Here is a 72089-nt window from a genome sequence, read left to right on the forward strand (position 1 = left end):
AACCCTTCAGACTGAGTTGTGGGAACAATACCCTAATATCGCTAGCTTCAATGTTATTAGTACCAGGAACTGATGTTCTCTTGGGGTTTCCCTACACACTGCAGACACCTTTGTAAAAAGTCGCTTTTTAAGCTTTCCTCAAATTATACAATTTGAGTACACCATCTATTTTCTGCCAGCATTCTGACTGATTTAAAACTCTAGAGATAGATTTGGGAAAAGTCTTATGTATTTTAGATATTTGGGGTCAAGGGAATGGAAAGTCTGGGAAGATGGTCCAAGATAAAGCCTTGGCTGATAAGCATCTAGTGAGGTAAGAGGAAAACCTGGAGATGATGGTGTTATCAGCCAAGAATGTTTTAAGGAAGGAACTATCAATTTTACCAAGTGTTACTGAGAGGCCGTATGAGTAAAATGTGGGCTTTGGTGACCCTTTTGGTAGGGGCAAAATCAACACTGTAGTGAATTATAAAGGTAGCTGGAGGCGAAGGGAACCCTGCTGGTGTAGTGGTTAAAATCTCTGCTGCTAACCAAAAGGCTGGCAGTTCAAATCCATCAGCTGCTCCTTGAAAACCCTATGGGGCAGTTCTACCCTATCCTATAGGGTTACTATGAGTCAGAATCAACTTGACGGAAGTGGGTTTGGTTTCGCTTTTGGAGGTGAAGAATGCACTCTTTAGCTAAATGAAACTCCAAACAAAACAAAACAAAAAACCCATGACGTAATTGTTCAGGTTCCTATTTCAACTATCGGCAACTTGAAGAATCTTGAGATTTTTATGCATTAATTTTTGAGACTTAAATATAAATGTAAATAAAAACAGCCCTTATTCCTTGCAGTTGCAGAAAACCAACACCTGGACAGGGTAAAGCTAATGTAAGGAAGCTGTAGAAGCGTAGATAATATAAGTTCTAAAACAAAGTAAATTACTTTTTACCCCTTTCAGACACTGAGACAAAGGACGGACTTTGACAAAATCTTTTCAGGCTCTTTCACACTGAAGCCTGCAAGTATGTCCAAGACCCCTCTACTCAACAAGCAGTTTCTAACCAGGGTGTAAGGTATTTGATACCTAAAGCATTCTCATGATTACAATGAGTAACTAGACTCCAGAGCCTGAGAAATTGTTAGACAGAACCCTCCAATCCCTTTGAGAACACGAGCCTGTGAAATTACCTTTGATCCAATTTGGCTTTCTCCCTTTCAAGTTCACTTAACAACACACAAAAATGACTACCAGGGCACCACAATGCTAAATCTGAGGCAACAGAAAACTGTTCTAAGGATACTGAAGAAAGAGGCTCCCTGGATATCTTTAATTCTTTGCTGCAGAACAAACAGTTAAGTTCTGGCTGCCCTGATGAATTCTTAGAATAGCCAGTTGTCTTAACTAAAGCTCCAGGCTATTGTCTCCATGCAAAGACTACACAGAATATATACCCTGAACATCATCAAAATAAAAAACAAAATTTGATTAACGCTCAAAATAAAGGTCAATCTCTACCGCCTTCAGAAAGAAGGGAAGCAGAGACCAGTAAAAGGGTTAACAAAGATGTGCCACTACTAGAGCAGGGACAGGGCCCAGTTTGGAGAGCAAAGACTTTGAAATCAGAAAAGCAAATTTTTCTTCAAGATGTTTAATATTTTGCACAACCACTTACCTGTAAAACTGGTGTGAGGTTTTTTTTTTTTTATTTTGTAGGGTTGCTTAGATGTTTACTAGTACCTAACAAATAGTAGGTATTTCAAAATGGCAGGGAGGTTGAGGGTGAAATTTTTTTTTCTTTACTTGCTATACAAAGCACTTACATTGTAGGGAAAAGAGGCCCAATATTTTAAGGGATTCAAGTAAAAAAAAATTGTGATGCTATAGGAGGCACTTAGGTGGTCCCCATGTTCCTCACTCCCCACCTCTTGGTCTTCATGCCTTTGTGTAATCCCCTTCACTGGAATGTGCTCTGAGAAGGCTCCGTCTTGCTCGCAGACTAGCTCTAGAGACTCTACCTGTTGACGATAAAGGGCCATGTTGAGAAAGCCCACGTGGCAAGGAACGAAGGGCAGCCTCCAATAGCCAGGAAGAAGCCTGGGATCCACAGTCCTATAGCCAAAAGGAAACAAACTAAGCCACAAGCTGGGTAAGCTTGGAAGGAGATTCTTACCAAATCAAGCCTCTAGATGTGAATGCAGTCCAACTGACATCTTCACTGAAGCCTTGAGAACCTAAGCAGAGGTCCCGACTAAGCTGTGCCCAGACTCCATAGCCACAAAAACGGAGGTCATCCGTGTGTGTGTGGTAATGTACTATGCAGCAATAGATAATACAGGTGCTGTCACTTTTCCCCTATCCTATGTTAACTTGACAATTTGTTAATAGCTAGACTAGATTTTTTAGTTAGATGCTGGCAAAATCAGTTGGACTATCCAAAGCAAATTTAAAGACCTAATTATAGTATAAAAAGTAATAAAGCAATTTGTTTTCAAAACTTCATGATATGGATTTTATACCTCTTTGGATCATTCATAATTCTGTAAAATAAGTCAATCAATTTACAGAATAGGAAAAGAGGCTTACAAAGGCCAAATAACTCAAATGGCTAATAAGACGCAGAGCCAGATACTAGAGTCCAGATCTGAACCTTAATATCAAAATCTGCCTTTCTCCAGGAGGGGACAGGAAAGCTAGATGAACGGAAATAGGGAAACCAAGGATGAGAAGGGGAGTGTTGGCACGTTGCAGGGTTGGCAATCAATGTCACAAAACAATACGTGTTTAATTTTTAATGAGAAACTAATTTGCTCTGTAAACCATCTAAAGCACATACACCCAAAAATTATTATCTGTATTTCACAGGTGAGGTGCCATGAATTATCCAAGATCACACATAACTGGAATTTTAATCCAGTTTTCTCCAGCTCCCAAACTGGTGCTCTCTTTTCCCTACAAAAACTAAAAAATCTGCCTTCCTGTGTAACCAACTTTCAATTTTCAGTGATGCTCCCTATGATGTCCATACACAATGAAACCACATCACAGACGTTAAAATACTGGGGATGCTTTAAGTCATAGTATTCACTAGGTTAATTATTGAGCACTGCGGTTAAAATGTCTTTTATTCTAAAATCTTTATTTCTTAGTAAAGAGGATTATTTTCCCTCGTGGCTTGTTATAATACTAAGGGCTTATACTGAATAATGAGGTCATTGGTAGTTCAGTGGTAGAACTCGCCTTCCATGCAGGAGACCTGGGTTTGATCCCCATCGAACGCGCCTCATCGGCCGCCACCACTCATGTGTCAGTCTCTCATGGGAGGCTTGTGTGTTGCCATGATGCTGAACAGGTTTTAACAGAGCGTCCAGACTAAGACTAGGAAGAAAGGCCTGGCGATCTACTAAAAAAAAAAAAACCAGCCAATGAAAACCCTATGGATCACAAAGGTCCGAGCAATATTTAGTTCCATTGTGCGTGGGGTCACCATGAGTCAGGGTCCAATTCCACAGCAGCTAACAACAACATTGAATATTTGTGAGGGCGAAAAACATTAGTTATTCTTACCAAAGACGACTTTTCAAACAAAGCAACAAAAAGCCTTTTATTTTCTAGTAAGACTAAATTTATTCAATACCCTAGTAAAAGTTTTGATTATAAGTATTCAACAGTATAAAAAGTACAAAACAGATTTGTAGATTTCTAATATATTAATACAAAGTGCATGACTACATACAGTAATCCTACAGGCAAAGAGAGGTGGAAGGGGGAAAAGAAGACTGTGGTTGAGGTCTAGTAATAAATAAATAAATACAGAAGTAGAGATGATCCATATTATAGTATATTCTACCACCAATACTGAAGTCAAAATGTACAAAAAAAGAGAAAAATCATTTCAAACAGAACTCAGAAGGAAGATGATAAGGCTGGGACTCTTGTAATGCACCTGAAAGGCTGTGGGAGAGCCGACCCAACTCACTGTGTAGTCTGTGCATATGATGGCATGTAGCATGTACGTTTTTTCCAAAAGAAATATAGAATCTTAAGTTTAGATTATGAACTATAAAACTATAGGATGCCCATAAAAAGTGGCTCACTCCTTAATGATATTTATACTATCCAATTTTTAAAATCCAGTTTTAAAAATAAGCACTGAGTATTGTTACTATAAGGTAGGCAAAATGCTTCTCCCTCATTATGAACAGTCTTAACTGGTGACAGTTTTTTCCTGAACTTGCTGAAAAGAGGCCATGAAAGTACTTTGGTTTGAGTTCAAGTGAGAGGTCCTTAATGAAGATTTCAGAATCGAAGAGATCCACATTCAGGATTTATTTATCACCCAAAATCTCAATGTTCAGAAAGCTGGGCTAAAGATACCAAACCAAAAACCAACCCACTCAGCGCTGACACGCACCTCTTTTCTTTTAGTAGAATTTTACTTTAAATATAGAGTGAAAAAAAAAAAAAACCTAATAGGTTAAAACAAGTCAAACACCTACTCTACACAGATAAAACCTTCACAAAGGTCAACTGAAGTAATCCAGAGCTAAAACTGAATTGTGCAGATTTTCAATGAAGTCACCAAGCAGTCTTCTAACGCAAATAAAAGTCAATTATTTACACACTCAGCAAGTCCTCTAAGAAAGGTGCCCCACGAAGCATTAGCCTTTGTTTTACACCACCTTGAAGACTTGCACATTTTATTTCCGGAAATTGAACGCTTTTAATAGAGTGTGTTCTATCACGTGGTAATGCTTTGGTACCAATTTAGGATTGCTTATCCTAAAAACTTGCCATTTCTCCAAGAGAAGCTTTGATTCTGCTTTAGAAGTTTCATATAAATTAAAATCTTTCTCGAATATTAATATGGAGGGAGGTGAAACTGGATGCAACATATACAGTCAAATTACTTCTCTGTATATTTAGTCAGAGGAGCCTTGGTAGCACAGTGGTTAAAGCACTCAGCTGCTGATCAAAAGGTCAGGGGTTCAAACTCACCAGCCACTCCATGGGAGAAAGATGTTGCAACCGGCTTCTGTAAAGATTTAGACTTGGAAACCCCATGGAGCAGTTCTACTCTGTCCTACAGGGACACTGTAAGTCGGAATCAACTTGACAGCAACGGGTTTGGTTTTGGGCTTATATTTAGCCATTATTTTTTCTCCTTCAAGGTATCTGTACCTAAAAGTTTAGTCTGTCCTGCTTAACATTTCAGTAGTATAGGTTTGAATCATCAGAACATGGGCAAGACCTTAATATTTCAAAATTATTCATAAATACCTCTAGGGGCAACTCCATGTTGCTGAGTTATGAGAAATTTATCATCACGAGGGAAAAGAACTATAGCCAGCCATCTTTAAAAATGCCCCAACCACTGCTTCTCAATATAGAAAGACTAAAACTACAGTTTATTATACAACAAAATCCCAACTCTGTCCCCTGAAATTCCCCTTTTCACTCATTAGAAGGGGATTAAAAAAAAAAAAAAAAAAGACTTAAAGAGCACTTTACAGCAGCATTCAGCTTTCCTATGAAATACTCAGCATCTTAAATATTATGTACACTTTTTTTTTTTTAAGTGAACTAGACACTGGCTTCAAAGTTTGTGGAACTGGGGAGAAAAATAACCCATTCAAAACCATTCTACATATTGTCTTTTGGCAGAATAGCAAGTATCCGAGTTAAAAATAGGAGGGTTATTTTGTTGCATCTTCCTAAAACTTAAATCATTTTTTGTTCCCCTTCTACATAAACCTCAGTCACCACTCCTGAGTGGAGATGGGCAGAGGCTCTGGCCCCTGCTCCTCTGGCTTCTCAGCAGGCTCCTTCTTATTGCTGCAGCACGGCTTGAACAGATGTGTGTCGATGAGGACTTCCCCAAAACGGCCTTTGTAGATAATCCCACAGCATATTTTCTGTCTAAAAGAAAAATAGGGAGAGAAAAAATAAATTAGTCAAACAGAAAAACAGGAATGCAAAAAAAGGGGGAAATCTACTTATGCCTAGTACGACGTGACGAAAAAGATTCTACTTCCACAATCACATCATATGCCAAACAAACAGGTTCCTAAAGTGATTCCAATTAGTTAGGTTATGGAAATTACCCAGGTCCCTTAAAGGATAAACTAGAATTTTATGAAATATTAAAGGGGAAAAAGATATTCTGAGAGACAACACTTTGAGGCTGCTCCAAAAAATTACAACAGAAATATCCATGGATCTCAAACTCTAAAGAAAAAAACATTATCCTTTTCTATAAAGTCCCCTTGTATGCCCTTCCCCAATCTTATCCCAACCCATTCCCTTCCCTGAACTTTATCACCCCCAGTTTTCTTTATAATTCATGGTTTTACACGGCTGCATTTCTAAATGTATTGCTTAGTTATCATATACAAACACCACACACACATAATACCTTTTCATGTCTTGTGCCGTCATGACACCATTTATATTTACATGTCTTATGCATATATCCGAGATATACAATCACACTGTATTCTGTTAATTTTTTTTTTCAACATTAGGTAATTGAGATTCATAGATTTTAATTTATGTACAGAACTCCACTATATAAATATACAATATATTTATACACTCTCCTTTCCATGGACAATTTCTGCTACTGCCAAGCATTGCTGTACACATCCGTGCCTGTGTGTAAAGGTTTTCTCTAGGATTTAATGCTGAGATATATAGGACGGGAACATCTCCAACTTCACCTGAAGAGGTCATTTATCAGTGTGGTTGTAAACATTTGCAATCACAACCAACAGTGGCTCCATATCCTCTCCAACACTGGTATCGAGGGGCTTTAGTTTTTGCCCATCTAGTCAGTGTAAAATGGCAACTCATTGAGATTTTAATTTGTATTTTCTTGATTACTGAAAAGGTAGAACACGTTTTCATTTAATAGGCTATTCAGATTTCTCTTATCTAATATGGTTTTTATGAATGGTGCCCATTTTTCAGTTGGGTTGTGTTCTGGACGTGTGTCAACTTGGCTAGGCCATGGTTCCCAGTATTGTGTGAACAGGCCACCATTTTGTCACCTGATGTGATTTTCCTATGTTTTGTAAACCCTACCTCTATGATGTTAATGAGGCAGAACTAGAGGCAGTTATGTTAATGAGGCAGGATTCAATATACAAGATTAGGTTGTATGTTGATTCAACCTCTTTTGAGATATAAAAGACAGAAGGGAACAGAGAGAGAGGGACCTTCTAATACCAAGAAAGCAGAGCCAGGGGCATTGTGTGTCCTTTGGACACAGGGTCCCTGCGCTGAGATGCTCCTAAACCAGGGGAAGATTGATGACAAGGACCTTCCACCAGAGCCGACGAGAGAGAGACTTCCCGTGGAGCTGGTGCCCTTAATTTGGACTTCCAGCCTCCTAGACTGAGTGAGAATAAATTTCTCTGTTAAAGCATTCACTTGTGGTATTTCTGTTATATAGCAGCACTAGACACCTAACATAGGTTGTCTTCTTTTTTCTTGCAGTTTATGAATTCCAAATAGTAACCCTTTGCTGGAGATGGATATACTTTGCTCTTTATGGTGTGACTGATGAACTTAAAGTTTTTAATTCTAATGTAGTGAAACTTAGTCTTTTATGTCATAAAAAATCCTTTCCGATCCAAAGTCATAAAGATATTCTCTTCTATATTTTATATTTTAACACACCTGTAACCTAGCAACATTTATTCAATAGTCCAATTCTCCCCACTAATCTCTAATACCATGTATCACATATCAACTTTCCATATATGCATGGGCTTGCTTCTAGGCATCTCTATGCCATTCCATTCATTTATTTTTCAAATTCCAAAAACATACCATATCAACTATTATGGTTTCACAAGATGTCTTGATTTCTCCTGGGACAAGTATGCCACATTTTTCTTATTCTTTTAGAAATAATGACTATTTTGGGCTCTTTGCTTTTCCACATAAACCACCTACATAGTGTTTACTATGTACTAGGCGCTAAGTATCACCACCCCACTGCATTGGCTAGGATCTCCTACATAATATTGACTGGAAATGATGATAGTGAACACTCTTGATTTGTTCCTAATGTTAGAGAAAATTATTTAATTTTACAGTCGTGCATCATTTAACGTCCACAATAGGTCCTGTGACATAGGACATTATGCAAAGGTATCTAAATCGTAAGGAACAGCATTCATTGATTTTCCACATTTGTGTTGTTTAATACAGTTTTGTTTCACTTAAAATCGGTAACTTCTACTTTGCCTCTTGCTGCTATCACTAGCACTGGTTTTGCTGTGTTTGGGAGTTATGATGCACTTCACCGTAATATTTTCGAAAGAATAATTAAACAGGTAACGACAGAACACTCAAGAGATGCATGATACATGAGATTGAATGTTACTGCCTATGAGTCAAAGCATATACTTTTATAGCGTAAAGTCTTTATTTGTAAGTAGAGAAAGTTCACCTTAAAATAACAATAAAAATTACAGTACAGTACATACACAAGCCAGTAACATAGGTGTTTATTATGAGTATCAGGACCTACGTATTATAGGTTATATTTGTACTGTACCATTATACGCCTGGCAGCACAATCACTTTGTATACAAGAGACACAAGATACAATTGTGTGGGAAGCTGTTGTATTCGCTATGTCCAGTTATATCCGTTACATCCTGTTCTCCGATAGGGATTTCTGAAGTGTATAATAACTTAAAGGGCCACAGATCCATATGTGGTCAGATGTTGTCCAGATCGACATTATGCAGCACAGGACTGTATAACAATTAAGTATTATGTCAATTGTACTTTCTTGTAAATACCTCTTACCTGGGTAAAGCAGTTCCCTTCTATTTTGTTAAGATTTTGTTTTAAATCTTAAATGTTCAAATTTATCAAACATCTCTCTACCACTAAGATGACAGGCTATTTTCTTCCTTCCTGGAGAGGGTCAAAGGAGCCCTGGTGGTACAGTGGTTAAGCACTGGGCTGCTAACCCACCAGCTGCTCCCTCGGAGAAAGATGTGGCAGTTTGCTTCCATAAAGATTACAGCCTTGAAAACCCTATGGGGCAGTTTCTACTCTGTCCTATAGGGTCACTATGAGTCAGGATCAACTAGATGGCAACGGGTTTAGTTTTTATAGAGGATTAATGTGATAAAAAGCTTGGGGTCTAGGACCTCTTTTATCTTGACCTCGGTGCAAGATTACAATCATTTTTTTCTTGAACTATTTGGAAAACTTGTCTATCCAGGCCTGGATTTCTTTAAAGGAATTATTTTTGGCCCCTGAAATAATTGCTGTATCATGTAATTATTCATTTCTTCTATTTGTTTTTGAGAATTTTGTTTAAAATTTTTTTTCTAGTAATATGTATCTACTTCATCTATATGTTCAAATTTATTGGCACAGAGTTATTTATGATATCCTACAATCTTTTAAATTTCTGCTTTATCTATAGTTAAATCTCCTTTTTCTTTCCTAAAATTGCTTATATGTACCATCTCTTTTCTTGATACTCTTTATCTCTAGTAAGATTTTTTTAAGGGGCCCTGGTGGTACAACGGAAACCCTGGTGGTATAGTGGTTAAGAGCTATGGCTGCTAACCAAAAGGTCATCAGTTTGAATCCACCAGGCGCTCCTTCAAAACTCTACGGGGCAGTTCTTCGTTCTCCTTTCTTCTCAGAATTTCAATCAGTGATTGCTTCCCTTTTGCCTATGGAATTATTTTTGTGGGAGTCTGTTTAGCAGCAAGCTCAATTTTTTTTTTCTTTAGTCAAACTGTCTTTACTATACCCTCTTTCATAAAAAACATCTTTGCTACATATGTGGCTCTAGGTTGAGAGTTGTTACCTCTTGGTCCACTGAAGATATTAATCTGTCCTTTTCTATCTTCCTTTGTTGATGTTGACAAAGCTTTGTGTGTTTGTTGTTTCTCTGAAAATAATGTCTTTATTCTCTCACTGCTTGAAGATCTTGTCTTTCATGTTACATAGTTTTATTATGATATGTCTATGGAGGGACTTTTAAAGTTATTTTGCTTTTAATTTGTTAGGCATCTTAAAATCTGTGATCTAAAAAGTCCTTAAGCACTTTCTCTTTGAATATATCCTCCTTCCTAGTCTATTATCTCTTTATGGACTTTGAGGTTCGAAATTCACTTAGTTTTTGGCTGCTAAGTTTTCCTTATTAACTTACAAAGTGCAATTTTTAAAGATTTTTTTTTTGAGAAATATATTTCTGGCACTTGTCCTTTTTATCAGTGGAAGAGTTTTACTCCATGAGTCTACTCTATAACAGGAAATTTAGGTTTCGTAGTGTGATTTTTTATTTTAAATGAATTCTAACAGAAAGAACATACAAAATCCCAACTCTCTGCTCAATTCCTGCTTAATCCACCTCCAACCATGTGTGCTACTAGCTGTTTGCCAAATGCCATTTAATTGCTAAGGAAGCAGGAAAACAGCTGCCTGCAATTAAGAAGGTTTGCTTGTTAGAGAGGTATTTTCTGTTGCTTTTTACCTTTTCCAGTATGTAAGATCTAAAAAGGAAAAGACTGGTGTTCTGTTAGAGCCAGAAGCCATCTCTGTATCTGAGCCATCATCTGACTGGTTACTGTAACAAGGAGATTGAGCTGGGGAGGCACTTGAGGTGGTACTGTGAGCATCAGAATCTGTAATAAAGAGAAAAAAAATTTCAATTTCATTATATGTAACTGCAACTAAACCTCAGCGTAACTATAAATGAGTTAGCAAAAAAGAATTTATTTTACTTTCTATTCACACTGGTATTTAAACATATTCGTACCAAAGTGTTTCTAAAAAGGGATTCTATGCTTTTACTAAGAGTAGGCATATATTTCCCTACTCCTCCTAATAATAAATACAACTAAAATCCCTGAACATTATATATAGAGCAAACCTAAGAAGACTATGAAAGGTAGAAAGAAGATGGCAGATGGGCTAGGCACCTCAGAACTCAAGGTATGACATGGTAGTGAGTTCCCTGGGTTTTTCTTTTTGCCTCATAAATCCCAGACTTAAGAGTTGAAGAAGCTGGCAACCCAGAAATGCCAAAGAGCCCAGACAAAAAATAAAACCCCCAACAAAAGCCTACTCTCGCCAAAGGACAAGGAAAGGGGTAGAAAACTTTTATTAGGCGACACCCACTCTACTTCAACCAAACACCACGGAAAAACACTGTGGTCCTATCCCCACTTGCCTCAGCAAAGGCAAAGTGGAGATCCTAAATTTCTACCTTTAAAAGCCTGTAACAACGCACTCCAACACTTCCATCAGGGTGGTATCAGAGGCAGTCTAGTGGAGAGTTGAGACCTTCACCATCACCCAGAAATAATGAGGTCAGTCCCATTAGGGTATTAGTGGAGACCATGTGGCGAGTCAGAATTCTCACCCCAACCCACTGGTAAATAGGGATCCCATCCCCCTCATTTGGGGTATTAACAGAGGTTGGAATCTGATTTTAATACCACCTGGCAGTAACAAGGTGGTATGCTCCCTTTCATCTGCTAGAGTGCTGTCCAAAAAAAAACCATTTTAAACATAAAGCTTAGATATGATCCAGAGTCTCATAACATAATATGAAAATGTCCAGGTTTTAATTAAAAAAAAAAACATCATACCACTAATGAAAAAAGATAGATGCCAACACCAAGATGACTGAGATGTTAGAATTATCTGACGAAGATTTTAGTCAGGATATAATGACTTCAGTGAGTAACTACCAACACATCGAAACAAAACACAGAAAGCAACAGCAAAGTAATGGAAAATCTCAGGCAAAAAAAAAAAAAGGACATTATAAAGAAGAACTAAATGGCAATTTTAGAACTGCAAAATACAACACATTAAATAAAAAGTTCAGTGGATAGGCTCAACACCAGAATGGAGAGGACAGAAGAGTCAGTAAACTGGAAATTACTCAATCTGAACAGAGAGAAAGCAATGAACACAGCCTCAGGCACCTATGGGGTTATAACAAAAGATCTAACATTCATGTCATTGGAGTCCTGGAAGAAGAGGAGAAAAAAGGCATGGCTAAAAAAGGGACGAGGGGTCAAAGGAATGGTTGGAAACATGCTAAATTTGACAAGAGACATAAACGTACAGATTCAAGAAGCTGAGCAAACTCCAAACAGGATAAAACCAAAGAAATCCGTATCAAGACACATTATAATTAAACTTCTGAAAACGAAAGACAAAAAAAATCTTCTACGCAATTAAAGAAAAATGATACCTTACCTATAGAGGAAAAATATGAAATGAAGGCAATTCATTAGCTGCATTAGATATCAAACATTAGGTACCAAACATGATTTAATATTTTTGTCCTCTGAAGATTTCATATAAAGTTATAAGCCAGAAAATAAATCTTTTGATTGAGAAGACAGTCACATTAAAAACAAAGCTAAATTTGTTGCCGCCATGTCAATTCCAACACATAGCGACCCTACAGGACAGAGCAGAACTGCCCTATAGGGTTTCCAAGGAGTGGTTGGTGGACTAAAACCTTCAACTTTTTGCTTAGCCGTCATAGCTCTTAATCATACGCCACCAGGGCTCTGTGACAGTCACATAGTCATAGCAATAATATAACAAATCAGGGTGGAGCCTACCACATGTCTTACCTTTAAGCAAAGACTCCACCCCCCCACTTCAGAAAAAGGCAGATAAAGCAATCCTCCAACACAAAGAACCAACCAAATATTTATTAAGTATCTATAAGCATCAAAACCTGTGTTGCATGCTGCATGGTATATAGCTCTTAACTTTTGTATTAACAAAAGTTAACATAAAAATAGCACGAAATTAGGTATCTAAAAGAAAGTACCATTGTTTTTAATGCTAATTTACTTTCAATATATGAATAGCTTTTGACTTCGCTTTAAAAAAAGCCCTCAAGAGTAGCAAGCTTTAAAGGAATAAATCTACTGGAATGCTTAGAAGACTCTCCAAATAATTAACAACAGCAGTCAGCTCTATGCTAATTGGGTAGGAAAGCTAGGTGCTTAATACCTTTGAACTATTCGAAACTGCAGCTATTTGCCCATTTTTTATCTATAAAAATGGCAATTTCATATGGCTTAATCTAATATCTGGGATGACAGGATATCTACAACAACGAAATATATACAAAGACAGCAAGGAAGAAGAAATCTCTTCTAGAACACAGATCTGGAAATTCTCCAGAGAACTGTAATCTTAAGCTTTAAAATCAGGTAGGATTTGGAAAGGGACAAAGGAGTGATCAGATAGCACGCAGTAGGAAGGGTCAATGAGCAAAGTCATGGAAGCACGACACTCTGTTCATGCAGGGAGCTGGCTCAGCCCAAATATGCTCTGTCAGGGAATTTCAACTTTATTCTACACCAGCCAGAAGTCACTATAGACTTTGGGAAGAAAGGTGACATACAAAGAGTGAATGTTTACATAGGAATTTTATTTTGTTTTACAAAACTCTTTTTTACTTGATTATCTCCATTTCTCTGATAAAACAAATTGTGGCTAAGATGTCAAGTGACTCCAGGATAACACATCTATAAGTCACAAAAACTATCTCAAATTCAGGTCTTCAAGCTCTGGGTCCAATGCCTTCACACTACACCACAAAGAAAAGAATGTCTCAGGAAGAGGAATACAGGCCAGGTAGTGCAGGGTGCATGGAAACAAAGATATACTGAGACAGGGAAACCATTTAGTGGATGAAAATAAAAATTCAAATGTCTCAAAACTGTTATGTTGCACACATGTGATAGCAATTCAGAATGTACCTAGGGGGAAAAACCCTGTTTCAGTCTGAGCTTCCAAAACCCACAAATCTTACCAAAGGGACTGACTACTTTCAATCTCCAACCCCTAAAACTTTATCACAAAAATCTAAAATTGCACTGGACATATTCCTTTAGCTAAGGTATAAAGTTCTATATTCCCTTAGCTAAGGCATAAAGTTAATCACTTTCCTTATGATTAAAGAGAACAGCTACTACTGTACATATGAATCATCAATTACCCTACTTTCAACAAGTAGAAGGTAATTATTTCCAAAACGTCCCATTAAAAAAAAAAATCTAATGAAAATGGAGCATAGGGTCAAAGTTACAGATGTGCAGCGGGCGGGGTGTGACAGCTAGTTGGTAGGAAAGCAACTTGTATGATTAAAATACCTACATGTTTCAAGTTATCTAGATATTTTACTATATAAATGTATTAAAATATTTTAGCCAAAGATTAAATATATAATCAGAATAATTTTGCATAGACTGACAACACCCGCTTACTATAGAGTAAAGAGTTAGCAGCAGATCTGGAACGGCTTCTGAGTTCTGTAGCATTGGTTATACTACTCCAGAGACCCACGGTGGCACTGTAGAAACAGCACTGGGTTTTTACGTCAGACAAAACCAAAACAACACCTGTTGTCACGGAGTCAATTCTAACTCCTGGCCACCCTATGTGTGTCAGTTGTTGTTTGGTGCCCTCAAGTAGATTTCTAACCAGCAATCCATGTGACAGAGCAGAACTGCCCCATGGGGTTTTCTTGGCTGCAATCTTTCTGGAAGCAGATTGCCAGGTCTTTCTCCCATGGAGCCCCTGGGTGAGTTTGAACCGCCAACCTTGCAATAAGCAGCCAAGCGCTTAATAGTTTGTACCACCAGGGCTCCTTGCCAAAGCATAACTATCAAATTCAATTCTACCACCTATTATGTGGCCTGGGTCGAGGTTAAATCAGCATTCTGTGCTTCCCATCATAATGTCCGAAATGGAGATTGGTTTGTTGTGTGAAATAATTGAGATAATTGCTGTAAAGTGCTTGGTTGTTGCTTTTAGTTGCCACAGAGTACATGGCGACCCCAGGTGTGCCAAATAGAACTTGCTCCATAGGGTTTTCAAGGCCATGACTTTTCAGAAGCACTTTGCTAGGCCTGTCTTCTGAGATGCCCCTGGGTGGGCTCCAACTGCAACCCTTTCAACTAGTAGTCAAGTACTAAACCACCTGCACCACCCAAACCACGCAAGAGATGATAGTTCTCCTTCCTCCCCCAATGCTGCTCAGCCAGTAATTTTAACTGTCTTTTTCTATATTCTAAAATGAGCATGAATGCCTTACCCCTAAGATCAGGAATAAGATAAGGATGTCCCCCACCACCACCACCACTACTATTCCACACTGTACTGGAAGTCCCAGCTACTGCAATTAGACAAGCAAAGGAAATAAAAGGTACAGATTGCGAAGAAATAAATTGTCCTTGTTTGCAGGTGATGATTATCATATAGAAAATCTCAAAGAATCGACCAAAAAACACCTCCACAAAATCTAGCCTGACCTAAACTATAATTAGGCAGCCCAACCTGACTAGCCTATTTACAGTCTCTGTTAATTCCACTAATGTGAATACTTCTGCATTTTTGCTACAGAAACACTAACGTGTTTGATTCAACAGTGCTGCCTCACACGCCAACAGGGTTGATGTGAAAGTTGTATAATATACATTATATGTGCTGTATTTCCCTTTCAAAATTTGAAATCTAAACTCCAGTATCCAAATGCACCACCAAGGACTTCAGATAGTGTGCAAAAAAGCCAGCTGCTATCGAATAGGTCCCAACTCATGGCAACCCCATGTGTGTAAACCTAACACTAATATGACATTCTTTTCCCCTTTCTTTATTCCACACAACATACACTGCCCTTTAAATCTGAAAGTCCTGACGCCAGTTTTATTCCAATGTGTGAGTTATGATTTCCAGAGTTACCCTCCAGAAAACCTGGGTTCGGTCTCAGATTGTCTACTGATGATGTACATACCCTTTTGCACATGTTGAGGCCTCAATTTATGCATAAAAATCAAGCAAACACGCTAGAAAAACGCCCCTTTAGAAAACTAAGGTGTCTATAAAGACACCTATTTGAAGTACTATTTGAGGAAGTGGCTAGCTAGCAAAAATTACTTTTATGACATCAAAATCAAAAGTTCTAAGATTCAGTAGAAAATAAAATAAAAACTCTACCAAGTCAACACTGCTTTCCCAGACTCTTTAAGAAATAAAAACAATAAACAGAGGAAAAAAAGATCCACACATACCATATGCCTCATCCAATACCAGCCAAAAATGAAAACTAAACAATTATTCTTAAGTAGTAATGTTTCAATTTCAAACTTACTATGACGTTTAAATTCCTTCTGTAGTTTACTGATCTGGTTGCTTTTTATTCTGTTTCCAGATAGAGTTTTCACTTTCTTTGGTTTCAATGTAGTCTTTAGACTGGGCCCTGCCCTTGCATCTACCACCTGGAAGAAAATACTGAATATTTAATACCATTTTTCAAATGACACCTGTGTATCCCTTCAGGTTAAACCCATACGTATTTGAGAGAGTCAAATTTGAGAAGCACAGTTTTATATTAAGGGTGTTTAAGGGTTCACGTGCACTTTTAATCATCACATGGTATTAAAGAATAAATACTATTTACCATTTTTTCTTTGAAGTAGGTAATAGCAAGAGTTTGCTGGACCAAAAAAAGAAAAAAATGCTAATAGGCTTATGTATGGGATAATTATAACTGGATGTGAAAATGATCCAACTAAGAAAAATCAAGCCTAACATTTCTTCAGGATGATGTTTTGCAGTTTACAAAATCTTTCATATACCTTTGATTTTACCTTCACCACAAATCAATAAAAGGGCTATTTTTGTTACTCCAGTTTTACAGGGAAGGAAAACAAGGCAAAGAGAAATTACGTATTTTGCCTCATTTCGCTAAACTAGTAATTGGGTGAAGGTGGGAGGAGAGGGGAACAAGAGTCACACTGAGATCTTCAGATCCAAGCTTTATGCTCTTTTCACCACATACCCTTAATCCCTAAGGGTCAGTTACATGACTGGAAATAGCATGTTCTCCTACATTTTATCCCCGGCCCCATTGGTCTACTTTCTATGATCCCCTTTCTTATGTATTTATTCACACTATTTGCAGATTTCTAACTTTATGTGAAAAAGGTTGCCACCACTTTCAAAACTACAATTTGAATCTTTTCCAGATAAGGTGTTAAAGAAAACTCACTTTTTATTATTAACAGACCCACAAAAACCTATGATAGTAATATAACACCGTCCCCGAAGAACAGTGGTAGTGGTAAGCCTAGTGTAAAAAAAAAAAAGGCAAAGAAAAATACCCGCTTACTTAAAAACAAATCGGGTAAATTTATAAATCTTCTGCAAGCTAGCATACAGAAAGAAAATTAAGTCCTCACAGTGTTGCTTCATATTTCATGAAAAATTCTAGTGACACGGGAAAAAACAAAACACATATTACGTGTCACTGGGATCTCAACTAGACTTAAATATAGAAAATAACAATAGCTTCTATCTAATAAGAGTGATTACCAGTGTCATACTTTATATCTCATTCAGTTCTCGTAACAGCCCTGTCAGACTGTTATTATCTTTGCATTTTATAAATGTAATCTGCCCAAAGTCCACTGTTAATAAGTGGGGTAAAGGCAGGATTCAAATCCAGGTCCGGCTCCAATGTGCTATATGCTTTTAACGGCCTCAGGGAAATGTCACACCAAGGATACTTTGCTCCCCTACATACCAAAATGTTCAGTGATTATATCTGAGCAACAGCTAGTATTTTTCTTTATTCTTTTGCAGGCTTTTCTACCCTAGGGATATACTGCTTCCTAAATTAGGGGGTAAATTAGTGCGTTTCAAGTATAATAAAGGTATAACTGACTCAACAGCAACAACAATAATAAAAAAAAGAAGAAAGACAACTAACATGATTCCAATTTTTTTTTGAGCCTGCTGGCAGCTTCTTCCATCTTTTCACAAGCAGGACACAGGCATTGCAGATGTCTCCTGAACGGGTCTCATGCAACCTGATAAGAAAACAATCAAGCCTTTATTATTCTCCTTTACCTTACCGAATTCTTGCAAGTACATTTCTTTTCAGAAAAATTATATATGCTTATAATTTATAGATGTAATTTCCAATAATCCTGGATGATCCAATTTCATTGTTACTGTAGTGTTTAAGAAATATAATTAATTTCTAGATCCAATGAAACAATTCCATGAACCGCAGTTTGGTTATTTTAAAACAAGGGATGTTTTTAAAATAAACAGTAAAATATAAGCCTAGAAGAGATACTGGTCACCATGATTTTTAAAACTGCTTTCGAACCCTGAAAATGTGTAGATATTTCATAAGCAACAAAATGCCATTCTTTATGTAAAAAAAAAACAAGTGTATTGTTTAAAAAAAATAAATGTTATTCTAGTTTCACAACAAACAAAAGAAACATTATAATTTTTTTAAGTGACTGTATCTGTGTAGGGCATAAAAAATCTATAGGACTAGTCACCAAACTGTTTAATTATATCTCTGAGGAACTCTCTCTTACCACATTTTCCTCTGTGTTATAAATAAATACAGACAATGGATTATGTATATTATTAGGAAAAAAACATTAAAAGGAAAGCGTGATTTTAAAAGGCAAGGTCAGCATCAGAATTAATAAAAGATCAACCAATGTTTTGATAAGAAAAACAATGTGCTGAAATTTTCTAACATGAGAAATAGTTCAACATTAAACATTTTATCAAAGTGTTTGTTGGAAAGTAAATTCCATTTTTCTAAGCAGAGGTTTACTGCCGAAAGGTAAATGTGAAATGGCATTATGAAATGAAAGCTAACACACCCTGAAAGGTTGCAGGAAAGGGTTAACGCCTTGTTACTACAACCTTCCTCAGCATGTTAGGTTAAAATATATTTTTATTGTTTAGAAAAACAATATAAAGAGAAAACTATTGGAGGATTATAAGTGAGAATAAGGGCAATTTAAAAAAATTCCCTTTGTATATCCTAAAGTTAACAAAAGGGTTTGTTTAAACTACAAAGTGGCTTCACAGTTAACCTGGTAGCTTCCCATAATCCAGAGAAAAAAGAAGGTTGTCAGTATTGTTTGGTAGATTTTAAGGGGCAAGGGCCTTAAACAGCCTAGATTAGAGTAAGTGATTTTAATAAATGTATTAGTACACTGCTCCAATTACCTGGCTTGAAAATACTTCCATATGCTGTGATTTTTTTCACTCTAAGCATGGTACAAACACAAGTTACTCACATCAGATGATCTTACCCAAAACAGCTCTGGAAGTCCTTTTCATAGCGTTTACTGTCAGTGAATCGAGAACTGGAGGACTTAGCTCTGCAAATACAGCAGCCCTCTATACTTCGGTACATCTTTGGCTTGTGAAAACCAAACATCTTTTCTTCTGGGCAATAGTCTGTAAAGCCAAGGGAATTGACACAGCTTTGTTGAGGGTTATACCAAGAAATCATTAAAAAGAGCTGTTCCACCCCGCCCCCCAGCAACTTGGTATTACATGACCATGGCAGACAGGCAGGCTCTGGAGAAGACTACTACTGTATCCACCTCTATTCTTTACACTATCGTGGCAAGTAAATAAGGCAGAATAGCTCAGCTATTCAACCAGGCCTCTATTACCTCTTCTACCCTCCTGAGAGAACATTCATTCTGAAAATGAGGGAAGAGGACTTTTTTTTTTAATCAAGTTTTTAAGTAGAAAATACCTCAAAACTTGCCCCATAACCCTGAACAATGATAAATTCATACACAATCAAAGATGCACACTAAAGTTTAAATAAAGGCACACCTTTTCATTCTGTACCTTTCCATTACTGTGATTCCCCTCTAGGGAAGTTCTGAGACATTTATCATGACCACCACTTGATATTAAGCATACAAGTAGCTCAATCGGTATCAAACCCACACTACTTTGCCCTCTGGGAGATAAGAGGGGATTTCTTCTGTGATAAATGGGAAATTCTAAGCAGGCAAATTCCACCCTAAATTGAAACTGCTGAAAGAAGGGTGTAAATTTCACAAAAATCCAGGGTGAGAATATATGAATAATTCCAATAATTTTAAAGATCCTTAAGACAAATTAAGAGTGAGCTCATGTTGCCTATTGCTCTGCCACTCCAATTTTGGAACTCTTCTGTGAGGCTCTGTCTCTGAGACTATCACTAATAGTGGGAGGCAGATGTTCAAGAAACATAATAGAGTTAAATATAAATTGTGATTTACATGTTCCACCCCCGCCCCCCCCCAAAAATGTCACCACCAAGAAAAGAAAGAAGAAACAGTTCTAAAGCTATATGCAGCAAAAATGAAAAATGTACCTTAGGAGGAATAATTTGAGATATCCAAATAAAAAGCCAACTCCATCAGAACACCTGGACTATGAGAGGTGATAAAAAGGCAACGAACATAGAAACTGAACCCCAATGGACAAGTCCAGAAGGTACGTATGTGTGAGTGCGCATCATATAAAGCATCAATAAGGGAAAATTATTAATACTTATTCGCTTTGTTCCCATAGTTTTTAGGAGTTACAACCACAGAGTATCTTTCTTTTAAAGTCGTTTTATAAATTATGTACATATATATATATATATGAATAAGTATATATACATGAACCAGTAAAACAAAAACTTCAGTATGTCTTTGGAATATCTCTTGCCTGATCTCATTCCATTCCAATTTTGGTTAGTATTCCGGGGCAAGGGGGCAAGTATTAATGGAAGTGATTCAGAGAAGTGACCATACAACTATCCAGGTGGGTTTTTCTGTTTTGTTTTTGAGATGAGTTCTGAAACATGGACAAGGTTTTCTACTTTTTAAGAAAATACTTCATAATATTTTTATTAGTAAATAACTAGCTAAACAAACACTGAGGTTTTCCTTTGCAACGGCGGCAATTATGAATCAAGCATTCATCCTCAGTGTTTTTGTTGCTGAGGGAACAGGGCAAAGGAGGGGGAGGATGCAGGGTAGGAGGGCACTGATGCATTTCAGTAATTACATCTAACACGAAGTTACCTCAGTTTAAGAATTGTTAAAACAAGAAAACAAAATATCCTTAGTTGATTAAGTTAATTATTTACTTCAATGAAATGCATGGGAATTTGATTTTTTTTCCCCCTTAAGGAAAAAAAAAGTGAGTAAAGAACCCTATATATAATAAGAAAAAAATGGACAGTAAATCATCAACTAAAAACAAACAAGAGAACAGCCTCCTGAAGAAAACAATCACGTGTTGCTTTGGAAAAAACAATGTTGTCAAATGGCACAGCATTATAGAAAACAGAGTAGAAGTTACTGCTTTAATTTGTATATTACTGTTCTAAGACAAGAATGTAATATGATTGCCTGTCCTCACACCCATCGTTTGGGTTCCCCAGACTCCCCCTAACCATCTGACATTACCATCAAGAAGGTCAAAAGTCTACAGTTCCTCTTATAGTCTCCAGCTTCATCAATAGCTTTAGAAAATTTCAGCCTCCCTACTCAGCAAGGACAAAGAAGTACAGCAAGAAAAGCCAGTTCAATTCCATTAATACACACACCAAATGCTATTACAACAGATTCCTATCTCACCCCCCCCCACCCCCCTCCCCAAATAAACATGTCATCAAAACTATAGAGCATTCAGATCATGTCTAAGATATGAAACTACCTTCACTGAGGCTGAATTTGACTAGGAAGCCATGGTTTGTGCCAATAATCACGCTTGCAAGCTGTCAAGGAATGCTGTGGCCATAGCTAAACACTGAGGCTTTCTTTTAATCAACAGTAAATCAAGTATTATCTTCAATGTAATTTTGTTGTTGTTAAGTAGGGACCTCCACAAAACGTACCAACCCCTGCAAGACACTATTCTTCAGTTTAAAAACATTCTCCCCTTAGACATCAGGGAAAGTAGGACTATATTGTCTTATGATTCATAATCCTTTCAGTGGTTATGTGACCTTACTCACGTCCTAACAAAATTCTTCTGCCTAAACATAAACCCACTGCCACGGAGTCAATTCAGTTGTAGAACTGCCCCCATAGGGCTTCCAAGGCTATAAATCTTTATGGAAGCAGACTGCCACACCTTTCTCCCAAGGAGAGGCTGGTGGGTTCAAAGTGCCGACCTTTTGGTTAGCAGCACAGCACTTTAACCACTGTACCACCAAAGCTCCGGGTTTCACCCACTTCTAGGCAGTTCTCAGTAATAAATGCAGTGAGGTGGGCAGACACTTGTCCTGATGCAACACACAAGTAGAGAGTGAACCTTTTAATGGATGACTACTTAATAGACCTATTAAACCTTTTCTAAGCTTATCCTTGCACTTAGAGGCACCTGGGAATCTGCAGCTAATACACAGGGGTTTCCTTTTGGGCTTTGTTTACAGCAACCCGGTTACGCACTGGTTGGTGTTTAACCCTTTTGTGCTTTGGAGAGCCCTGAGATTAACTGAAAGCATTTTCACAAAATCTACAGACCCATTAATGTAAAAACAAGTAAAACAAAACAAAAAACCACACCTAATCTCTGGAGAAAAATAAAGGACACAAAATGGCTTCTAAAACAAGTTACTTTCCTTATTTTAAGAGTCGGTGGTGGGTGTGGCACAGCGTGATTTTACACTGGGGATTTCTGCTGTCTCAAGAAACCTGGTGGTTCTTTAGAGTACTTCTTTCCTAGTCCCACATTTGTGCAGTATTAAATGATTCCTCCAGATCAATCCATTTTATTTGTTCAAACAACAAAGCCACCTATTAAACTATTTGTGACTTTTGTATCTATTCTCACAGGCGTCACTTAACTTGGCATTATGCTTTAATAAAAGGAAACTAATGCCATCTGTCCCTAATTGATGAATAGTTACAGACTGAGAGTGGACCCCATACAATCGCACCCTAAGCACGTGTCTGGAGAAAGCAGAAGAAAATTAAACTTTGAAATAAAGCCAAAATTTAGGAAGGACTTAAAATGCTGATTAAAACCCGTCATTTATCTTCTAAAATTAGATAGTGGTGATGGTTCTACAACTCTAAGAATATACTAAACAACAATGAACTGGTGTAAGTAAAAGAGTGAGTTTTATGGTATGTGAATTAGATCCCAGCAAGTCTACAAAAAAAAAAAAAGACTGGGTAAGGAATTGTCTTCTTATCACCTTGACATCTACAATAACGCCTGGTCCATAGTAGGCACTGAATAAACATGTTGATTAAATTTCTCTTAAAACTGTCCCTTGTACAGCACCTTACATTTTAAAAAGCACCTTCACTGACATTATTTGTTTAGCTACTGTCGGCCAAGTCCAGTTGGCCCTCCGTATCAGCGAGTTCTACATTCACGGATTCAACCAACTGTGGATTGAAAATATTCGAGGAAAAAAAAACGATGCGTAGGCACCCCCTGCCATAGCCTCCCACCACTTCAGAGATCCTCAGTCTCTCTCTCTAAAACTTGTTTGAACATCTGAGGTGTACTGTGTAGTTTGGCCTAGGATGGCTGGGTCTGTAATGAGTATGTACGGACATTTTTTTAAACATTATTCCCTAAACAATACAGTATAACAACTATTTACATAGCAATTACTTTTTATTAGGTATTATAAGTAATCTAGAGATGATTTAAAATACTTGGGAGGTTATATGCAAGTACTGTGTCTTTTTATATAAGGGACTTAGGCATCCTCAGATTTTGGTATCCACAAGGGGTCTTGGAAACAATCCCCTGTGAATGCAGAGGGACTACTGTACCTACAAATTTTTTAAATACTCTAATAGTTAAAGACAAATCAACCACACTAAAATTACAGTTCTGATTTAACCGAATCACTCAAAGATTAAAGGTAACAGATAAATCAGCAAAAGCAATGAGAAATAACTGTAACTGAATAAACAAAATCTCTCTCATAAATAGACAAGAAATGCAATTTTTTTTTAAATATAATGATTAATTCCAAACATCTGTTTTGGTTGATTTGTTGGGGTTTCTTCCACTTTAAGGCTGTGAGTTTCATATACATCTAATCATCAACTTAATGAAAGCATGAGGAAAATACAGCTTTGACAGTTGATGAGACTAGGAAAGGGTGGAGAAACCTCTGCCCACAAAGACACAAAAGGGCCAATTCTAACCTAACCTACAGAGATTATGAAGCCAAAGAGCAGGGACCATATCTAATTTTACACACAATTACTGAATGTAATATAAATGTCACAGCAAAACCAATACTGAAAAAAAGGGATGCTATTTTTGAAAACTTTTCCAACAAATAATGTTAAGTATGAAAGATGACCTCTTGATAATTTTAATACCAAACACTTGTTCATTAAGCTCCAACCAGGAAACAGTAAGAACATGCAAATGCAAATTTTAGAGCTTTCAGTACCTTTTTAAATATGGAATTGGAAGAAAGACCTTGAAAAGGTGAAGAACTTAGAGCATTTTGCTATCTTTAAAATCTTATAAGGGTACTGATTTAACACTTAGAAAAATAGAGTGGATCCTACTATGATAATTTTAACATGTTAGGATCACCTTAGTATGTATAATTTGAAAGATAACAAAGATAATAAAACTTCCCCAATTCTACTTTCTAAATTTCTTCTTCTGGGTAGTGAAGGTTTTTTGCATTCAAAAGTACTTCTCAAAATTCAAAATGCCACAGGATTAGATAGGGGATTACTGAAAGAGTAGTAAAGCAACTTTATAGTTAACTTCCCAATTTGTCCATGCCATCTTGGGAACTGAAATTTTGATATGCACAAATTAGGATAGCAACCTCACAAAATATTATTAGGTTCTAATCATCACTTTTTCTTTCCAAATTCAACTTACCTGGACCTTAAAACCACTTACCCTTCTGCCAGTTTGCCCTACTGTGGTGGCCTGCCTGTTGCTATATTACTGAAAGCTAAGCCACCAGTGTTTCATATACCAGCAGAGTCACCTATAGTGAACAGGTTTCAGCAGAGCTTCCAAACAAAGACAAATTAGGAAGACAGGTCTGGCAACATACTTCCAAAAACTAGCCAGTGAAAACCCTATGGACCACAATAGCAAGTCCGATATAGTGCTGGAAGATGCGCACCCTAGGTTGGAAGGCACTCAAAATAACACTGTGGCTGCTACCAGGTCAGGAGCATACCAACGATCATGAAGATCAACATTTCTTTCTGTTGCACTTGGGGTCCCTGTGAGTCACAGTTGACTCACCAGCAACTAACAGACCTTTAAAAAACACAACATATTGAAAGCAACCTAAATGTCCATAAATTTCTAGACTGGTTACATAGAATACTGTTTCAGCCCTTAAAAAGAATGCAGTAGGAACCACTAAGTGTGCAGACAGTGGACTATATTCAAGATATATCGTTCTGTGGAACAGGCAAATGAAATAATAGGTATATGGTATAATCAATCCCATAATGTTTTTAAAATGAGACCTTCAGGTAACCAGACTTTTTAAAAATAGTTTAAAAGCTTACTTTTACTTTATTCCCTTTCTATACTGCTGTTTGAATTTTTTTTTTTTTAAACTAAGAGCATCACGCCCCAGTAACAGTTTTTACCACATACCTTCACTTAACCAAAAGGGGAATCTGAAAAGCCCAAAGAGCTTAAACAACTTCCCCAGATATATAGATGGAAAGATACACACAAGGAAATACACTGTACAGGAGAAGCTAGATAGACCAGTAAAATTAGAATACACATAGCAGAATGGGAAGGAAACTGCAGAGAAGAGACAAGCTAAAGATTTGTAAAGTGGGAAGGAAGCAGTGGTGAACAAAGACAAAAGGAACTAAGGAACCAAAGGCAACTTTGAAGTGAAGGAGATGCATTTCTTTAGAGCTGAACTCTAAATTAGACAGGATGATGGGAAAAGAAAAAATAAACATGAAAAACCATTCTTGATCACAAGTTATAGGGATCCTTGAGTTGCTACAGCATGTGATGCCACTCCTGACAGGATTTTAGTCAATGTTACACTATCTTTAATCACATTTAATGTATGGGATGCAGTAAAGACTAACAATGTAACTGGAGCAACACTCTCCACAAAGGGTCAACAGGACAAAGTGCGTTGTGTTCACTTGCTGCTAAGCCATCTGGCTACAGTGTTCCCCAACAATGAGACATGTTTCCTCAACAACTAAGAAAAGCCAAGGAGCAATTAAACACTATTGTTTCCTCTCACCTACTTCTAGTTATCAGCCCGCATCTCAACATCAAAGATTCTGAATTTACTTATTCAGTTTTAAGGGGCAAATTTAAACTAGTCTTGAGGGAAACTGGGAGCCCTGGTGGTGCAGTGGTTAAGAGCTAGGCTGCTAACCAAAAGGTTTGCAGTTCATATCCACCACCTGCTCTGTTCTACCCTGTCCTATCGGGTGGCTATGAGTCAGAATCAACTCGACGGCAATGCGTTTGTTTTTTTGGAGAACGAGATATCTTGAACATAGCCCACTGTCTGCACATTTAGTGGTTCCTACTGCATCCTTTTTAAGGGCTGAAACAGTATTCTATGTAACCAGTCTGGAAATTCATTGACATTTAGGTTGCTTTCAGTATCTTGAGAAAGGGGAGGTGAATCCCAATTGTTTGCCAACAGGTTCTTCAAACATCCGAGTCTCTGAGAAATTACATGGTAAAAATAACTGTGGCTGCCTAGGAAATCCATATTTGGTAGAAGAGCCTAGAACTCATCCCACAGGAAAGGGGTCTAACTCAGAAATAAATTTTCTTCTGAAAGAGCAAATGTCAAAAATAAAATCACAAATCTAGACCTCTGAGTTCTGAACAGCATACAAAAGGCACTAAGCCCCCAATTTTAGATTAGGTGAGATTCCAGTTATTCATTTACTTTTCAGCAATGGTTATCAGTTAGTAAATGTAACTACAATGAGTCTGGTGAAAAAGGTACTTTGCAACGAGTCAACTTGGAGTCTATTTCTGCTTTTGTCTTTACAACTGAATAGGAAGTCACTTCTAATTTTATTTGCCCCCCTGTAATATCAGGGTGTAATCTCACTTCTACTTTCCAAGGATGCCCTTGAAGCAAAAGTATGAAAATTATCAGTATATGTATACCATTTACTTCCTTGAATTTTAATACTTGCACATTACAGAAAGATAAAACTCTGTTCGTGGACATATCTAACAAATTAAACCAAGTGTAGGTAGCATCTTGTGATGTCTGAAGGTCTTCTAAGCCCTCATCTGTGGGAAAAGAGGAACTTTGCCTTTTCAGGGAGATTTTAAGGTCATGAAACTGGGCCATTTCCTTTATGTGAAGCTGTTCTTCCATTTTCAAGCTTGAGAGAAATGCTAAGAAACGGGGTGTGGCATGTTTCAGGTAAGTTTGGTAGCATATACCTGGTGTGACCCAAACCTCAAGCAAGCTCCTTAATCTACCTAACCCTACTGTTTCCTCATAAAATAGGGATAAATCCAACTTTTCTTAATAATCTGTAATGCACCAACACAAGGACTGGCATATGGTAGGCACTCAGCCCTGACAGTTCTTTTCATGCAAGTTTTTCTTCCTTCTCACATTTCAGGTATTATTTGGATTCCTGTTTTTGGGCAGTCCATTCCTGGGAAGTTAAGGAACACCTTCATTGGTAATTCTCTAGTATTCATGCCCTGGTCCAACGTCTCCCCTTTGCTCCAGATCAATATAGCCAAGAGACCAGGAAACCATCCTAACCCTCTGAAGGCACTTAATTGTTAACCTTCCCCTGTGGTCACCTATCTTGGTTACTATTCATACAGTCACCCAAGAATCTGGCCTCCTCCTTCTCGCCCTCTGCACCACCCCCCACATGGTCCACTGTGTCTTGAGATCCTTTAAGATTGTTTCTTCCTTCATTTTTCTGGTTCACAGGTCCTTCCTCCATGATGGTTAACTCCTGTCAGAGCCTCATAACTGACTGCCCTGCTGCATTCTTCAAACAGGTGATATCTTCCTAAAACACAAATACTAATCACCCTTCCCAAAGTAACACTCGCTTCAGGATCATATCTAAACTCCTTAACAAGGAATTCAAAGTTTTTAAAGATCTGGTGCTGCCTACAAGCTGCTCCCTACTTGGAATTCTGGTATTCCAGGAGTGTCAAAATGACTTTAATAACTAGCCACAGTTCTACCCAGGCTGTTATTCTAAAATGGTCTTCCCTCCATCCCCTTGACCTGGAAATTTTTTTTAACAATTACTTCTTTTTACAAAACCTTTTCTATACCTTTATTAAAACACTGAGCACACAGGATTTCAGGTACCTGTTTGCTGTATTATCTCCTTAGCAGTAAACCGCTGCAGAGCAGGGAACTAAGTCTTGTCATACAACCAGGTACTAACTGTGTATAGTACATAGAAACCAAACGCAATTTATCAACTACCTGAGGAGTGGGGTAGCCACATGATCTGGATAGTATATTTAAGAGCACAAAATGGGAAATGGTGTTCACAATAGGAGTGTATATATAAATTTTTTTTAAAAGACTGATCTGATTTTTTTGAAAGGCATTGTTTTTATTTTAGCATTTAGTCTATTATAGACTTTTGTAGGGAAAAAAATTGGGAGGTTTAAGGATTTCCCAGGAAATATAAACCTAATGAATTATTTTAATTAGAGACCATTAATGGTAAGCAATTAAACACTTTCCTAACAACTGATTTAAAAAATATTTCTTCTTTATTTCAAACAGGAGCCTGGGTGGCGGGGGGGGGGGGGTGGAGGGGAATTAGAGGAGAACAGTATGGGGAGAAATGAGCCTCGAAATGAGAGCTACTTAAGCTCCGTAAGTATTAAATTAACATTAACTAAATTAAAATAACGTTAAACCAAATCAAATTTGTAAAAGGTGAAAACGACTAAATACAAAGCTAGAAATGAATTATTTTAGTTCAACTGTCATTTTGCTACTTGAATACCTAACAGCAAATGTGCTTTTGGCTTCTCTGTTTCTGATGCAAAAAGAAACCCTCTCTACCTCAAAAACAAACTCCCTTCTTTTGGACTAGTTGCATTTCCAGGCTATTTCCATAATACAGAGAAATTTATTTGCAAATTCAATTAAAAAGAAATTCTGAGAGCCAAAATACGAATATTCGCACCTTATAACCAAAACTAGGTGAAGGAAATCCAGGACAATCTCCTGGACAAGAGAAATGTGGAAGTAGCATTTTCTAAAAGGACTTTATGATGTAAAATGGGTGAATCAGAATTGGAAAGACAAGCAGGAACTGACAGGGCAGTGTCTTCCCAGAAGGAGTTTCTGAAGGTGGGGAAGGGGACCAAAGACATTCTTTCCATTCAACATTTCCTTAAAGTCTCCTCAGACAAGGTAAGCAGCCCAGGTCTAAGTTTTGTTTTCCTAAAATGTCTACTTCACAAAGTTGCAAGAGTAACAGACAATGTTTATCAAGCACGTTACTTGCTTACAAACTATTTACAAAACCCTCGGAGACAAGTATTTGCTATTTTACAGATGAGAAAACTGGACCACAGAGAAATTAAGCGATTTATCTAAGATGATTACAACTTTGTAACCCAGACATTCTTAACCTTGGAGACCTCTGAGCAACTAGCTTGGTGACTCAACAAATACGTTTCCTTCCTTCTCAGCCAGCAATTTATTCCTAGCACATCTTGAGGGAAAAAAAGGAAATTTCACATTTTTTTTTTTTGTTGTTGTTTAGCAACCTACCATCTACGTAGCATGGCAGATTAATTTATCTACACTTGTAACAGCTTTATAAAGTTGGTTTAGGTTTCAAATAAGCCCAAGCTTTCCCAAGTGAAAAACTTTTATTTTACATGTAATTGTTATCATATTGCTTTTCTGACATAAATCAGTCCTGCCAGAGTCTGGGCCCCATGAGCCAGGTTTTCCCAGGGCCTGATTTACACCCTGGGAAAAAATGACCACCCAGGTTCCAGATATACATAATTAAGAATACTGTGCAACAAGCAGCCTTGAGGCCTGCTGTCCACCAACGTTCTAAAATATATTGCCTATTTAACTTTTCATCTCCAAACTCCCACAAAAGTAATGTAAAGGGAAATCAGTAGACATCTTGTCTTTGTGAATCTCACACCCTCAACTCAGTTCACTTTATAAATGAAATCTCTGTTGTACATATCATCTATTAAAAAGAATTAAGCTCTATATGATGTATTTGAAATTTCCCAGAATATTGAAATTCTACCCTTAAATCGGCTATAAAGTACTAATTAAGAACAAATCAAAGAATCTCAGTGTATTTGCAAAGCACCTCGTATGCACTTAAAATACAGAGAAATAACTGCCCAAAGGAAAGCCATAAAGTTACTGAATCCAAAGTTTTTAATTTTCTTGACATACTCGCTTTCTATGCAGAAATGTACCATTACTGATATCAGTTGCCTTTCAGTATCTGTAACTTGACCAAACAAAATCTGGGAGAAGCGTGTTTATTTAATAACAATGAAAAAAAGAAAGTACAAAGTGGACTTCAACTTGTATGGATTTTTTGGCGAGTGGGGACAGGGCATTAAAAGATAGAAATATTTTCCAATAATGATCACTTTTAGGTTCTAACCATTAAACATCATTCAAATACAAAAGAAATCAGAAAGAAGCAATAGATATGGTTCTGCTTATCCGATGTCTAGACTAGAGGCAAACCCCAAATTCCAAAGAAGCATCCATGTGTCAAACCAGCATAATTTTAGACCTATGCCTAAGGGTCACTTAAAAAAAAAAAAAAGAGCTTGAAAAGAAAATTTAGGCGGGATAACCGGTGATCAACCCCAGTTCACACGAACTAGGAGCAGGGTTAGCTAGCCTTTATCCTGTGTCACCATCCTGCAGGAGCTTCCTCCCCCAAACCCCACGAAAATCTCCGAAGTGACCAACTCCCTAAGGCCTTACTTCCTCAAGGTCATCCTAAGATAATGCAGTGAATAATCACCAAACTCTGAGTCAGGCACACCTTTAAGGCAAAATAGACCCCCCACCAAAATCATTATATAATACTTTAAATGCTCCCCAAACCAAACTCCCAGACTTTAATTTAGATTGAGCAACCTAATGTGTTCAGTTTTGCAACATAAATTAAAAGGCTTGGCAAGTCTGGCAAACTTCAGTTCAAAAACAGGTGCTTTCTGTGTACTTTTAATGACAAGGTCAGATTAATTTTTTAAATTATTAAAAGGGAAAAGACGTTTTCTTAACCTTCCTTGGGACAACATACGGAATGGGGAGAAAAAAAAATGCTGGGGTAAAGCTGTCTCGGCCAGGGTCCATGTTTAGTTAAGTAGTAATTCCTAATCATCCAAAAGCCTGTAGTAATCTAAAGTCTATTAGACGGCAGAAAGAGAAAACAACAATAAAAATAAAAACCGACTGGGGGTCACAGTTACCAGAACAAACTCTGCACCGTCCTACCTTCCCAGAAACCGAACCCCCCTCCAACCAAAAGAAGCCCTGCCCCGCCCGATTCCCCCTCCCACGAGCAAACACACAAAGAAAACAGCGGCACGCACAATTCGGCCACAGTCCTCACTTCCCTTCGCAGCGACAGCGGGAGCCCCGAAACTTCCCCGCGGTGGTTTTCTGGTGTCGTCGGGGCTGGGTTCCTGTACTTGCGGGCCAGAGCGGGGGGAGGTGCTCGTCGCACTCGCCGGTTTCTCCGAAAGCGGCAAAATGCCCTCCACTCCGGTCCTTCTACGGCCCTGGGGTCTCCCCCAAACTGCGCTTCCCCCTCCGGCACGCGGTGACACTAAGCCAGCAAAGAGAAATGCACCCTGACGAATTTCTTGGTAAATAAGACATCTTGGGTCGAGAAGAAAGTTCCTCCTGAGGGCTGCTCGCCAGCGCGAGGGCGAGGGCAGCGGGAGGTGAGCCGTCGCTCCCCTCCTCCCTCACCTGCGCTGGAACAACGGGCCCCCGCGCCCGCCCCGGCCCGGCGCCTCCCGCAGGCCGCGCCTCCCGCACGCTGCGCTGCCGGGGCTTGTTCCTCCTCATGGCTTTGCCCTGACGTAATTCAAACATGGCAACAGTTCGACTTCAAAGGCGAATCCACAGACCTCCCAGACACACACTCCGGGCTCCGGGTACCGGGCCCACAGCTCCAGGCCACATTCTCCTGGCCCCTCGGTGGCCGCGGCAGCGGGCTCCGGGGTCAGGACGAAGCGCGGGGGGCCGCGAGGGCTCCCAGCTCTCCGACCGCTCGCCCCGAGCGGGGGAAGCACGCCGCCTCCCCGCGCACCAGCATGGCACCTCATACAAGTAGCGCAAAGTTTCCCCACGAGGAACTGAGGGACAAAAGCCCCTCCCGAAGCGCGCCTGAACTTCGGAGGGCCGGGACCCGGGCCGCCCTCGGCCCCGGCGGTCGCCCGGAGAGCCTGCGGGGCCCGCACGGGCACATGCAGCTCTTTGTTTTCTGTCCAGCCGGGCGCTGCCTACGTGCAGCATCAGGGATGTCGGACTGTTTCCCAGGGGCAAGACACTGACAATCGGGCGGGGAAGGCTTCAGACCTCGAGCCCACTAAGTCAGGAGCCTGTCCTCCGGTCCTCTCTGTTGGAAACGGGCCGGTTTAATCAAAGTTTCACAGTGTCCTTGATGAGAAAGGCCCCACACAAGCCGAGAGTTGGCGACTTTCACTCTGCTTTTTAAACTGGCAAGACGCCATCACCAGCAAATCACATTGTCCTGCCGGCCGGACCTACCCGACAGCGACCGCATCTGACTGCTGCTAACAAGGAGCCGGACCTTCAGACCGACGTCCGACTAAAGCCCAGGTCGCAGCCCAAAGCACGTGGTCTGTCATGTTGAGCACAAAAAGCAGTGCCCTCCGGAGTTCACTCACTCCTTCTGCGCAGACAACGCAGCTGCCTCCATCCCCAAGACAACTTAGCTCTAACTGGCCATCTTAAAGCGCACACAGTCGCCCTAGAAAGCCCTAGCCATTGCGCCCACACTACGCTACAGGTGAATAAATTGGTAACACAACTTAAGGCTCCGAAGAAACATCGGACACCAAAAGCTCCATGGGCGCGGTCCGAGCAGAGCAGGCATTGCAAGCTGGGGCTGCTCTCAAGCGCCGCGTGTTGCTCTCATTGTCGCATCCGCATCCCTCTGGAGTTCAGCAAATAACGCCACGCCGCGTGCACTCGCCAAATCCCAGCACTTTTTTTTAGCCCGAAAGGCCGATTTAAACCCCCTCACGCCCGCCTGCTCGGAAGTAGATGGCAACTTAGTTTTCGAGCGAATGGCGTTTATTGTCCACCCTTATCAAAACACACGCAAGGAGCTGCAATAAACTAAAGCACGAGGTTTAACCACGGCGCCCGACCATTACCACGGCTTGCGCCCACGCGGATGCACGACCCCAGTCCCCTCCGCAATTGCCAGCAAGTCGTTTTTCTCTTGGGCCTTTCAGCCATGGAACTCCTTTTAGCCAGAGAACACTGCGACCGAGAAAAGTCATTGTCACCTTCAAAGTGGATCCCTCAACTCCAGCGACTCCTCAGTTATTTCCAGGCTCCACTCACTTTCCCACCCCAAGACTTTCGGTTTCCCTCAAATACCCTCCCCCCCTCCATTAAAAATGCACAGTAAACGTATGCATAGAAAATAATCTGGACTTTGAAGATCACCAAAGCAGCGCTCCCAGCAATGCCATCTCCAAGACAAAACTTCCTGTGTGTGTGTGTACGTTTGTGTATGGAAGGGCTGGGGGAGGTGGATGAGGTAAAAAGAGAGGAAGGAAAAAAAAAAAAAAAAAAACCCTGAAATCAAAGCCTCGTCAAACAGTTTTTCACCAGAGTAATTGTTAGAGTAACTCACCTTCCAAAAGCAGCCGTTTCACTCGCAGAAACGTTCCCGAAGTGCGGAGTGCACGCCAGGCCAGCCCCCCCACGCCAGTCGCTCCCTCCTCCTCAACTGCCTTGTCTAGAAAGATTGTCTCCTGCAGTTCTGCAGTTGCTACCGCTGGCCGGGAAGGTGTAGATTCCGCTTTCCTTCTGCGCACGCGCAGCTCCTAGTGCAAAATTCTCTTGAATCGAACTTATTTGCATGCGGACGCGCGCGCGTCGAGGACTGGGGAGGGGAGTAGGCCGGGCGGCCGCGCGCGCTCCCGAAACTTCTATTGTCCTTTTAAGGGGAGAAGCGCCGCGGCGCGGGAAAAGAGGCGGCCAGAGGGAAACGGGGGCGGGGACTGCTTACTACTGCGGACGTCACATAAACAAACGGCCCCTAGCTGGAGACGACGGCTGAGGGGGAGTGGCGGGATGAGAAAGGCGGAAAGGTTAGCCACGAAGGGAGAACACAGACCCCGTGACGTGCTTTCCACCTAGAGGTTCTGAGGGCGCACTATTTCGCATTGAGAGAAGTTTTTGAAGGCTGTTTCTGTAAACTTTTCACACCTGTGCCCAGTTTTTGGCCTGAGGTGACAAGGAAGGTGGTTTTATAAGCACCCTGGCTGAATTCATCTTCTCCCACGTCTCCTGCATTTTCTTTGAAGTTGGGTTTTTGAAGCTTTTTTTTTAATCCTCGGGCCAACAGATTTATTTTTGCTTGCAATTAAAATGGGTCTTTTAATAAAGTCCCATTTTCATACCCTGTCCATTCAGTAACTCCCACCTGCCCTTTTCAAACGGTAACTCCTTTTTTTTTTTTTCCTTCACTTCGGCCATAAGATTTCAAGACTGTGGAGACTAATAGTTATTAATTTCAGTGGCAACAGTGCCGCTTTCTCAAAAACCTAGTCAGTGGAAAGCCAATAATCTAGGGACATGAGTACCTCCTCCAGCTGCCTATAAAGGGTGTTCCACTCACCCAGAAATAATAGCACTGACTGGTAGTCTTAGGAATTGAAAAAATGGCGAGGGAAACATGGAAATTTTCCTTGTGGAATATTTAATAAACCAACAATCTAAACGTTTCTAGCCTCAACAAAAAAAAAAAAAAAAAAACTGAAGTAACTTCTCAGATTAAAAAAAAAAAAACATTGCCATTAAATGAAAAAAGAATGATTGTGATACACCTTTATCCCGGGAACACACTTAACCCCAACAGGCAGAGACCCCGATTTAATGATGCAGGAGGGTGGGGAGAGAGGAAGGATGTTTATCCCAGAAATTTGATATTGGTCCCAAATACAAAAGTGTGAACATCAACCGTAAAACTTAATCATCTGCTGACAAGTTTCACTGCTTTCACTGTAATGTCAACAATATGGATTTAAATAGATACTTGTGAAACGCTAGTTCAACAGCCAATTCCTAGTACACAGTACAAACCCACTTCTGAAGTCTTATTCTGCTTTTAAAAATATTTTTAGTATATTATTCCTGTAACTGTATATTAAAATTATTTTTTAATACCTGTGAAGGAAAAAAAAACTCCTGACACTGCTCCCTAGAATGTGAGGTTTTATTTCTTACTCATTCTTGTATCCTGGTGCCTAAAACAGTGCACAACAGGTAATGGATTCTGAATGATTGGTTGATAAATAATAAATCAATGGATATTTTCAAATTTATTGTAGACTTATCTCAAGCCAAAAGAGTTTGGCTTTAGTTTACAATTTTTGTATTTGACCTAAAATGAGTTTGGAAGTCATAATGATCACCTCAATTGATATAATGCCATCTCTGTCCTTATATAATAAACTTGAATAGGCTGGATAACCATTTCTGGGTTTTCACTGATGGCACACTAGACCCTGAGCATAAAAAATTACCTTCTTTTTAAAGAAAATTTTGAAAGTTCCCCTGAGTTACCTCAAATACATATTTGGTTTATGGCAGATCCTCCAAAAATAATTTCAAATTATACGCCATTTGAGATATGAAAATTGCAAGTATCTTAATAATATTTCTTAAAACTTCTATTATTGCTTACAACAAATATGAAAGTATACCTTGAATGCCTTTTCTCTTGGAAGTTTATGTAAAGAATATATTTTTTAATTCCAAGGATGGAATAGGTTCAAATGTGCAAGCATTGCAGGAATTACAGTGTTTAGAATATACTGTTTAGATAAGAAAGTACCTGGAAGCTCCAGACCTACTGAATTAATACCGTGTAGCAGGATTTCCTTTGCTTTCAAAGTAGAGGTAAAGAAGTAGTCTGGGTAATTTTTGTAAGAAAGGTAGCAACAGAACTCTTAAAGGGAAATTTTAATTCCTTAGTCTTCTTTTTTTTTTAACAACTACCTGGTATTTTTGAACAACCAGGTGCATTCCAAAGGTTCATTACGTTGCTTGAACGTGTTGGTATTACGGCTGGCTTTATCCAGGGCCAATAGCTCATTTATGGGATACTTTTTAAAAATACTGTTACCTAAGAAGCCCAAGTGAATTTTTGAACATTAAAAAAAAAAAAGGAAAGAAAAATATAAATTTGGATTACAGGAGATTGAATTACACCATGCTAAGAAAATATTTGAGTATTTTTAAATACAATAGTGCTATGTTGAACTCACTATGAATTCATAAAAATATTGAAATTAAAAATATACCTAAGTAGCCAGATACTCTGACTAAACCAAATACCTTGCTTATAACATATTGTAGCTCAATGCTTAAACATTCATTCAGCAAACATTTAATTGTAACCATGTGCCAGACAGTGAAACCGTTTTATCTCTGGAGGGGCTCAAGCCACCTCACCTCTCCTAATTTCTTTCTGTGCAATTCTATCTTATTTGCTATTCTTCTTCTGTAAAATTCATTGCTTTCTTTTGAGATTTACTTGCTGTCTGCAACTTTAAAACTTATTATAATATTCTTGTAATAGAGGAAAAATTATATCAAAGATACCCACCCAACCCACTGCCCTCAAGTCGATTCCGACTCATAGCAACCTATATCAAAGATAGAAGAGGACAATTCTTGCTTGGTAATGAAGGATATTATCAGCAGTTAGTAACGTTTGTAATGACAACTCAAGCTAATGATTGTTTTATAAATGAAGTCTAATATCTTCATCCAAGCAGGTACCACATCAAAACATCATTTGTTGAGCCCAGGAAAGAGCTGATTATTATTATTAAACCTTGGGATAAATTCCTTACAGAGTAATAGCTGTAAGACAAAATCAAGAGCTCTTTTCCTCACACCAAAGCAAGTACAATGTTTTGCTACTTATTTGTTTAAATCCTATTGAAGTTCAAATAAGCAAGTGGTCAGAACAAGTCAGATAATTTTACACTATAAGGTATGGAGTTGATTATGTGATCTAAGATATCCCAATCCTCCAACAACCATTGGCAGCTGCCAGAAAAAGCTATTTATTATTTAATTGAAATTGACTTTTCAAGTTTCTGAACTTAATGACTTAATTGACAAAAATTCATTCTTAGAGTAATCTCTTTATTTATCACTATATTATGACATTTGAATAGCATACTTTAAAAAGATAAAATTACAGATAATAAAAATTATTTTATTTCAAGAACATTGACGAACTAGAATGAGTTCATAAGACAGTAAGCCAGGATGATGAAGGAGGCTGGAAACTATAACATAGAAGCAATAATTGAAGGAGGGAGCATGTTTAGTTTGAGCAAGATAGCAATCTTTGACTACCTGAAGGACTGTTATTAGAAGAGTGAATGAATGTGTTCTTTTATGTTTTGGAACGGAATTAGATTTGAAAATCACAAGAAAGTAAATTCTTGCTAAATGTAAAAAAAATTTCAACACAATGATGGTTCAAGATACTTCAAAAGGCAACTCTCCATCACTAATGGTATTTATACCTGTGCACACACATACACACCAACCAAAAAACCAAAACACACATGCACACAAAGCCAAAAATATCTTTCTTCAATAATTCCATTCAATGAATTATATTATTTAGGATACAAAAATAGCTAACCTCTAAACTCCCATCGAATTCTATAAATCTATCATTCCATGAGATAAACAAGTGCCTCAAGTTCAGAAGAGGGATTTATCATCGTGGCTGGAGAGATTAGGAATATCTTTTTGGAGAGGATGGGATTTGACTTTAGACATTCAATCATTCATTCATTCATGCAACAAATATTTACTGAGTATCTACTACCTGCCAGGCTCTGACAATAAAATGTTGAGCAATGAAGAAACAGTCCCTCGTGGAATGTGGCAGGCAAGCATTCCAAATAACCACACAAATATAATTAAGGACTGTGAGAAATAAAAGAAGAAAAAGTCGTGGGAGCCTAACCATGTATAACAAAGGAATTTAATCTAATCTGGAGGCAAGAGAAAACTTCCTTGAGGAAGTGAAGCTGAAATAGTAGGATTAGTTGGAGAACAGGGAGTAGAGTTTATTCAACCAGTGGCAACTCCAGGAACAAGGTCTTAGAGATAGCCAAGTACTCTGGGTGGTAGAGAAAGATATGATTAGGAGAAGAATCACGTCTTTGAATAAAAGTCATAAGTGAGTACTGTCTGAGAGAAAAGATGATGTTTCAGGTAACTAAAAGGGAATGCCCAGCAGGTGGTTGCAGAATGAGAGAAATCAGCACTTAAGTCTTACGGATCTGGGAGTTACCTACACTGAATTAGAAATAATTTCACTACCTCAGAGACAAACCCTTATGATTAGGCTACAATTGGTTTAATCAATATATATCTCTTCTATGAAAATTTAGTTTTCTATATGTCAATAAGAAATTAATCTCTGAACCACAGAGTCCACTTCCTAGAAGAATCCCTGTTCTAATTATTCAAGTCATTACTGAAGCCAAGTATGCCACCTCATCAACAGATGAGCAAGTGAGCAAGTGGAAACAAATGGTAAAGAAAGCCAAAGATACATGTTGGGTTGCTATTTTTAATAGCTCTGGGAATACAATATCTAGGAGTCTAGAAGAATTTAATATTTTGCTGACTGTTAATTTTTAAAATGTTATGTGTATATGTATGAGAATTTGAATTATTGTACATTAGTACACAAAAAAAATTAGAACAGAAAATAAGCGTTGTTGGTTCCAAGGTTTCAGATGATAGATGCATAAATTACTATATCCTGATATACTGTCAGTTTAGCAGTGCTTTAGTGTTCCAGAAATGGGAACACAAAGTAAAGCAGATCAAACAGAGGTAATCGGTACACTACCATATCGCCTTTCTGGCAATAGTTGGAAAAGATGGTATTATCAGATAGTAAAGATATATACCATCTTACTAGCAGCTAAGTTTTAGTATGGGAACATATTTTAAGTTTCTCTACAGGAACAGGATTAGAAAACATATCCTCAGGTTGTGCTGAAAAAGAAAATGGGAAGGGGTATGTAAATAATCAATTTGTTGACAACTAAAACTCTAATGTCAATAATTTAACCTATACCCAAGCTGGGAGCCCTGGTGGCACAGTGATTAAGAGCTTGGCTGCTAACCAAAAGGTTGGCAGTTTGAATCCACCAAACACTCCCTGGAAACCCTATGGGGCAGTTCTATTCTGTCCTGTAGGATCACTATGAGTCGGAATAACTTGACAGCAATGAGTACACCTAAGCTGATACTTTACAAGGTAAGATTTTATGAAAGAGAATAAAGGACTCTTAACATCTTTAAAATGATCTCTAAAAGATGTCTCTGAAAAAAATTCTTTAAAATTTCATGTTCTGTTGTTTTTCCCAATGCAGGACAGTTGCCAGTCATGCTAGAATGAATTTCAGATACTAAATATTTTTTGGTCAAAATTCTTGATGTGGAAAATTGAGTATAAACAAAAGATATTTCTGTTACTTTTTTACCATAATGATGTAATATAATCAAAAGAAAATTTATTAATTTCCCTCTATTTTTGGCATATCATGAATACTATTAAAAAAAGAATGTTATAGTTAAAAGCTGAAATTCAAAATATCAAATGTTTTTATAATCGAGTGAGAGAACTCAAAAGACTTAAAAGATTAATAAATTTAGATTAAAAATTTTTAGTTTTTACAATGAGGAAGAAGGTCAAACTGAAAAAAATTTGCAAAGGAAGACACTGAGTTGTACAAGAAAAAGGGCAACTAAGATAGCTGCTATAACATATACAAGCAACAACAGTAATAACAATAATTTGGGAATAGATACATAGGCAAATACGTATGCTAAATAGGCAAGAGGGATTGTATAGTAGTACACCTGTGTACATATATAGGTGTGGTTGTGGATATTTCTATATACATATTTGTAAATGCTGCATGTATACTCATACATACAAGCATACAGGAGACACAGTTAGAGAATTACTTAGACGTTGGGACTGAACTATTGGACACGAAAGCTAAGGACCATAGTCTCGGAGGACATCTAGGTCATTTGGCAAAACACAGTTTATAAAGATAATGTTCTACATCCTGGCCCGGTGAGTGGGATCTGGAATCTTAAAAACTTGCCAGCGGCCATCTAAGAAGCAACTATTGGTTCCTTCCCACGTGGAGCAAAGGAGAACAAAGAAAACTGAAGACTCAAGAAAATAATTAGTCCAAAGTACTAATGGTCCACATGAACTACAACCTTCTCTAACCTGAGACCAGAAGAACTAGGTGGTACCCGGCTACCACTACCGACCACTCTGATCAGGGTCACAAAAGAAGGTCCCAGCTAGAATGGGTAAAAAACGTGGAACAAAATTAAAAACAAACAAACACAGACTTATTGTTCTTAAAGAAACTGGAGGAACCCTCAAGAGTAATGCCCTAAGACAACAGTCTTACTTGAAACTATAGACACTCCCAGAGACGACCTTTTGCCCAAATAATAGACAGGGGTATTAAATAAACGATAATGTCTGTGAAGAATGTACTTCAAACATGAGACCAAAACAGCAGTATTTGTACAAAACCGAAGATGAGAAGACAGGGAGGGACAGGGAAACCGGACTAATAGAAACAGGGAACCCAGGGAGGAAATGTGGAGAGTGCTAACATATTGTGGAGATTGCGAGCAATGTCACGAAACAATTTGTGTAAGAATCATAGATTGGAAAATTAGTTTGCTATGTGAACTTTCACTTAAAGCACGATAAAATGTTAAAATAATAAAAATAAAATTGAGACAGTATTAAAATAATTTTAAAAATTTACAAAATAAAGGTATAATTTCTTAAGATGAATAAAGATATGAAAAGTTAGTTCACCCAAAAGAATACAAATGGAAATAAGCATATGGAGAGATGCTGAACTTTATTCAAAATAACTTTTATGATGATTAAGTTATTTATAAACTTTAAAATAATAAGTTTTCCCATAATTTTTAAATGTAAATTGAATCAACCACTCTTTAACCAAGATTTGATAATTAATAAATGTGTTTGTTAATACTTGCGGTTGATGGTAGTGTAGGAAAAGAGAAATTTTCATACTCTATTAGTAGGAGTATAAATTATTCATTCCTTTCCAGTAGCAATTTAACATACATCGAAATTTAAAACCACTTGTTTGGTTCCACTTCTGAGAATTTCCCCTAAGATATATTTGCACAAAGGCACAAAAGTATATGTGTAAGGATATTCACCCCAGAATTATTCCTAATAGAAATTAAAAGTAGAAACAACATGTTTTAGTTATCTAGTGTTGCTTTAACAAAAATACCGCAAATAACAAACAGAAACTTATTTTTTTCACAGTTTTGGAGGCTAGAAGTCTGGATTCAGGGTGCCAGCTCAAAGGGAAGGCCTTCTCCGTTAGCTCTGGACGAAGGTCCTTGTCTCTTTTGAGCTTCTGCTCCTGGACAATCTTCATTTGGCTTGGCATCTCTCTTCCCCCATCTCTGCTTCTTTCAATTGCTTGTTTAATCTCTTTTATACCTCAAAAGAGATTGACTCAAAACACACTAATCCCGTCTCATTAACATAACAAAGACAACCCATTCTCAAATGCGATTATAACCACAGGCATCCAAAACCAAACCCCTTGCTGTTCAGTCAATTCCACCTCACAGCAACCCTATAGGACAGAGTAGAACTGCCCCATAGAGTTCCCAAGGAGACCCTGGTGGATTCAAATTGCAGACCTTTCAGTTGGCAGCCTGTAGCACTTAACCACTATGGCCACCAGCGTTTCCAAACCACGGGCATAGTGGTTAGGATTTATAACACATATTTTTGGGGGACATATTTCAATCCATAACACAATCCAAATGTTATCAATAGGGAACTGGTTTAATAAATGATGGAACATCCATAAAATGGAATTCTATGCTGCTATTATGAGGTTGGAAACCCTGGTGGCACAGTGGTTGAAATATATAGCTGCTAATCAAAAGGTTGGCAGTTGGAGTTCACCAGGTGCTCCTTGGAAACCTTATGGGGCAGTTCTACTCTGTCCTATAGGGTTGCTATGAGTTGGAATCCATGCTATGCAAGTGGTCTTTTTTTGGATTATGAGGTTTGTGGAGCTCTGGTGGTGCAGTAGTTAAGAGCTATGGTGAGCTACCTCTGGTAACCAAAAGGTCTGCGGTTTAAATCCACCAGCCGCTCCTTGGAAACTCTATGGGGCAGTTCTACTCTGTGCTATAGGGTCGCTATGAGTCAGAATCGGCAAGTTTCATTTGGTTTTTATTATTTTTTTATATATTGACATTGTTGTTATGTGCCATCCAGTCAGATCCAACTCACAGCAACCCTATAGCACAGAGTAAAGCTGCCCCATAGGGTTTCCAAACAGCAGCTCGTGGATTTATACTGCCAACTTTTTGGTTAGCAGCCCAGCTCTTAACCATTGTGCCACCAGAGCTCCATATATTGATATAGAAAGATGTTAACAATGCATTCATTCACCAAAACTAAACCCAGTGCCATCGAGTCGATTCCAACTCATAGCGACCCTATAGGACAGAGTAGAACTGCCCCCCGTAGAATTTCCAAGGAGTGCCTGGCGGATTTGAACTGCCGACCCTTTGGTGAGCAGCCGTAGCACTTAACCACTATGCCACCAGAGTTTCCAACAATGCATTAAGTGCATAAAAAGTAAGTCACAGAACAGTAGGTGAAGTATGGTTTCATTCAAGGGGTGAAAAAAGAATATACCACATATATTTGTACATGCATAAAAAAGTGATTGCAAGGAGATATACCACAATTACCTCTGAGGAAGGAATAGAAGTGAGAAAGGATGTGGAGGAGAGATTTTTAATTTTATATAATTTTGTCCTCTTTGAAACCTTATAAGCATCAATTACTTTTATCATATAAAATATTTTAAATGACAAAAATACATTAGGAATACAAGCACCATTACTAAAAAGAAGTGTCTATTAGTTTAACAAACGAATTATTGAGGCTAGAAAGTTAGCTTTCTGAACCCAAGATCCATATCTGGTTTGGCTTTAAATCTTCAAAAGTACTTTGTATGAATACATACATATAATTAGATATAAAACTGTGGGCATAAATGCTCTTCTTTCTTTCCTCTATCTAGAATTACCTTTCCCTTCATCTCTACCTATCTTTTGAGGCCTGACTCAAATGCCAGCACAGATTCAGATGCAATCATCAGTTATTGATTGCCAGCTCCGGATCAAGATTTATACTATGAGCTTCTACATATTTTATCCTACCTTCATTGTTTAAAACCTTCACAATAATCCTGTGACATAGATTTGAGTCTTTCTCATTTATGTATGAAAAAAATGACCCTTAGCCATCATGAGGCTAGTTCGGTATCACATGTGTCATAATAAATGGTGCAGATAGGATAAGAAACCAGGTCTCTTGAGTGCAAATTCCCAGTTTCTTCCACTTTACTCCTTCATGGACTTCTGCTCTCAAACAAGAAGCAATATTTTCCTCCTGAGTTCCCCTAGAACTTTGCCAGTGCCTCTTTATGTCTGTCAGTTTCTTCTTTATATTTTAGTTATGCATGGACACCCTTGTGTCTCTATATGAGAATGAGAGCTGAATCCAACAGTTGCAATTATTTGAAGGCATGAAAATCACCTGTGAACTTTAAAAAAATGTTCTTGCCAGAGACTAAATCAGAATTTCTGCACTTGGTGCCTGATTATCTGCATATCTAAAAGCCTGATTCTGGTGCACGCCAAGGGTTGAGAACTGCTAGCCTCATCCAAGTCTGATTCATCTTTGAGTTTGCATGGTTCGGTGCAATGAATTAATTAATATGGACCTTCTCCATAGCCTCTGTGACTCACACAGAATGAGTGGGACTATGCAAATAAGTATATGGAACCTTAACGAAGGGGTTGGGCAGTTTTGACATCCCAGTAGGCTTAAAATGAGCCATCCCAGAGGCAGGGGGAAAGTATCTCACTACCAAAAACAAAGAAGAGCCAGGAGTGGAGCATTTTCTTTGGACCTGGAATACCTGTCCTGAGAAGCTCCTGGAATCAGGACACTGAGTAGAAGCTGTAACAGGGAAGACTGAAAGAGAGAGCTGAAACACTGAAGACTGTGAGAAGCAGCAGCAGAAAAACGGAGGCAACAGAAACCAGGAGACCAATAGGAGAATTCGAGGTGGCCTTCCTGGCCCACAGAGCAAGAAAGATGAGTGCATTTGGGCAAGAGGTTTTCTGGCAGAGCTAAAAAAGCTTTGTAACACTTGCCCAAGCAGGGCGAAGTCCGAGGGGGCAGAGAGAATGTGCCTGCAGGCACAGCTGAGAAGAGGTTTTCCTGATCAAAGAAGTGTATCCTGAGCATTCCTGAACCTGAATTGTAATCTGTTACTTCCCTAGAACACCCCACAATCGTGAGTATAGTCTGTGAGTTCTGTGTGGCTGTGGCAAAAAATTATTGAATGCAGCAGAAAAGTAGAGAGTGCCTTGGGAGGGATCGATGGTGTCAGAACTGCTAAAGATGGCGGAGAGAGGAGGTATGCCTGACCTCCTTCTCATAACAAACAGCCTCGGGCTGTTGATCTTGATTCTTCTTTCCCTTTGTGAAGTTAGACAAGGAGGTCAGACGCTCCTGCCATGCCATTTTTACACTTGCACAAGGCAGTTGCCTAATAAATGTTTGCTAAATGACTCATAATCATTAATGATTTCTGTAAATCCAAATATGAAATCAGAGCTACCCCTACTGTAAGAAAAACCCAGGCCATTGGGAGATATGGACTCTGCGAAGATCAGGCAGCTTAAACTTTAGGAAGACAGTGGACAAAAACGGCAAAAAGTAAAAGAAGGGGGGACAAAGTGGTGCCTTTCAGTTGGTTCAAAAACATACCTGAGATATCAACAAAGAAACAGCCATAAAGAATGAGGAAAACATGTTGCTGTTTTATGAGGGCTCTTCTCTTTCTTTTCCTTTGACAAGCATCTTTATTTTATCCAGATCACACCTGCATAAAAATGTTTATTCTATATTAGAAAGATAGAGTTTGCCTTGGCTCCCCCAAATTCCCTGGGAGTTGTAGGATAGCAAAAAAAAAAAAAAAAAACTAGATTGTGCTGCCAGGGCTTTGAAAAAGAATGAGTTTATGTGTGTTGGGGAAGGGGACTTAAGGGGACCACAGCAGGAATGTGGTTGAACAGGACTGACTACATATACACCATGCAGTATGGTGTTCCTCACTGAGCAATTGCCCATTAAGGGAGCCAATTTGTGCTGTTATCTCTGCTTCCTTAAAAAAAAAAATCCCAGGGACTGCAACAAATGTCACAAAACAATTTGTGTTTAAATTGTTGAAAGAGAAACTAATTTGTTCTGTTAAGTTTCATCTAAAGCAAAAAAGAAAAAACTCCCCAGCTAATTTTACAACAACACAGATTTTAAATAACAGTATATGAATTTGGTCATCTACTTGGAGTTTGTTGCACTTCTATTTGTCCTAAAATAGACTTCTCTTATTACATAGGGATAACAGAACCTAAAACCCGAATCAAACCCATTGCCTTCAAGTCAATTCCGATTCATAGTGACCCTGTAGGACAGAGTAGAAGTGCCCCACAGAGTTTCCAAGTGGCACCTGGTGGATTCGAACTGCAGACCTTTTGGTTAGCAACCGTAGCACTTAAACACTATACCACCAGGATTTCGTAGATAGGACTAGAAAACAAAAAATAGTATGGTGAGGAGTGTGCTACTTAGTTCAATCAGATATGGAGATGAAACAGGTGACTCCTGTCTGGAGGCAGGATGAAAAAGCAGGAAGAGACAGGAACTAGTTGAATGGACACAGGGAACCTGGTGTGGAAAGGGGGAGTGTGCTCTCACATTGTGGGGAATGCAACCAATGTCACAAAAAAATGTATGTATAAATTTTTCTATGGAAAATTAACTTGAGCTGTAAACTTTCACCTAAAGCAGAATTAAAAAAAAAAAAACATTATGGTAACAGCCTTCAATAGGAAGTTGCATTGGTCATAGATTAGCAATATAAACTGTACACTAAATATCTGCTGTGCTTTTGGTTTAGAGTATAGTAGCTTTACAGCGCGGTTAGGAATTTCCAAATCCCTTTACATTCTCTTATAACAGTTACAATATTACATTTATTTGGGTGCTATATTATTTTTTTTATATTATTTTAGTAACGTGTGTCCCCCACCAGACTCCATGACTTCACAGCAGCCATGTTTGTGTATTCTCCACCGTATCTTCAGTTTCTATAATCACTCAATAAATACCTGTTAAATTTCATGAATGAGTAAATTCTAAGATTGTATACAGCTTATCATTTATTTTGATGTCTTTAATTTTAAAAGCATCTTGGACGTATAAATTTTCAATTATACTTATCTTTGATCTACCTAATATGTCATACAAATCTCAAAATTATCTCTAAAGCCAAAGAGAATGAGCAAAATAAGTATCTTATACAAAGAAAAAATAAAAAGCACAGATGTCACATTCAAGACTAAAGCACACCTGATCCAAGCCATGGTGTTTTCAGTTGCCTTATATGTATGCGAAAGCTGGACACGAACAGGAAGACCAAAAGAAGAATTGACACCTTTGAATTACGGTGTTGGCAAAGAATATTGAATATATACCACGGTGTCTCAGTCATCTCGTGCTGCTGTAACAGAAATACCACAAGCAGATGGCTTTAACAAAGAGAAATTTATTCCTTCATAGTAAAGTAGGCTAAAAGTCCAGATTCAGGGTTTCAGCCCCAGAGAAAGACTTTCTCTCTCAGTCAGCCTTCTCATCAATCTTCATCCAGACTAGGAGTTTCTCTGTGCAAAGAGAGGCGCTCTGCTCTCAGCACTGCTTTCTTGGCGGTATGAGGTCCCTTTGTCTCTCTGTTCCCTTCTCTTCTATTTATCCCACCTCAAGACAAAATCAAAAGAGATTGCCTCAAGACAAAATCCAATCTTATAGATTGAGTCCTGCCTCACTAACACAACTGCCACCCATTCCCCCCTCATTAACATCACAGAGGCAGGATTTACAACACATAGGAAAATCACACAATATAGGGAATCATGGTCCAGCCAACTGATACACACATTTTTTGGAGGACATAATTCAATCCGTGACACATGGACTGCCAAAAGAATGAAAAAATCTGTCCTGGAAGAAATACAGCCAGAATGCTCCTTAGAAGCAAGAATTACGAGACTACATCTCACACACTTTGGACGTGTTATCAGGAAGGATCAGTCCCTAGAGGACATCATGCTCTGTAGAGGGTCAGCAAAAAAGAGGAGACCCTCAATGAGATGGATTGACAGTGGCTGTAACAATGGGCCAAGCATAATAACAACTGTCAGGCTGGCACAGGACCAGGCAATATTTCTTCCTTTTGTGCATAGGGTCGCTATGAGTCAGACCAGACTTGACGGCACCTAACAGCAACAGTTTAGATGAACCGAGATTGAGAAAACTGGGAAACAGGTTTAGGGAAGATGATTATATGTGATTTGGGGAAGGGGAGACAGTAGGAGCTAGAAAGGTCAAGGGAAGTTTTTGTGTGTAAGTTTTGCTTTAGTGTGTGAATAACTTAAGCACACTTATAAACTTTGATTCAGTGTCATATTTTATGCTGCATAGTAGGCATTCAATAAATATTTGCTAAATACATAGAAAGAGTCAGTCGACTGATAAAGCAAAGTCCTGAGGTAAAAAATGTGGAGTCAACTCAGGAGCAAAGGTGGATGTATTTGGTCTTGAGCAGAAGAAGGACACCTCATCTTCTGAGATTCATGGGAAGGCTGTGGCCATGGTGAAGATGAAGCCAGATTTTTAGGTGAGGAGGGAGCTGAGGTAAGTTTTGCTTGATGGTCTTGATTTTCTCAATGAAATTGAAGCAAGATAGTCTATTTAAGAATGAAGGTCAAGTGTTCGAGAAGAATTATGAGGGAACCATTTCTGTGTAGAACTGGAGAGAGTACCAACAAAGGATAAATAAAACGGTTGTTGATCAAGATTGAGGGCTTTGTTAAGATTGGTCATCATAAACCATTGCAGGGTGATCTGCAATTGCCTAATTTTTTTCCTTCCTAGCAGGACTTAGGAGCTCCAGAGATGATAGATTACCAGATAGGTGGGAGAGAGAACATGGATGCAAAGGAGTGAAAGATGTTGGAGAAAGCTATTTAGACAATCAACCATGTTGGTTAGAATTAAGAACATAAGAAAGATGGGGCAGTGTGGTAGGCTGAATAATGACCCCTCAAAATATCTACATCTTAATCCATGGACTGTTAAGGTTTATATGACTAAAAGGATTTCGCAGATGTGGTTAAATTAAGGATTTTGAGATGGGGAAATTATCCTGGATTATCTGGGTGGGCTCGAAATATTATCAAAAATGCCCTTATAAGAGGGAGGCAGAGGGAGATTTTTCTACAGGAGACAGAGATGGCCATGTGACTATGACAGTGGAAGTGGAGATTGGAGTGGCGCACTCTGACGACTGAGGAAGGGGCTACAACCTAAGGAATACAGGAGGCCGATAAAACTGAAAAAGGTAAAGAAATGGATTCTTTCCTCTCACAGCCTCCAGAAGGAACCAGCCATGCATGACCTGTATCCTCTTGACTTTAGCCTAGTGAAATGATTTTGAATTTCTGACCTCCAGAACTATGAGAATAAATTTGTGTTGTTTTAAGCCACTATATTTGTGGGAACTTGTTAAAGCCACAATAGGAAACTAATATAGGTAGGAACAGAAGGTTTGTCAGAAAAACTGGACCTTGGAGAAAACATCAGACGTTTATAAGCAAAGAGGAGGGGATGGAGAAATGGGTAATAAAAAATCCAGAAAAGGAGATGATGACAATGCCCAGCATGCTCAGGCAACCTGGAGACTAGTTTGTTAGAACAAAAGATGTGTGCTGCTGAGTAGATTTTGACTCATAGTGACCCTATAGGACAGAGTAGAACTGCCCCATAGGGTTTTCTGGACTGATCTTTATGGGAGCAGATGGCCAGGTCTTTTCTCCAAGAGAGTGGCTGGTGGATTCGAACCACGGACCTTTCCATTAGTAGACTATTGTTTTAACAGTTGTATCACCAGGGCTCCTTAGAACAAAAGATAGTGGTGGGGAATAAGGCTAATTGGTAAAAAAAAAAAAAATTGGTAGGGCGTACCAAATTGCTGGGGACCTAGATTGCCTCCCTTAAGAGTTAGGCTTTGCCCTGCAGCTTTTGGGAAGCAATTCAAGGAAGATGAACTTGGACATGATTTATAAAATCCTTTGGAGCAGGGAAACTGTTAACAACCGAATTGTGTCCTCCCAAAATTTGTGTTGGAATCCTAATCCCTATACCTGTGAATATAATCCCATTTGGAAATAGTACTTTGTTTGTTATGTTAATGAGGCCATAAGGGTATGTTTTACACCTAATCATTTTGACATAAAAAAAATAGCAGATTAGGCACAGAAGCAAGTGCAAAAGGAAAAAGATGCCACCTGGAGATCACCAAGGAACCAAGGGATGCGGAGAAGAATGCTAGAGAAGCTGAGACAAGATTTTCCCCCAGAGTCAACAGAGAGCCTTCTCCTAGAGCCAGCGCCCTGAATTTGGACATCTAGCCTCCCAAACTATGAAAAAATAAATTTCTGTTGGTTAAAGCCATCCACTTGTTATATTTCTGTTGCAGGAGCACTAGGAAACAAAGAGATACTTCAAACAGGAAAACTAGCTTTCAGTTATACATGTATTGGATGATAAGATCCTGGACTAGTGGTAGTGGCAATGGAAATAAAGAATGAATAACCTCCCCCCACCCAAAAAAAAAATTACAGAAACTTAGCAGCATTTGGTGACTGGCTGATGTGTAGGGGAAAAGAAAAGAAGGGGTCCAAAGTTCTAGCTTGGAGGCAGCAGTTTTCTAACTACTCAGCCACACTTTTGCCGTGATAGCACAAACATTTCTACCAGGTGGTGGGGTTTAGGGATGCAATGTGTAGCAGTGTAACAAAGGTCTGCATACGGATCACCAAGGACCTTGGCCCTATAGGTATGATGCTTTAGGTAAAAGTAATCCGAATGGAAGTGTTACCCTGGCTGTTATAGAAAGCAGTCTGTTACCTAAGAAATGCATAATCAGTCACAGGAGAAGGAAAGGAGCAAGAAATGATGTGAGAAAATTATCTGAAACATGAGAGAATTGCCACCTCCTTCTGGGCAGTGACATGCTGACTGGCTAATGCACTTGCTTTAATCAATTGAAATGTAAGCAATTAGTGTAACCTTGAGTGCAGATTTACAAGCTTTCTACATTTGACAGAAGATTTCCTTCTCTGGATTGGTGTTTTCCTGAGTTTCATTTCTATTTTTAGGTTTGGGTTTCTTCCTAAGTGACACATGGGTACTACCTGTAAATTATAAGCTTAGCATTTTGGCAACTGTCATAACGAAAATCTGAAGCATGAAAATTAAAAACCCGGCCTGGCCAGGTTTTAAATTGAATCTGGATGCACTTCACTTGCTCTGTTAGACTGGTAAACTGTTGCCAACAGAAACTTAAAGAAGCACTTTCTGCAATTAATATGTTAACTATCATTAATGGTTTTGTTTTCTCTAGACAAGCCAACAGAATTAACATTAGTCCTTAGTCTTGATAAACTGGTTCTGAGAAATGAAAAGAACTGGAGTTCAGAAGAGAGAATATGGCCAGGCAGTGAATCTAGCTGCTGAATGATTTTGGCCCCACCAAGGTGAATTAAAACCTTGAACTTAGAAGCCAATATGACAAGACTTTATTTAATGTGTCAGAAATGATTGGTGACACAAGCATTAGAGCTTCAAGTACAAATCTTCCTCAACAACGCAGAGCATTTTCTGCAGCCCCTAGAGCAGCAAGCCTCCTGAGTTTACCCACCACACCCCAGCTCTCCAGATCAGGGCTTCAACTGCTCTGAAAAGACCCTTTCAAAACCTCACTTGATTCCGAATACTTCCTCAGACTGTCTATGAAGCACTTTTGGACGTTTAACTGCAGCTAGAGCGGTTTTTTTTTTGGGTTACAGCCAGCAGTGTTAGGGAAGGAATTAATGTTTGATATTGGTCCCTATTATGTGATATGCAGGTGACACAACCTTGCTTGCTGAAAGTGAGAAGGACCTTGAAGCACTTACTAATGAAGATCAAAGACCACAGCCTTCAGTATGGACTGCACCTCAACATAAAGAAAACAAAAATCCTCACAACTGGACCCATGAGCAACATCATGATAAATGGAGAAAAGATTGAAGTTGTCAAAGATTTCATTTTACTTGGATCCACAATCAACAGCCATGGAAGCAGCAGTCAAGAAACCAAAAGACGCTTTGCACTGGGCAAATCTGCTGCAAAGGACCTCTTCAAAGTGTTGAAGAGTAAAGATGTCACCCTGAAGACTAAGGTGCGCCTGACCCAAACCATGGTATTTTGGATCACATCATATGCATGTGAAAGCTGGACAATGAATAAGAAAGACCAAAGAAGAGTTGACACCTTTGAATTGTGGTGTTGGCGAAGAATATTGAATATACCATGCACTGCCAAAAGAATGAACAAATCTGTCTTGGAAGAAGTGTGGCCAAAATGCTCCTTAGAGGCAAGGATGGCGAGACGTCTTACATACTTTGGACATGTTGTCAGGAGGGATCAGTCCCTGGAGAAGGACATGATGCTTGGGAGAGTACAGGGTCAGCAGAAAAGAGGAAGAACCTCAACAAGGTGGATTGACACATTGGCTGGGACAATGAGCTCAAGCATAACAATGATTGTAAGGATGGCGCAGGATGGGGCTGTGTTTTTGTTCTGTTGTGCATAGGGTGGCTATGAGTCAGAACTGACTCCACGGCACCTAACAACAACAACAATGCAAAGCACTGGGCACTTTCTGTTTCTTAATCCTCAGGCTGTCCCTGTGAGCTAAGCATTGTTATTACCAGAGGCACTTTATCACTGAGGAAAATGAGCTTCAGAAAAATGAAGTAACATGCCCTGGTCTCACAGCTAGTCAGTGATAGAAATGAGATTTGTGCCCTAGTCCCTCTGAATCCAAGTATTGTACTCTTAATTAAACTGTATTGTAAACTCTCATTTTATCTACTCAGTTTCTGTAGGGTAATTTCCTGAGAAAGGGATGCCCCTTTCTTTGTTCGTTTACCATTAAGCAGTAGTAGTTTTTTTTTTTTTTAGTATATAGGAGTCCTACAATTTAACTACACAGTGGGCATTTTCCAAGACATTTGTTTACATAGTACAAATGAGAAAAATCCACTTAGGCCTGTGAACTGTTCTTACAGTTTCCAAAGAGCACTGCCCATCTTCTGTTTTTAATCCCATGGTGTGGTAGAAGAGGAATGGGCCATTCAACACCTGAAGCACTTCCGTTGGGGGATGCAGGCAGGCAGGGCAGTCTTGATCACCTGCTGGGTAGGAGGTGGGGTCACTGGCTCACAAGGTCCTGATCTCAGGAATAATACAATGAGCTGCCAGTTCCCTTCTAACACCAACAATAATGCAACCCACAGCAACACAGCTTTACCATTTTCAAGGGGATCTCCTGTCCGTTATCTCATCCAAACTTCAAATATGATTCTCAGAAAATAAAATTGTGTGAAGCTTTTATTCTGCCCTCCACTCTGTGTGCTGGAACAAGAAGAGTAATAACATAAGCCTGTGCCTATGCCTGGTTAATTGCAGTTAATCAATGCATGTCCACAGGAACCAGATTCTCTCTCAGTCTCGCTTTAACCTGTGAAGACACGCGTGAATTGTGTGGAATCACGGTTGACCTGTGAAAGATTCCCAAGTGACAAATTCCGGTCTCTCATTCATGAGTGCCTTTCAAAGCTGAACTTTAAAATTTGCCTTTCTGTGTCTACTGCCCCTCCCTGCTTTTATTTGTAGAGGCTCATGGCTGAGGAGTGTGGTCAGAGTATCTGTGACTTTCTACATCAATCTCAAGAGCCGCGAAATTAGATGTGTAAAAAATCCAGCCAGGTCCTCAAAAAGTTAAACATATGACTCCGCAATCCCAATCCTAGGTATATACCCAAAAATTTGAGAAGAGCACAGACAGAAGCCTGTATACCAATGTTCACTGTAAAACTGGTCACAATAGCCAAAATGTATAAATAATCTAAATGTCCATCGACAGTTGAATGGATAAACAAAATGTAATACATACATACAATGGAATATTAGCCATAAAGAGAAACGCAGTCTGATACATACTACAATAAGGATGAAACTTGAAAAAATGCTGAAACAAGTCAGTCACAAAAGGACAAATATTATATGGTCCCACTTATATAAAATAGGCAAATGTATAAAGACCAAAGCTTATTAATGGTTATCTGGAGTGGGAGGAAGGGGAAGTGATTGCTTAGGGGACATGAGTTTCTGTTAACGGTGGTAGAATAATTTGGAAAAAGATAGTGGTGATGGTTGCATAACATGATGAACATAATCAGCATCACTGAATTTTACATGTAAAAATTGTTGAATTGGCAAATGTTTTTTAATATATATTTTTACCACAATAAAAAAGAAAAAAGACCTAACTGGAGCTTTTCTTGAAATTTTGGGTTTAAGAATACCCAGATTGGCCACTTATTGGACATACAACTTTGCAAATCACTTAATGTCTCCTGGTATCAGTTTCTCCATTTCTAAATGGAAGTAATAACAAAACCTACCTCACAGAATTCTTGTGCAAATTCAACAAAGTAATATCTGTCAAATTAAGATGCTTATTAGAGGTGACTCCTATATTTAAGGTAATTATTATTAATTCTTACTAGATGATACCTTGGAAAAAAAATTTTTTTTTTTTTCCAGGCAGGGACAAATTTTACTAGGTTGTTCCAATCACACCACTTAGCCAATTGCCTGTGAAATGTAGTTAGTGCATTGGGACAGAAAACTGCCCATCAATATAGAACCTAAGAAAGATGGAAATACTTCCTGAAGAGCTAAACTATAAAATCAAAATCCAATGGAAAGAACACAAAGATATGCAGTCACTTCGAAGGACTCTGGCTAGCCATTTAAATTAAGAAAATGAAAGATATTAGTATAAATAACACATTCTTGTATCAATCAGAACGGGTAGAATGAGTAGAGAAGGTTGTTGGTCATCAACAAAAGCAGAGCGAAGCTGGAGGCAGATTTTGCCCATTTTTTTTTTTTTTTAGCCCTATCTAGGAAAGCATTTTCTCTGAAGGCACTTCCAGGATTCTGTCTAATATCTCCTGTATATCTTTATCCTCTTGCTTGGTTGGAATCATTTCTGTCTGCATTCAAATATGCCCTAGTATCTCCCATCTTTAAATCCTATCCTCCTTGACCATATATTTTCCTTTTCAGTTACTGTCCCATTTCTCTGCTCCCACAGTGAACAGGTTTTGAAAGCATTGTCTATACTTCCTGACCTCATAGCCCACCTCCCATTCAGTCTTCAACCCATTCCTTCCAGTCTAGCTAAGGCTCCAACCACTCCATTGAGGAAGCTCTTGATAAGGTCACCAAGAGCTCTTCCATTTGACAAATCCAGTAAACATTTTCAATTGTTCTATTGACTTCTCAGCAAGTGATACATGTGACTGACCACTGGCTTCTTATAGAACTCTCCTTGTGGTATCTGACACCAACTTCACAGGTGAAGGATACAATCCTCTATTAGGCTGCCTTCAGTTTGGACATCAGCCTCAAGTTCTGGGGTCCCCAGGCTACCCTTAACTGTGATAAACTGGTTATAAATTTGGGGGTTCCCAATATCCCCTTAGCTTCCATAATTCACTAGAACAACTCACAGAACTCACTGAAAGTGCTGTACTTATGATAGGAGTTTTATTATAGCAAAAGGATACAAATCAGAGCCAGCCAAAGGAAGAAATGCACAGTGGGGTCTGGGAAGGTCCCAAACGTGAAGCTTTCATTGTCTTCTCCCCATGGAGTCAGAATTTGTCACCCTCCTGGCACACTGAAGTGTGACAAAATGCAGAATATTATCAATCAGGGAAGCTCATCTAAGCCTCGGTGTCCAGAGTTTTTACTGAGGCTTCCTTAAGTAGGTTTGATTAATTGAATTTCCCACAAAGTTGAACTCAATCTCTAGTCTTCTCTTCCCTGAAGGTAGGACTGTTATCATGAGGCTCAAAACTCCAATCTTCTAATCACATGGTTAGTCCTGCTGGCATGGCCAACCTCCATCCTGGGTTATCTCATGAGCATAAACTATAAGTGTGGCCCAATGGTCCACCATGAATAACAAAGACTCTCCAGTTGCTCCAGTTTAAACCAAGAATTTAGATACTACCTCCCAGAAACCAGGGATGAAGGCCAGCCAAATTCTTTATTACACAGTGTCTGTGTCACTATACTCCTTTGGTTTTTCTCCCACATTTCTGGTTGTACCTTTTTAGTTTCCTTTGTTGACTCGTCTGTACCCAACAACTAACTGTAAGGAGTTCCTCAGATCTCAGTTTCTGGGCCTTTTTCTTTCTTCATTCTATTCTCTCTCATTTTACATATACAATTCAGTGACATTAATTTCATTCATCATGTTGTGCAACCATCATCATTATCCATTTCCTAATCTATGTTCTCTTTTTAGGCAGTCTCACCCATTTCTATTGTCTTTTTTTATCTAAACAAAAAACCCATTGCTGTCGAGTCAATTCCCACTCATAGCCACTCTATAGGACAGAGTAGAACTGCCCCATAGAGTTTCCAGGGAGCGCCTGGTGGAGTCGAACTGCTGACCTTTTGGTTATCAGCTGTATCACTTAGCCACTACGCCCTTTTTTTATCTAGTGATTCACAAATTTATACCACCAGCCCAGAACTCTCTTTTGGGCTCTGCACTCATATATCCAACTAGTATTTAATATCTCCACTTGGAAATCTTGCAGGTGTCTCAAGCCTAACATGTTAAAACTGAAATCACTCTTCATCTTCCTTGCCCTTGTTCTTGCAATATCCTCCTTCATCATTTCTCACCTCAAAGCACTACTGACTACCAGAAGCCCAAGCTAGTACGTGGAAGTTATTCTTAATACCTCCTTCTCCCTTGACATCCTCCCATATCCACACCATACCTAGTGCCACTGGTTCTACCTCTAGCATGTATCTCAAATTCACACTTATCTGCCATCACATAATCCAACATAACACCTTCTCTCCCCAGAACTACTGCAAATAGCCTTCTAAGTGGTCTCCTCTTTCTCTTTTTTTGGAAGGTAATTTGGAATGTTAATTAAAATTCTTGAGTGGCTTTCCCTCGTACTTAGGATAGAACCTAGAATCTTTACATAGGGCCCTTTTCTATCTCTCCACCTTCTTTTCAAGCCACTTTTTCCCCCTCCCTAACTATTTTTTTTTGTTAGGAACTATATTTAAGCCACAATTTAATTTCAGTTCTAGATGTCTTAGTTATCTAGTGCTGCTATAACAGACATACCACAAGTGGATGCTTTTAACAAATAGAAATTTATTCTGTCACAGTTTAAGAGGCTAGAAGTCCAAATTCAGGGTGCCAGCTCTAGGGGAAGGCTTTCTCTCTCTGTTAGCTCTGGGGGAAAGTCTTTGTCATCAATCTTCCCTGGGTCTAGAAGCTTCTCAGCACAGGGACCCTGGGTCCAAAGGATGCACTCCACTCCTGGTTCTTGATTGGTGGTAATGAAGTCCCTCTCCTCTCTGCTCGCTTCTCCCTTTTATACCTCAAAAGAGATTGACTCAAGATACAACCTAATCCTGTGGATTGTGTCCTGCCTCATTAACATCATAAAAAACCAAAACCAAACCCTTTGCAGTACAGTCCATTCCCGCTCATAGTGACCTTTTAGGACAGAGTAGAACTGCCCCCATAGAGTTTCCAAGGAGCGCCTGGTGGATTTGAACTGCCAACTCTTTGGTTAGCAGCCGTAGCACTTAACCACTACGCCACCACGGTTGATTTACAAAATATAGGATAATTACATCAGATCACAAAATGGAGGACAGCCACAAAATACCGGGAATCATGGCCTAGCTAAGTTGACACACGTTTTTGGGGAATACAATTCAATCCATAACACTAACCAAGCTCTTTTCTGCCATGGGCCCTTTGCATACACTCTTTCCTCTGCATGGAATATTTTTCATGCCTCTTGCTTTGCTTTATCACCTCCTCCACTCCCCAATATGCTTATTGCCTAGCTAAATTCTACTTATCATCAAGTCTGAATATTCTCTCCTCAGAGAGGCTTTTCTTAACCTTCTGTGAAAAAGGGCATGGGGGCAGTCTCTGAACTCCTAACTTCACAAGGGGAAAGGAAGATCAAGATAAACAGCCCAAGGCTGATTCCTATGAGGCAGGAGTCAGGCATGCTTCCTCTCTTGGCCATCTTTACCAGTTCTGACACAAATTGTCCTTCCCACAGAGCTCTCTACTTCTCTGCTGGATTCGATAAGTCATTGCAATGGCCACACAGAACTCACAGACCACATTTACAATTATGGGGTTTATTAGGGAAGTAACAGTTACAATTCAGGTTCAGGAACACTCGGGATACAGTTCTTCCATCAGGACAGCCTCTTCCCAGCCATACTCATAGGCACGCCTCTCCCCAAAGGCACTTAACTTTCTCTGTGAGCCAGGAAGCCCACTACACCATCTCCTGCTGCCAGGTCTCTGTTGTTGAGCCTCTCCTGCTGCTGCTTCTCACCATCTTCAAGGTTACAACTTGCTCTCTGTCTCTTGGGTCCAGGAACTTCTCAGTGCAGGGATCCCAGGTTCAAAGGACATGCTGGCTCTTGGCTGTTTTTCTCCTCTCTGCTCTGGAATTGGCTCTCTTTTAAAGCAAAACCGACCAATTCCCTTGGCAGGCCACAACTGCATATCACACAGCCCCACTCAATCACCTGGGTGGAAATAAGACCATGGATAGAAAGTCCAAACAAAAGTAATCAATCCCGCTGCAGGCCACCCCCTGGCTTTTCTAGACATGGTTCTTTCATATTCGGAGGATAACTTCCCCCTCCCAATCATTTCGCCAGTCCAAAACAGTCATTGACAATTAGTCCTTCAATTGGCCAGAGTTCAAAGTGTTGAGTTTACTCAGGTACCAGCCATTCAGATCTGCTACTGTTTTCCATCTGATCTGGTCAAGTTCTCCAAAAGTTATCTCTTGTCTTCACCTTTCTGGACTCTGATAAAATTTAACTGAGGGGATTATTCCCTTGGTCTGAGCCTTACAAGGTATCAGCATAAGCAAAACCTTTAAGGGACTTTAGGTTCCGCTATTGTATTCCAGGCCAGCAGTGCCTCCTCCTTAGTCCTCTCACACTTACAACTTCTACAATTCCAGTTTTTACAATTACAATTAACCCTTTTAACACTCAATACTCGCAGCTGAATCAGATAATCCTATCAGCATCCTCCCCTACCCTCTCTTCCCCAGACTCATCAGGAAAAGAGGGAAGTATTTAGTGGGGATCCTCCCTTGTCCCCCTAATTTTGAGTGTTAAACACACCCACAAAAGTGTGTAAGCCAGCCACTTCATGCCTTTATCTCCCCTGTTTTAGATAGCCAATATTTAAATTGCCTGTCCCTATCAAACCAGTGGAAACCCTGGTGGCGTAGTGGTTAAGTGCTACAGCTGCTAACCAAAGGGTCGGCAGTTCGAAGCCACCAGGCGTTCCTCGGAAACTCTGTGGGGCAGTTCTACTCTGTCCTATAGGGTCACTATGAGTCGGAATCGACTCGATGGCACTGGGTTTGGTTTTGGTTTTTTTTTAATCAAACCAGTACTATGTGATGAGTATCTTCCTCAGTCTTGAAGAATCTTCTGTTTCGACTGGAAATTTTAAGCATCTGCATCCATAAGCAAAGTCTGTTACCGGAGAATAGCCTCGGTTCTTGTCTTCGGTGTAGGAAAGAATTCAAACACTGAGAAAAATAGTGTCAAGTAAGCAGAGGTTTATTAGCTAGCAGAGGGTTAGTAGTAAAAGTACACTTGACTAGGGGGTGTCAAGCGGGCTGCTCAGATACAGAGAGAGTCTGAGAGCCTCGACAGTCATTTTCTTAGGGTTTTTATACCGTTCTTGTCTCTCCCTGTTAACGTTTAACAGCCAAGTCAGGGGCCCCTATAAAGACTATTTCCTTGGCTTAACGTTTAATTACCAAGTTAGGGACCTTATCGAGTTATGGACCCCTATAGGGACCATTTCTTTGGCTTAATGTTTAACTATGTAGGGACTATCTTATTGAGGAATGTCCCCACCCCCTGCCTCTTCCTCCTCCCAAGTGTAAGCTTTCCCCCTCCACCTTACAAGTCCACTCCAGAGCAAGCCTTTAAATTGCAGCAATCTATATCGGCTCCTTGGAAACTTTATGGGGCAGTTCTAGTCTGTCCTATAGGGTCGCTATGAGTTGGAATCGACTCGATGGCAGTGGGTTTTTTTTTTTTTTTTAATCAGCTGATGGTGTCAAACATCTTTCTCTTAATTCAGTTGGGTTCTGGTCAGCTCATCCCTAGCCATTCAAGCTAGGTCACAATGGGTAGCAGCCTCAGGCTCCAGAAGTCACACGTATTTCCTGACACTTCAAACCGCCCCTTCACACACTCTCATCCCTAGCACCTTCGGACTAGGTCAACGGGTTCCACCTGTAAGTTTAGGAGTCCACACAGAACTCCCTTTACTTCTGACCAGCCAGCCCTTCCTCTCACTCTCATCTCTAGCCCCTGTGGGCTGGGTCAACGGGTGCCAATGGAACATGTCCAAACTCAGCCCATCTGTTCATTGCTGCACTTCCTCCACTTCCACTCATTAGAGGACCCAGGTGGTCACCACAAGCAAGCAGACCAAGCTGTCTACTCACCAGCTCCCTTTAACCGTCAGTCCTGGAAGGGGACTCCAAATGATGGGCAGAATTTTCCTGCCTGGATGCATTAACAGCAAACTGCTTGCTTGACATTTTAAAAGCAAAACAGCTACTTTTTTATCCTGTAAATTCTTCCTTCAAATGCAAATCTTTTGTTCTCTCAGCAGTTCTGGGTGGTTCTGCATGTCTTTTCAAATACAAATCTGGGTGGGGCTTAGGTTTTCCACCTAAGCCCTTACTTTATACACAGGGCCACTGGTTTCAAACAAAAAGCCTGTGTTTCTCCCTGGCAAATCTTAGTTCCCCTTTTAGCATATCCAATTAAGTATTGGCTGAAGGTGGAGCTACACACTCTCTGTATCTATAATACCCAATATTCATTTCTACCATATATTTAGGCCTGCCTTACAACACTAAGCATGAGCCACATTCAATTAAACACAAAATCCTATTAAAACATTCCAGTTTAGTCTTCTCTACACCTTCACTCTCTTCCCATCCATATGCATATGGCCTTGGGCCTCTGGCTGGATAGAATCAGAAGACCACAGCCCCTTTTCAATCATACTGCTTGTCTGGCCTGGCTTTGGCCTCAGGCATCTCAGGTGGGGCTTCTCTCCTCACAGCCGCAGCATAACCTTCCCTTCAGACATTACAAAAAAAAAGCCATTACAGGCAACAACAAACAAAACAACCATCCAAGAATCAAAAGTTTCCCTTCCCAAGGCTCTTCATTGTTTCTCTTACAAAGTTCCATGATTCCATGAGTCTGGAGCCATTGCAAAGAATCCTGCCAACTACGCCAATTGTAAAAATGGCATAGAGGCGGTATCTGAATTGGCTCTCTTTTAAAGCAAAACTGACCATTTCCCTTGGTGGGCCACAATTACCCTATCATACATCCCCACCCAATAGCCTGGGTGGGAATTACAAGACTATAGCTAGAAAGGCCACACAAAAGCAATCAATCTCACTGTAGCTTCCAACCTAAAATAATTATTTTTCGTAACTTTTCTTTCAAATATTTACTATAATTTGTAATTATACATTTATTAGTATGCTTATTTGTTGAATACCTTTTTTCCTACAGACTAAAAGCTCCATAGTAGTGTTGTTGAGGAAAAAAAAAATCACAAAGTTTAGTAAGGCAAAAAGAAAGTTTTATTCAGCACATATTCAAGAAAACAAAAGTGGGAAGCAGACAAGCATGCTGCCAGAGCTATTGTCTGCCAGAATCCAAGGAAATGTTACAGAATAGGCAAAAATGGGAAAACAGACAAGCATGCTGCCACAGCCATATCTGCCCAAGTCCAAAGAATATTACAGAACAGGCAAGAATGAGAAAACAGACAAGCATGCTGCCACAGCCATGTCTGCCCGAGTCCAAGGAACATTACAGAGTCAAAAATATACATTAACGCTACAAAATGGGCAAAACCATTCAAAGCTTCACCTTTTCACAGATTGGCTAGAAACTGTGAGCCTACATTTTGAATTGTCTGTCTCAACAATCATTGGTACAGGTTTCAGTAATGACAGGAGGGTTTCCATGGGTCCAATAAATTTCTATTCACTAAATACTGATTAAAAATAAATAAATAAAAGATAAGAGTGGAACATCTCTTGTGTTCTGGCTTATGTGAAAATTTCCCTAAAAGACATTTTCCAAGATTATCCTATTGTCTTTATACCTCAGGACCCAGTTGATGTGTCCTCGTGAATCCTTCTAAGCCCAACTCCAGCTGCGTCACATTCTCTATGCTCAAGGACGGGGAATAATGATTCCAATATTATTTCCTAAATCAGTAGCAGGAATCACATGTCTTTTTGTACCACCATATACTCACCGTTACCAGTGTGCCTGGGATGTGCGAAAAAATTTTCGCACATCCCAGGCACACTGGTAAGGGTGAGTATACGGTGGTACCTGGGATGTAGTAGGCCCTTAATAGATATTTGCTGAATGATGAATGAATTAATATCTACCTGATAGACATATTCTGCTACGAAAATAGACATCAGAGCCTGATACCAGTAAATACTGAAGCCATACAACTTGTGTTGATCCTCATTGCTAGGATTCCAGGCTAACCACTCAGACTATTGATACTTTGCCTTCTTATTTTTAATTCAAACATCCTCAGGGCCTGGGGGTCCCAAACTTTAACACCCAAAGTCATGATTTGTTAACTTTTTGTAGAGCTACACAGCTCAGCCCTCAAATTATCTTCAAATATTTATCAGGATCCACTTCTGTCCTTCCAGCCCCTCTGCTTCTCTGGGAGGAAGTTATCCTTCCCAAGGGGCACTCCTCAGGGCTTCCCAAATAGTAAAGCCCTCAAGAACCCACTTAATTCTATGTCTCTTTTGCCTTCACTATGTTACTTGTATCTCCCATGACTCTTTTTGTTCCAAGTGATAAAACCCAGCTCAACCTATCTTGAGCACAAAGGAAACCCTATTATATAGTTCTTCTGTCCCTGGAAACCCAGGGTTGAAATGACATTGGGGAAAGCTGGAAGAAGAAACCTTCAAGCTATCTGGCTCTTACTCTCTGCCTTTCATCTCAGCTCCTCTCTTCCTGTTGGCTTCATTTTCTCTTATTGCAGACAGGCTGTCTCCATGTATTTTAGGACATAGCTGAAGCAGTTCAGGGTTTCATGCCGAAGTACCACACCACAGAGAAGAAAGAGTTTCCCCCCACCAGCTCTATTAGAAAAGCCCAAGGGGAGATCATTAGTTCACCAGTTCCATGCTCTGTTTGGGTTACATCTCAGTCCTGTGTGGCCAGGGGTATTGTCATGGATTGAATTTTGTCCCCCCCAAAATGAGTTTATCAGTTTGGCTGGGCCAAGATTCCCAGTATTGTGTGGTTGTCCTCCATTTTGTGATCATAATTTTATGTTAAAGAAGATCAGCATGGGATTGTAACTCCCTTACTAAGGTCATATCCCTGATCCAATGTAAAGGGAGTTTCCTTGGGGTGTAGCCTGCACCACCTTCTATTTTACAAGAGATAAAAAGGAAAGGGAAGCAAGCAGAGAGTTGGGGACCTCATACCACCAAGAAAGCAGCACTGGGAGCAGAGTGTGTCCTTTGGATCTGCTGTTCCTGGGCAGAGAAGCTCCTAGTCCAGAGGAATATTGATGGGAAGGACCTTCCTCCAAAGCCCACAGAGAGAGAAAGCCTTCCCCTGGAGCTGGTGCCCTGAATTTGGACTTCTAGCCTACTAGACTGTGAGAGAATAAATTTCTCTTTGTTAAATGTTAAAGCCATTCACTTGTGGTATTTCTGTTACAGCAGCACTAGATGACTAAGACAGGTGTGGACACACAAATGTCACTATAGTTTATGCAGGAATAATGAGAAGGCTCCTTTCCCAACTCTAAAGGGCCATTTTCTCTCCTAGGCTCGGAATCTCATATAGTTTTCCATGAAACCTCACCTCAGCCTTTGACTATATGCCTCACTCCCCAGAGGGGTTCAAAATCTAGGTTATGGATCCAGAAGGAGAAAAAAGATGCCATCACCATTGAATCTGCTCCACAATGCCTATTTCTGTTCTCTCTCTACCCTGCAACCACCAACCCCCAAGACACCCACCCAGTATTAACTTTAACACGAGAAGACACTGTCATGTGCTTCTCTTACTAACGGCGAGAGAATTCTTTGATTAGGCTGACTTAATATCTGTTAAGTTGGGCAGTTATATTTCTCATTGCAAATGAATGATTTGGCATTCTATTTTATACATTTGTGTCTTCATGTGAGTCAGTATTAATTTTGGGCTGCTAACTAAGATTCTGAGATTCCAAAGGTGAAGGTCAAACCTCATGGGCCTATGGAAGCGGGGGCAGTCTGTTAGAAGGCCAGGTGATACTTATCTTCATGACATCACTTTGTTCCTTCCCACTGAAACATCCTCATGGGTTAAACAGATTCTGGTCACAGCACTCTTTCCTGCCCAGGGACCACTCTCCTCACTCCTAATTGAAGACTAAAACTACGTGTGGCTATTTATCCACTTTATCCCTAAAAGCTTCTCTGATTTTATTTTATCTCTAATTGATTTTTATCTCATAAATCAAAACCAAACTCATTGCCATCAATTCGATTCTGACTTATAGTGCCCCTATAAGACAGAAGAGAACTGTCCCGTAGAGTTTCCAAGGAGTGCCTGGTGGATTTGAACCTCGGACCTTTTGGTTAGCAGCTGTAGCTGTTAACCACTACACAACCAGGTTTTAGGTTTATCCCATAGGAGGTAAAATACTCTCAATAGATTAACTCTACTTTTAGTGGCCACTTCAAATTCTCAATACTTGTTGTTGAGCATAATTTTTTTTAATACCACTAAAAAAAAAAAAAAATTTTTTTTTTTTTTTAAGTACTTAGGAGTGTCTGTATGCATGTGTGGATGTTTTGCTTCAAATGAGTTGTTTTTACAACATGATAACCTTGTGCCATATGCTGGGCAAATATCTTGGCCATAATTCACAGGCAACTGACACATTAATAGATTTTCTGCCCATTCTCATTGTGGAGACTGTGCTAGTGGCCTTTGTCTACCACGGATCTGACAGAGCGACAGGATTAGCTCACTGACGCTCAGAACACAAGTGATGAAGGATTTCTCGAAAACAAAGCCAAACAAGTAAGGCAGCTTCCATGGGCACCTGGCTGAATAAATTAAACTTGATTGAATCCTCTGCTATAACAATGACCAAAAGGGAGGTAAAAATATGCCTTTCCTAATGAGTTTCTTTACAATCATTTACTATTTAAAACTGCCTATTCCAGGAAAGCAGCAACTTCACAAGACTCGTTTGAATGAGTCTTTAAGGTAAAACCTCTGGGCTCAACTCGGAGAGGCATTTTACACCTTCCCTGCAAGCATAGTCCCTGGACAATGTTGCTTCGAAGCCAATGCTAGCAACGAACCCGGTGTTATCTTCCCTTTGGTTTTCCCTGGGTTCTAAGTACTCACATGGGAATGGGCTCCACAAAAGAGAAACTAAAATGGGCTGAGAAGGGAAAAGATTGAATTTGAGTAACAGTATAAAAGGACTGTGAAAATAGGGACAAAATATGTTCAGCTTCTACATGAAAGAATAAAAAAATATCACCAAGGTTTACTAATAAGTTTGGTGTAAGTAGTGTATTCACTGAATTTAACATTATCTATGGATCTTTAATTTGCTATGAGTTGGCATTACCAGCCAGTGTGAGGTACCCAAATACAAAAATACAAAGGAAAACACATTTTTCACTTCGTAAAATTTGAGTATATACAGGATTACAGAAGTGCCCTGTGGAAAGGTAAAAAACTGCATGATGTGAGTTTAAGGGACTCACACCTGTACAAATAGAAATTCCTCATCAGCTTTCCACTGTGTTCTCTTCCCATTAAGATATACAACAAAGGCATTTATGTAGGTTCCAGAAGGTTAGAGTTAAAATATACTGGGATTAAAACGTTACCTAAGAGTGAAAGGGGTAACTGAAATAAGCTTTTGCCATCAGTGAAACATAGTTGCCCAGCTAATTAGCTACTCATCTTGGTAAATGTAAGATTAATATTTGACTTGTGTGGGGTTGGGCTGCTCCCCTCCCCCAGCAGGAACTGATCAAGTGTCATATAGAGTTGAATAAACAAAGCATGCGGAAACAGCAGAGACGCAGTGTGTATGGGGAGGTTACTCACTGGACCCACTCCAGAAGGCTGTTAATACTGCCATTTCCTAAGCTCTGTAAATTTTGTTGCCATGAATCGGAATAGACTAACAATGGCAACTGTTTTTTTTTTTTTTCTGGTTTTATAGTTTTTGAGCAAATTACCTAAGGTGTGGGAATTAAATAAGATATATATGTGAACATTAACAAATGGGAAACAGCATGCACTTTTTTGTCAACTTCCTACCTACTTCCCTTTAGGACAAGCTGCAATTGTGAAGGGGAACAGGTAAGGGAGGGCAATGGGGCACCTAAAGGAGGTGCTGAAACATGGTCAAAGTTGGAGTCTATTACTTCAGCTGGCTAGTAAAAGCCCTTCTTGATAACCATTATAATCAGTGTTAGACCTCAACTGAGACTTTTGGAGAATAGAAAGAAAACAGTGGAGAGGTTCCCCTGGGCAGAAACTAACTTGTATTGAGAACCTAAAATGTTCTAGATCATTTATATAAAGGGTCAGATAGAAAATATTTTAGGTTTCAAGGGCCAGACTGTCTCTGTTGCAAGTACTGAACTCTGGCATTGTAGCAGGAAAACAGCCACAGATAACATGTAAATGAATGAGCATGACTGTGTTCCAATAAAACTTTATGGATACTAGGAGAATGAAGAACACCAAGGACACAAGGTGATTACGAGCCCAAGAGACAGAAAGGGCCACACGAACCAGTGACTACATCATCCTGAGACCAGAAGAACTAGATGGTGCCCGGCTACAACCGATGACTGCCCTGACAGGGAACAGAACAGAGAACCCCTGAGGGAGCAGGAGAGCAGTGGGATGCAGACCCCAAATTCTCATAAGACCAGACTTAATGGTCTGACTGAGACTGGGAGGACCCCGGTGGTCATGGCCCCCAGACCTTCTGTTGGCCCAGGACAGAACTATTCCTGAAGCCAACTCTTCAGACATGGATTGGACTGGACAATGGGTTGGAGAGAGATGCTGGTGAGGAGTGAGCTTCTTGATCAGGTGGACACTTGAGGCTATGTTGGCATCTCCTGCCTGGAGGGGAGATGAGAGGGTGGAGGGGGTTAGAAGCTGGCAAAAAGTACACGAAAAGAGAGGGTAGAGGGAGAGAACGGGCTGTCTCATTAGGGGGAGAGTAATTGAGGGTGTGTAGCAAGATGTATATGGGTTTTTGTGTGAGAGACTGACAATTTGTAAACTTTCACTTAAAGCACAATAAAAATTATATTAAAAAAAACTTTATAGATACTGAAATTTGTATTTCACTTTCCCACAAAGGAGATTGTGCTGACCATTCAGTCCTCTTGGTGGTTGTATTTTCTATTATAAAACTACAAACTGGTAGCTGGCTTGCACATCAGTCTCTCTGGAGCTTGGTTACTATTAGTTACCAGTGTGAGCCTGAGTGATCACTTCAGCTGCCCTAGCAAAGTAAGGGGCTTGGAGATGTCCTAAGATGAGAGCTTTACGTATTATGACCTAAATAACACAGCTCTGTCTGAGCAACCAGGCAAACCCAGCCAGCCTCCTCCTCTAACATCTTTGTTTTGCTTTAAGTGCCATACCAATTATTATAAGTGATGACTAGTACTTATAATTTAAAATGGCAAACAACTCTAAATGGCTCTGATGGAGAGTAAGTTCAGACATTGTTACTAGAGACTGGATGAAAGATACCCCTTTGGATTACTATTTGAAGTGTTGACTTTAGTTATACAAAATGCCAGATTATCTCTCGCACTGTCAAAATATTCTTTCATATTTCTCCTCACTGTTTATGTTATCAATGAGTTCATAGGTAGACTCCAGAACTCAAATTTTTATTTGCTCTTGAGTGAACTTTGGTTTACAGAACTGTGATCATTTTTCACATTGTTGGAGAAAACTTAAAATGTTGCAATAATGGATTTTCTGTGGTTATTGAAACTTTGGTAGTTCATTTCAAATTCTAAAAATCTTAACATAATCTGTTTTGGCTCTTCTTCTGATTATGCTTAGAGTCAGGCACTCACACACATTAGACCATAAACTTGATTGATTTGAAATGACCATTGAAATCTATGGTTTGGAATTCTAAGCACTGTGTCCACTCTGGGCAATGGAAAGAAACTTGGAAGCACTTAATCTGTGAAGAGCTTGGAGACCTGGAAACTGATATGTGTGAGCCATAAGCGTGTGTATACCTACTGATAAAGACAGAGTGTTTGCAGCAAGTCAGCCATCCATTCGTGGGCACTTCCCTTTCCTCTGTGGCAGCACCAGAGCAGAGGCACAGAGACCTGAGTGCAAACAAGAAAAACACATTACCACCTGGGAGTCAGCGGCAGGTTCAGGCACATCCATTCCTTTGGCATTTGAGCAGCTGGTTTCCACAGCATTAACCCAGAATCACAGGGACAAAAGAGTCAGATGAACAACAGATAAAACAGTAGGCCCCTAACGTCACCCTCAACCTTCTCCTACTCCATCCTCCCACCAAAATGAAATAAAAAAAACCATGTGGTGTTTTGCCAATCTACACATCAAAATCATCTTTTGCTTTATACATGTCCTGTGAAAAACTATGAGGATTATTAAAGTCATTTTAAAACACAAAATAAGAAACATTTATTGAACACATGCCATGTTCAATAAACGCTTTCTTACTGTGTGAAATGGTTAATTTAAGCTCAGAACAATACTTGGAAGCAGCTTTTAGCAGACCCAATCAGAGGCTGATGCAGAAGGTGATCAGGCAACACAACCGTGGTCGAATATCGTAAACGGCAAAACTCAAATTTGAAAGCAGATCTCTTGTCTCGGAATTTATGTCCCTTCCGTTATCCAGCTATCACATGTCTACAGCACAGTGTTGGGCACAGTCTTCTTAAAAACAGTGAAAGGGAGCAGAAAGCTATTGCAGGAGAAAGAGCCAAGAGGAAAACTGCTGAGAGTGCCAGGATAGGATAGAGGACAGAAACACACAGGGTAGGATGAAATGTTAATTAGAAGCTTTCTCCCTTAAATAGACAGAGGGCTGCTAATACCCAGGTGTGTCTCTCAAACATTCATTCATCCAGCTTGGACACAACAGAGGCTTGGTGCGGCAGCTCTGGGGAGGCTGGGGAAGTTGCCTCAGTGGTGGTGTGGACCTGAGGCTGCCATTCCACTGTGCAGCAGGCACAGGATAACAGAGGGCAAACATGAAGGAGGACCTGGCATCGCCTGCCATCTAGCAAAGCACAGGAACGTGAACCAGAACCACGGCCAGGACAGTGCTGTTAGCCCATTACCTGACCGGAGGTAGGTGCCCGCGGATGCTCCAGGAACCCAGAAGCAGCACCTTCATCAGACTGCAGGGTTAGGTCAGAGATACTGAGTGGGCTGTGGGCTAAGTCTCTGGAAAATGAAAGCAGCAAGAAGCACTTGGCTCATTTTCGTCTTTTTTTTGCAGAGACTAAGGACAGCGTGCTGCTAGAGTAGCTCTGTGTGGTTCAAAGCCTGGGCAGAGCGAAACTGTTTCACCACCACACTTTCATTCAGAAACCACAGAAGTTAGCTGGAGGGTGTGTGTGAAAGGAAGAAGGAGTGGCTCCACCTACTCTCCTCCGGAATAAAGGGTGGCTGTGGGCCCGGAAGTGTGTGTGTGTGCGTGTGTGTGCGTGCATGTTTGCATGCATATGAACGAGTGCGGAAGTATGTGTCATGCAGGGACAGAGTACTCAATAAGCAAGGTATGCGCAGGCTTACTTGTGCTTCCTTACTAGTCTGTCATGCAGAATTTCACCTGTTTTGTGAAACTGCACCATAGATTAGTAAATAAATACAATTAAGCCCATGCGTACCTTGCTTACTGGTTGATCCACCCGTGTGTGTGTCTGTGAAGGCCAGAGAGGTGGGGGATGCTTGGCCTCAGCCGGCCTCAACCCCTTCCTGGAGTTGCAGCTGAGCTTTGGGGCAATCCACTGTTGACACCGTGGGTGTATAAAGGTACAGCCAGAAGCAGAACAGAGATTCGGAGTCTTGAAAGGGAAAATGGTGATGTTCTCTCCTCTTTCTTTTCCCTATAGAACTAAAATTTGGGGAGCAGAGATATAGGCAAGTCCCTAATTATAATACCAAGGGCTAAGTGCTAGGAATGACAGGTGGAAAAACCATTTGCTCTACAATGCAGAAAGGCACTGAATCTCGTGTGGAGGAGGTGGCTAACAAATTACTGTAATACATAGGAGCTAAAAACAACAAACATTTATTATTTCATGGTTTCTGTGGGTCAGGAATCTGGGTGCCAGCTAGCTGAAGGTCTTGCACGAGGTCACAGTTATACTGTCATCTGGGGATACTGTCTCTTCTGAAGTTTCAACTGGTGGAGGACTCCATTCTAAGCTCATTCTGGCTGTTGGCAAGATTCAGTTCCTCAGAGGCCGTTGCTCAGAGGCTGTTGGCTGAAGGCCTTCCTCTGTATATTTGCCCCATGCCCCTTTCCAAAGGGCAGTTCACAACATAGCCGCTAGCTGTATCTTTTAAAGCCCTCAGCAATTTTGAGGTATGGTGAAGTTTTAATATCAATCATCTAAACCTCTAAGGACTACTGATTCATATTTGGCTCAAACGCTTTTATAAGAAATGAAGTGACAGAAAAATTCATAGATTACTAAGCTATTAGAAGCTGATTGTTAAATTTAAAATTTAATAGGAAATTTAAAGCAATCAAGAAAATAAACTCCACAAAGTTAAAAAAAACTATAAAACACATCCTGTGTGTTTATTTTCAAGGAAATGCTGATGACTATAATTAGGACTATAAATTTAGTTGAGAGTAAGTGGGGGCTAGATTAGTAAATAAAATTGTCTGTAAACATTTGTAAATCTGTTATCCTCCTGTGTATGATTTGTAAAAGAACCCAGTGCACATCTGAAGAGCAGGGTAACAGTTCCTTGTTCTGAATGGGTAAGAAGTCTTCACTGTTTCCAAGCCAACTAATGTTCTCTAACTCACCATTAACCCTGTCGAAAATGCCAGATACCCTAAATGATCCTAGGGATGGCACAGGATGGGGCAGCATTGTACATGATGTTACCATGAGTCAGGGGTCCACTCGGTGGCAGCTAACAACAACAATAAACCTCGTCACTTCTAGAGCAATTTGTCAGTGTGAGCTGCACCATTGCCTCCATTTCCTCTCTATTCTCATGTGTATCCAGCAGTTTAGCTTTGATCCTCAAAAGGCCATTAACAGCTCCTTCTCAGGCCCTTGGGGAGCAATAGCTGTGGAAGCTCCAGGACCAAACAGTAGTCTTTCTAGTCTGGTCTCCAGAGCCCTCTGCAGACCTCTCGCTCATGCCCTCCCCCTCCAGGCTGGAAGCAGCCCCCCAGGGACTTACCTTCCATCTTCTCCATCCTTCAAAATTCTTCACTTTCCTCTCACCCTTCTTTCATGACTTTAGGTTGAAATAGTTTTTCCAGTTCCCCCTTTTCTTGCTGTCCTTAAAGGTAAGTATACAGGGTCTTCATTTGTTTAAAAAAAATTATCCTTCACCAGGAAATGAAAATAACAAACATGGAAATGCTAATGAAAACAAGACCCCCTGTCCCCTTGCTCAGGAGAAATCTCTCTAACAAAGCTCAAATGTTTACATCGTCAGGTTAAGTCACACCAAACAATAGCTGTCCTTTGATTTCCAATAGGTATTTTGTGTTTCACCTCACTGAACAGAAATGTGTCTAGTTTCATGAGTCTCCTCTGGGCTCCTGAGAGTGTTTCTTCAAAATTAGTTCAAATCTCAACTTAATTAGTCCCCAAAGAATTGCAAAAATACGAGATATCGTTTTGTTCTATAGAGTTGCCAGAAAAAAAAAAAAAAAATGAAGCCTGATAATAGCCAGTTTTGGCCAGGCTGCTGGGAGGCTGATTCATTCTTGCGCTGCTGGAGGGGTTCTGAATCAAGAGCCTTAAATCTGTACATATCCTTCAACTCAGTAATCCCACTTCTAGGAAAATATCCTGAGGAAATAATCAAGAGAGGCAGTCAAGGATTTATGAACAAAGGATATTCATTGCAGAGCCATAATTGAGAAGAACTGGAAAGAACTTTCATGCCTCCCAGGTGGGGTTTGGCACAACAAATCATGGTACATCTGTATGATGGAATGAGGCGCATCCATTCATGCAGTCATCCATGCAGCAAATATTTATTAAGCACCTACTCTGCAGAGGCGCTTTGTTGTGTAATCAGAACAGGTATGGTCCCAGCCCTTGAGAGAATGCAGTCACTAAAATTCATGATTTTGGAAAGCAATTTAAAATTAGAATTGTTCATGTTGTTTTCT

General features: G+C 39.7%; 1 protein-coding gene and 1 long non-coding RNA gene across 4 annotated transcripts; both read right to left on the reverse strand.

The window, feature by feature from the left end:
• Positions 1–4441: 4441 nt before the first annotated feature.
• SINHCAF (SIN3-HDAC complex associated factor) lies at positions 4442–33898 on the reverse strand. Of its 3 annotated transcripts, none has more exons than XM_049882799.1 (6): positions 33716–33898; positions 19145–19292; positions 17785–17884; positions 16165–16291; positions 10504–10654; positions 4442–5906 (listed from the first exon to the last, which is right to left on the reverse strand). In XM_049882799.1, the coding sequence occupies exons 2-6, from the start codon at positions 19270–19272 to the stop codon at positions 5747–5749; spliced, it is 666 nt and encodes a 221-aa protein (XP_049738756.1). In that variant the 5' UTR covers positions 19273–19292; positions 33716–33898; the 3' UTR covers positions 4442–5746. The 3 variants fall into 3 exon arrangements, with proteins under 3 accessions (XP_049738756.1, XP_049738755.1, XP_049738754.1); XM_049882798.1 differs by lacking the exon at positions 33716–33898 and adding an exon at positions 31792–31873; XM_049882797.1 differs by lacking the exon at positions 33716–33898 and adding an exon at positions 31410–31785.
• Positions 33899–66142: 32244 nt separating this feature from the next.
• On the reverse strand, positions 66143–69252 carry LOC126075291 (uncharacterized). Its single transcript, XR_007517148.1, has 3 exons — positions 69052–69252; positions 67967–68058; positions 66143–66814 (listed from the first exon to the last, which is right to left on the reverse strand). It is a non-coding gene; the product is annotated as an uncharacterized LOC126075291 (long non-coding RNA).
• Positions 69253–72089: the final 2837 nt, after the last annotated feature.

Source organism: Elephas maximus, chromosome 4, assembly GCF_024166365.1.
Source record: "Elephas maximus indicus isolate mEleMax1 chromosome 4, mEleMax1 primary haplotype, whole genome shotgun sequence".
NCBI classification, from domain to species: domain Eukaryota; kingdom Metazoa; phylum Chordata; class Mammalia; order Proboscidea; family Elephantidae; genus Elephas; species Elephas maximus.

What these genes read in the sequence shown, in the direction of transcription:
- SINHCAF (XM_049882799.1), bottom strand. Translation starts at nt 19,272, where the DNA reads ATGTTTGGTTTTCACAAGCCAAAGATGTACCGAAGTATAGAGGGCTGC. An exon ending in GAAGGAATTTAAACGTCATA is followed by an intron (nt 10,655 to 16,164) that starts GTAAGTTTGAAA and finishes TCTTTATTACAG; the next exon opens with ATTCTGATGCTCACAGTACC. An exon ending in GATCTTACATACTGGAAAAG is followed by an intron (nt 5,907 to 10,503) that starts GTAAAAAGCAAC and finishes TTTTTCTTTTAG; the next exon opens with ACAGAAAATATGCTGTGGGA.